The 72,089-nt window shown below is 38.8% G+C and overlaps 1 protein-coding gene across 1 annotated transcript; it reads left to right on the forward strand.

Annotated features, from left to right (window-relative positions):
* Positions 1-15,946: 15,946 nt before the first annotated feature.
* On the forward strand, positions 15,947-48,983 carry SPESP1 (sperm equatorial segment protein 1). Its single transcript, NM_001318078.1, is given in 2 exon segments — positions 15,947-16,021; positions 47,946-48,983. Coding segments are annotated over 2 exon segments (1,086 nt in total). The 5' UTR covers positions 15,947-15,957; the 3' UTR covers positions 48,968-48,983.
* The last annotated feature ends 23,106 nt before the right edge of the window (positions 48,984-72,089 follow it).

Raw genomic sequence — 72,089 nt, forward strand, 5'->3', positions numbered from 1 at the left:
TTCCCTTGGTATCTCTAATTTTCTTGAAGAGATCTCTAGTCTTTCCCATTCTGTTGTTTTCCTCTATTCCTTTGCATTGATTGCTGAAGAAGGCTTTCTTATCTCTCCTTGCTATTCTTTGGAACTCTGCATTCACATGCTTATATCTTTCCTTTTCTCCTTTGCTTTTCACTTCTCTTCTTTTCACAGCTATTTGTAAGGCCTCCTCAGACAGCCATTTTGCTTTTTTGCATTTCTTTTCCATGAGGATTGTCTTGATCCCTGTCTCCTGTACGATGTCATGAACCTCCATCTGGTTTATTCATGTTATTTCATTGTATGTTTCATCTTTTTTATGTGTACCATTTTAAAAGTCTTTATTGAATTTGTTATAACATTGCTTCTGTTTTTTATGTTTTGGGTTTTTTTTTTTTTTTTTTTTTTTTTGGCAGCAAGGCCTGTAGGATCTTTGTTCCCTGACCAGGGATCAAACCTGTACTCTCTGCATTAGAAGGTGAAGTCTTAACCACTGGACCACCAAGGAAATCCCTGTATGTTTCATCTTGAACTACCTTACCATTCACTTGTTGAAGCACCGTCTAGATTTGTCTGTTTGCTTCCTCAGAGCAGGGTGAGTTGTTTCTTCATCTCTTCTACTTCCTTTTACCTAGAAATTAAACATTTTTCGGCAGAAAATACTTCATAGGAGAGGTGATATATACTTTCTATTTCATCATATTAGAAGGCACATGAAACTGATTCTCTTAATATTTGCAATGCTAAGATTGATCCTTGGATTAAGATGATAAAAGCCTGATCCTAGGATTATAAAATTACATTTTCTTGCTTCTGCATAGCAAGTAATCTTTGAGGTGAAATTTTGCAAATATGTAAAACACTGGTTCCCCATTGATCTTCACATAACGCTTTTAACATCTTTGTTGATCCTTGCCTGAATAAACTATTTCACTAAGGGATTGTAAATTGATCTCCTAATTCTATTATTTTTTAAATTTATTATCTAAAATTCTTCTATTACTAAGACTCTCTCTCATCAGCAAGGTTTAGTTGATTATGCGGATAATAATTCCTAATGGAAAGTGGAATAAATGCCTAATTACTTTCTTTTAAAAACCTGTTTTCCAAGTAAGAAAGTAATTACCAATTTTCAAAGTTACTGTTATCGCCACCACCACTGATAAGCAGTGAGTTTGTTGTTTTATTCTTGTTTGAATATTTTCATGGATTTTTAGTATGATATCATTATGAATTATAAATATTTCAAACAACAACATTAAGTATTTTTTGGTGTTCACATTGTTATACTTTTGGCCAGTAAAACCCCTTCAAGCTGGCTTATTCCTTTGACAAACTTAAAAGCCTTTGAAAGTTCTTTACTGTCTGACATAACAAGATCACCCAGGCTCACCAGTTCATCAGCTTGAACAAGTCTCTTAAACCTCCCAAGCTCCAGCATCTTCATTTACAAGATACTAGTAGTGGTACCTACCTCATAGGATTAATATGAAGAATAAATGAGATAGTGTAGTTTGGCATAGTAACTGACGTTCAGTAGGCAGGCAAGGAGTTACAGTATCTTTTATTATTATTGGTCCAAGCTCTGCCTTTAACAACTCAAGTGTTCTTGTTGCTACTCACTCAGTTGTGTCTGACTCTTTGTGACCCCATGGACTGTGGCCCACCAGGCTCCTCTGTCCATGGGATTTCTCAGGCAAGAACACTGGAGTGGGTTGCCATTTCCTACTCCAGGGGATCTTTCCGACTCAGGGATCGAACCTGAGTCCCCTGCATTGGCAGGCGAATTCTTTACCGCTGAGCCACCATGGAAGCATCAATAACACTAGTAACCTTGGATAAGACATTTGTCCTCTTTGGGCCTCAGCTTCTCTCTGTACAGTGGGAGATTTAAATTTGAAGTCCTTTCCACTTAATTTTTTTGGGTAACCAGATCAGTGGTTTTGTATGAACTTAATAAGAAAACACAAACAAAACAACAGAAAAGTCCCAAGAAGGGAATTTATGAAAATCCCATGGCTAACGTCCTATTCAGTGGTGAAAGACTGACAGTTTTCTCCTTTCTCCTGAAAGTTTGATCCTTAAGATCAGAACCAAGACAAGGCAAGAATGTTCTCTTTCATCACTGCTGTTCAACATTATACTGGAAGTGCTGGCCAGAGCAATTGGGAGTTGAAACAAATTGAGGAAGCTTTGGAGGAGTGCCCTAGGATGGAGCCAGAGTGAAAGGGTTAAGAAAGGTTTTTCTCTCTGTGTATCTCTCTATGTCTGTCTCCCATTCAGTTTGTGGTATCCAAGGAAATCTGTCAAAATGTTAGCTGAACGTAAGTTAAATGCTAGCTGAACAAAGCTAATGGAGGTGATGGAATTCCATATAAGACTTCAGAGACCACATATAATGGAGATTACAGACTTTACAAAAATAATTTAGAAAAGTAATTCAGCAAACAAACAGCTAAAGCCTACAGCAAACAATGAAAACAAACACTGAAAAAGAGGACAATCTGAATTTCCAGAGTTGCTACATTATAATATTCAAAATGCCCAGTTTTCAAAAATTATGAAGCATGAAAAGAAACAAGAAAATATAGCCCATTCACAGAAAATGTTAACAGAAACTGTCCCTAGGGAAGTTATTGAACTTAAAAGACTTAAATCAATCGTCTTTATTATTCTCAAAGAGCTAACGGAAACCACGAACAAATAGATAAAGGAAAGCTGGAGAACAATATGACAAAATGTGAAATATTAACACAGAGACAGAAACGCTAAAAAAGAGCCAAACAGAAGTTCTGGAGCTGAAAATTACTATAATGGAAATGTAAACTCACTAGAAGATTTCAAAAGCAGACTTGAGCAGGAAAAAGAAGAAAATGGAAAACTTGAAAACAGATCAATTGAAAATACCCAGTTTTAGGGACAGAGAGAAAAAAGAATGGATAAAGCCTGACAGAGCCCAAGAGACCTTTAGGACACATCTAGCATACCAAGTATGTATAGTGAGGAGAGAGAGAAAGGTACACAGAGAATATTTGAAGAAACAATGGTCCCAAACTCCCCAAATTTGATATAACATGTGAATCTACACATTCAAGAAACTCAACAAATTCCAAGAAGGATGTGTGGATCCTGTGTGGATCACAACAAACTGGAAAATTCTTAAAGAGATGGGACTATCAGACCACCTGACCTGCCTCCTGAGAAATCTGTATGCAGGTCAAGAAGCAACAGTTAGAAGTGGACATTGAACAACAGACTGGTTCCAAATCAGGAAAGGAGTAGATCAAGGCTGTATATTGTCACCCTGTTTATTTAACTTATATGCAGAGTACATCATGTGAAATGCCAGGCTGGATGAAGCACAAGCTGGAATCAAGATTGCAGGGAGAATATCAATAACTTCAGATATGCAGATGACACTACCCTTATGGCAGAAAGTGAAGAGGAACTAAAAAGCCTCTTGATAAAAGTGAAAGAGGAAAGTGAAAAAGCTGGCTTAAAACTCAGCATTCAAAAAATGAAGATCATGGCATCCGGTCCCATCACTTCATGGGAAATAGATGGGGAAATAATGGAAACAGTGACAGACTTTCTTTTCTTGGGCTCCAAAATCGCTGCAGATGGTGACTGCAGTCATGAAGTTAAAAGACACTTGCTCCTTGACAGAAAAGCTATGACCAACCTAGACAGCATATTAAAAAGCAAAGACATTACTTTGCCAACAAAGGTCCATCTAGTCAAGGCTATGGTTTTTCCAGTGGTCATGTATGAATGTGAGAGTTGAACTGTAAAGAAAGCTTAGCACAGAAGAATTGATGCTTTTGAACTGTGGTGTTGAAGAAGACTCTTGAGAGTCCCTTGGATGGCAAGGAGATCCAACTAGTCTATCCTAAAGGAAATCAGTCCTGAATATTCATTGGAAGGACTGATGCTGAAGCTGAAACTCCAATACTTTGGCCACCTGATGCGAAGAACGGTCTCATTTGAAAAGACCCTGATGCTTGGAAAGGTTGAAGGCAGGAGGAGAAGGGGACAATAGAGGATGAGATGGTTGGATGGCATCACCAACTCGATGGACATGAGTTTGAACAAGGTCCTGGAGTTGGAGATGGACTGAGAAGCCTGGCGTGCAGCAGTCTATGGGGTCGCAAAGAGTCCAACATGACTGAGTGCCTGAACTGAACTGAAAGGAGAAATTGGAACATCCCTGTGTGTGTGCGCAAAGTCACTTCAGTCATGTCTGACTCTTTGTGACCCTATGGACTGTAGCCCACCAGGCTTCTCAGTCCATGGAATTCTCTAAACAAGAATATTGGAGTGAATTGCCATGCCCTACTCCAGGGGATCTTCCAGAACCAGGGATTGAACCCATGTCTCCTGCGGCTCCTGCATTGCAGGCAGATTTTTTACCATAACGCCACGGGGGAAGCCCTAGGACATTCCTAGATGGATACAAGCTAAGAGAATTTATTGGTAATAGAACTGCCATATCAGAAACACTGAAGGTATTCTCTAGGTTGAAAGAAAAGGGCACTAGCAGTAACCCAAAGCCATATGAAAAAAAAATTTCTTTTGTAAAAATAACTACATAGGTAAATGTAAAAGCCGGTGTTACTGGTTTCTAACTCCACATTTTACATCCTACATGAATAAAGACAAATGCATAAGACAATTATAAATTTGTGTCAGAGGGTGCAAACATATAAAGATATATTTTGTGAAAACAACAATGTAAAGGGGGAAATGGGGCTGTATAGGAGCAGTTTTGTACACTAATGAAATTAAGTTGGAATAAATTCAAGCTACATTGTTATACATTTAGAACATTCATTGTAATCCCCATGGAAACTACTGAGAAAATATCTAAAAGATACACAAAAGCAAATGAGAAGGAGGCAAAAATGGCACGCTACAAAAAATTAAGTGCAAAAGAAGGCAGTAATAGAGAAAAATGAGGAACAAAAAGGTGTAGACACACAGAAGACAAACAGCAAAGGGCAGAAGTAACTCCTTATTAGTAGTTACTTTAAGTGTAAATGAGTGAAATGACTCTAAAAAAAGGCAGAGATTGGCAGAACTTAAAAAAAATTATCTAGCTCTATGTTGTCAATAACGGAGGCACTTCAACTCTGAGAAGATGCATGGGTTGAAAGTAAAAAGATGTAAAAAGATATTCCATGCAAATGCTAACCAAAAGAACTGGAGTAACTAAACTGAAATCAGAGGAAATAGATTTTAAGTTAAACACTATTACAGGAGACAAAGAAGGACATTATATATTATTTGTAAAAGGGTTAATTCATCAAGAAGTTACAGGGACTTCCCTGGTGGTCCAGCAGTTAAGAATCTGCCTTCCAATGTACGAGATGCTGGTTCAATACCTGGCTGGGGAACTAAGATCCCATATGCTGCAGGGCAACTAAGCCTACATACCGTACAGCCCAGGCCACAGCTAGAGAGAAGCCCGTGTGCCACAGGGAAAGATCCTGCATGCTGCAACGAGATCCTGCGTACTGCAACTAAGATCCAACACAGCCGAAATAAACATAAGACAGGCCCCCCAAAATGTATGGAGTGAAGAGCCACGGAAGAAATGGTCCTACAATAGTAGTCGGGGATTTCAATATTCAACTTTCAATAATGGACAGAACATCTAAACAGAAGGTCATAAGGAAATAGAACGACAATATAATAATAGAGCAACACTATACACCAACTAGATTTGACAGACATATTGGACAGTCTACCCAACAGCAGCAGAATACACATTCCGCTAAAGTGCACGTGGAACATTCTCCGGGATAGCCCATGTTTTAGGCCACAGAAAAATCTCAGTACGTTTAAAAAGGCTGAAATCCTCTGAGGTATCTTTTTCAACCACCATGGAATGAAGCTAGAGCTGAGCAATGTAAGGAAAACTGGGAAGTTTTAAACTGTGTGCAAATTAAACAGTGTAGTCTTAAACAACCAAGGGTCAAAGAAGAAAGGGAAACTGTAAAACGTTTAGAGATGAGTGAAAATGAAGACACCATATACCAAAACATATGGAATGCAGTGAAAACAGTACCTGGAGGAAAAATCTATAGCTGTAAATGCCTGTTTTAAAAAAGAAGAATGATCTCAAATCAGTAACCTAAATTTACAACTTAAGGAACTAGAAAAGGTATAGAAAATTAAACCCAAAACAAGCAGAATGAATTAAGTTATGAAGATTAGAGAGGAGCTAAGCAAAACAGAAAATAGAATTACCTATTTTTATAGAGATTATCAATGAAATCTGAAGTTGGTTCTTAGAAAAGATCAATAAAATTTACAGACTTTTAGCTAAAATTACCATGAAAAAAAAAGAGAAGAATGAATTTAAACAACTAAAATCAGAAATGGAAGTGGAACATTAATACTGACCTTACATGAATAAAAAAGATTGTAGGAGAATATTGTAAACAACTGGATGCCAACAAATAGGATAACCTAGATGAAATGGACAAGCTCCCACGAAAACTGGCTTAAGAAGAAATAGAAGATCTCAGCAGACCACCACCAAGTAAAAAGACCGCATCAGTAATTAAAATTCTCAGTATAGAAAAGTCCAGAACAAGATGGTTTCAACAGTGAATTCTATGAAACTCTAAAGAATAATTAATACTAACCCTTCTCAAACTCTTCCAAAAAATAGCGGAGGAAGGAACACTTCCTCAGTCATTCTACAGAGCCAGTATTACCTTGATACCAAATCCAAAGATGTCATAAGAAAGAAAACTATAGACCAGTATATAAATGTAGATATAAAAATTCTCAACAGAATACTAGGAAACCAAATTCACAGCATATTTAATAGGGACTATATACCATGATCAAGTGTGGTTTGGCTTTTTTCATTCAGAATTCTTTGGAGATTCATCCAAAGATGTCACATCAATAACTCTTTTTATTGCTGAGTAATATTCTGTGGCATAGATGTACCAGAGTTTGTTTAACCATTTATCCATTGAATGACAATTGAGTTGTGTCTAGTTCTTTGATTATTATGAACAAAGTAGTTATTCACATTCAGTTTTTGTATAAATACATTCTTAAGTATCTTGGATAAGTGCCCAAGACTGTAATTCCTGAGTCATATAAATGTCTCATGTTTAGTTTTGTAAGAAAATGCCAACTGTCTTCTAGAGTGGCTACATAATTTTATATCCCACCAGCAATTCACAGTGATCCTATTTCTCTTATCATCAGTAACATTTGATGGTGTTGCTATTTTTATTTTAGCTATTCTGATGTGTGTGCAGTGGTATCTCATAGTGATTTTACTTAGCAGTTCTCCAATGACCAATAATGTTGGACATCTTGTCATGTGTATTATTTGTCACCTCTATATCCTCTTCAGTGACATGTCTGTTTATATCTGTTGCCTATTTTCGAACTGAATTTTTTTCTTTTCATCTTGAGTTTTGAGAACTCTTTATATATTCTAGATACTAGTCCTTTGCCAGATTTGTGGTTTGCAGGTATTTTCTCTAAGTTGGTAGCTTTTCACGTTCTTAACAGGGTCTTTCTTGGAGCAGATGTTATTAATTTTTATGTGGTCTAACATCAAATTTTCTTTCTTGTATAGATCATGCTTTTAGTGTCAAGTCCAAGAATTTTTCACTTAGTCCTAGATCCTAAAGATTTTATCCATTTTTTTTCCTTAAAAGTTTTATAGTTATATCTGTAATTCATTTGAAGTTAATTTTTATATAAGGTGTAATGTTTGGGTCAAGTTTCATTTTTTAAACTATGAATGTCCAATTGCTTCAGCACTATTTCTCAAAAAAATTATCCTTTTCCATTGAATTGTTTTTGCATTTTGGAAAATATCAGTTGGGCAGATATGTCTGGGCCTATTTCTGGATTTTCTATTCTGTTCCATTGATCAGTGTATCTATCTTTCTGCCAATACCACATAGTCTTGATTACTGGTTAACATTTTTAAAGCTCTGCACTAATTATAAAGTGCAGTAAGGACTGCTGCAGTTAGAGAAAAGGTCCCAAGAGATATAACATTTGATGAAAAGTTCGCTGCACTTAGATTCAAAAGACTTGGGTTTTGTAGTCATTGCATCAGGATGTGACTGGGTGACCTGGCCAAATCGTTTAGTCTGAGACTCATTTTTCTCATCCATAGCATTGGGATGCTAATACCTGTGTAGCCTACCCTCCCAGTATCCTTGTGAGCATTAAAGACAAATATGGAGTCTATAAGGTTTAGACTAAAGCCAGTATTCAAATATAAAGGGTTATTATTTGAGGGATAAGGACAATAGACATTAAGGTCCTTCTTACCTAAGGTCATCTTCAATTTGATTAGGTAGCATTAGCCAGAAAGGTTCACATGTTATTCAACAGATTACACATTCTTCCAGACACTGTGAAAAGTCCGTGGGACATAGATACAAAAATATATAGTCCTGTCCTTATAAATCTTCCTTTTCTGTGGGAAAGTATTCCATTTTTCAAAAGTTCAGTTCAGCTCAGTCGCTCAGTCGTGTCCGATCTTTGCGACCCCATGAATCACAGCACGCCAGACCTCCCTGTCCATCACCAACTCCCGGAGTCCACTCAGACTCACGTCCACAGAGTCGGTGATGCCATCCAGCCATCTCATCCTCTGTCGTCCCCTTCTTCTCCTGCCCCCAATCCCTCCCAGCATCACAGTCTTTTCCAATGAGTCTACTCTTCGCATGAGGTGGCCAAAGTACTGGAGTTTCAGCTTCAGCATCATTCCTTCCAAAGAAATAGGGCTGATCTCCTTCAGAATGGACTGGTTGGATCTCCTTGCAGTCCAAGGGACTCTCAAGAGTCTTCTCCAACACCACAGTTCAAACGCATCAATTCTTCGGCGCTCAGCCTTCTTCACAGTCCAACTCTCACATCCATACATGACCACTGGAAAAACCATAGCCTTGACTAGACGGACCTTAGTTGGCAAAGTAATGTCTCTGCTTTTGAATATGCTATCTCGGTTGGTCATAACTTTTCTTCCAAGGAGTAAGCGTCTTTTAATTTCATGGCTGGAATCACCATCTGCAGTGATTTTGGAGCCCCCCAAAATAAAGTCTGACACTGTTTCCACTGTTTCCCCATCTATTTCCCATGAAGTGATGGGACCAGATGCCAAAAGTTAAGTGAATTCAAATTAAATGTATATTGAGCACTTCTTTAGAATTCTGGAACCTTTCTAGGTAGATGGATCCATGGAGCAAAAAATCATAGTGAATTCTATGAAACTCTAAAGAATTAATACTAATTCTTCTCAAACTCTTCCATAAAATAGAATAGGAGGGAACACTTATTCATTCTACAGAACCAATATTACCTTGATGCCAAATCCAGACAATGATGTCACGGGAAAGACTATAGAACAGTATATAAACATAGACATAAACATTCTCAACAAAATACTAGGAAGCCAAATTCATAGCATATTTAAACAGATTGTACACCATCCTCATATTTTCAGGGGCTGCACACTGACCTTAGCAGAGCCAAAAGGAAAGGGGGAGGGTTTTCCTGGACAAAAGCAAAAACACTCTGAGGCTCACATTCTTGTCACCCTTTCCAGCTAGTTTCATCTCTAGTTCCATTTCTTTGCATGCATTTATTAAAATGAAACGAAAACATCCCATGGAGCCAATTTAGAGTCCTGTACACTGAATAAAAACACATTTTGCCTACCTCAAATAGGACGGAACCTATTGAAAAGGTCAGCCTGCCTCATCTCTGTTTTCCCAGGTCTCATTTTACAAATTGACTTCAGTTCCTTGTCTGCATCGTACATTGCTGAAATCAGTTTGTAAAATGAAGTAGTTTTAACAGTCAGAGAAAGACTGGTATGCATCATTCCTCTAGACAGGCTGCAATAAAGAAAATCTCACTTGGAGAATAAGGGCTATTGGTACGTAAAGTGTTTTTACATGCTACTTGGTGCATTTAGAAAACAAAGCATGAACGCAAAACAAAACACACAATAGCAAAATATGCTTCAGCACAACAAAATCAGAATCCTGTTCCTAGACGTGTAGCTGGAGGGATATTTGGAAATAACTGCCAAGTATATGGAGAAGGCAATGGCACCCCACTCCAGTATTCTTGCCTGGAAAATCCCACGGATGGAGAACCCTGGTGGGCTGCAGTCCATGGGGTCGCTAAGAGTTGGACACAACTGAGTGACTTCACATTCACTTTTCACTTTCACGCACTGGAGAAGGAAATGGCAACCCACTCCAGTGTTCTTGCCTGGAGAATCCCAGGGACGGGGGAGCCTGGTGGGCTGCCGTCTATGGGGTCGCTTAGAGTCGGACACGACTGAAGTGACTTAGCAGCAGCAGCCAAGTATAATACCATCCTAGCCATTGGTGGGGCTCTGCTGCCCCCAGGTGGCTGAAGCCCTTCTCTGACAACTCCAGTGTTCTAATGCAGAAGTTGGTAATTTTTAGAACGGAGCAGAGAATGTATGGAAAGGGTGATGATTGGGATTCCTTCACTTATTTATTCAATTAATAAATATAGAATTTCAACTATATTGCCAGGCACTGTGCCAAGTGATGTTAGGAAATGACATTTGAGATCAAAGATCTGAAAACTGCCTTATCATTAAGAAGTCAAGGGCCATGCTCAGGGCTGCCCTGGGCATTGGTCTCAGGAGAACAGTAGGAGGTAGCAAGGACTGGGGAAGTGACTGATGACAATGGAGGCAGGATTTCCCAAATATGTTTCTTCCCCCAGGGGCACAAATGTATCTTATAGCCTATTATTAATAATTGAAATCCATTGGGTTAACAAGAGAAAGAATAGAAAGTAAAGGTAAATGTGAGCATTAGATATACACTAGAATGTTTATACAGGGAATGTTTGAGGTGGGGAGAGGAAGAGAATAGTCAAAACCCTTTGCTTCACTGAAAAAAATAAACAAAACAGATTAAAAAAAAAACCCAGGATGCCATATTTAACATGGCTTATCCTCAGAGATTATGACAGCCTGTATTAGTAAGTCACTATAGTCCTGATGGGTATGGAAAATGGGCGCGTTCCATTTGACACAGCAAATCCAGCGTTAGAAATTCATTGTACAGAACTACCTGTGGAGGTATGTAGAGAAAAGAGCAGATGATAAGACCATGTGCCCTTCATTTCACCTAGGCTTAAATGATGGCATCACAGATGCATAGAGTTCCTTAGTTCTTCAGATTGAAATTGTGTTGGCAGTTGTCTCTGTGGCTGGTTACTACTCTTATCTCCTGTTATGATTCTGTAAAAATGTTTATAAAATCTCCAACCTTTCAATTTCAGTTGACCTCAAACATTCATTTGCTGAGCTCCCGTTGAATGTAAGACTTTGGCTCCTTGGGAAGAACAATGAAGGGATGACTTAGATTTGGTTCCTTGCACTGAAAGACCTTGGTCTAGAGAAGTCTGACTTGTAAAAACATAAGCTACAGTGATTCAGTAAAATAATGGCTATAACACAGCATTATGGAAATATGTGATAAGGAAGATACAGTTCATTGTAATTAGAGAGATAAGGGAGGGGTGGATTCCTAGTAGATGTTATATTTGAGACATGAAATATTTGAGTCAGGTGCACTGTGGTAAAGAATCTGCCAGCCAATGCAGGAGACACAAGAGATATGGGTTTGATTCCTGAGTCAGGAAGATCCCCTGGAGTTGGAAATGGCAACCTGTTCCAGTACTCATTCCTGGGCAGTCCTGTGGACAGAGGAGCATAGAGGGCTACGGTCCATGGGGTCACAGAGTTGGACATGACTGAGTGACTGAGCACGCACACGCCACCGCCCTTACCACCTTTAAGCTTCTAGATTAAAAAAAAAAAGTTATTGTTTTTATTTTCTATCATATGAGCAATGCATGTTTGGAAAAATCCAAAGGATAAGAAAAATAGAGTAAAATTCTCTCTTTAAAATCGTTGAGTCCCTGCCCAATCTCATTTCTTTTCCTAAAAGCAAACAACGCTCTCAGCTTATTGTGTTTTTTTTTTTTTTCAGAATGATCTCTAGTGTATTTATGTGACTATATAACTCTGCTGTGATTTTACATAAATGGATATATGTGTCTTTCCGCACTTCAGAAAAAACTCAGTACCATATTTTGGATATTTTTCTATGATAGTACATACAGTTTAAACTCCTCCTTAACTAGAATTTCACAGTAAGGCTATTTCACCTTGTCCGTTTTGATGGTCCATAAAGTGAGAGAAACTAAGGTCTTATCTTCTTTGCATAAACAAAGCAAACAAAAAACCCCCACCTCAACACTGGACCTAACAGACATCTTTTTTTTTCATATTTATTTATTTTTATTGAAGTATAGTTGATATGAAATGTGTTAATTTCTGGTGTACAACACAGTGATTCAGTTATATGTATATTTATATTCCTTTTTCACTATAGTTTATCAGAAAATATTGGACATACCTCCCTGTGATATATTATAGGAGTTTTGTTTTTGTCTACTTTATATATAGTAGTTTGTATCTGCTAATCCCAAACTTCTAATTTATCCCTCCCCCACACTTTTCCTTTTTGGTAACCATAAGTTTGTTTTCTACGTCTGTGAGTCTGTTTCTGTTTTTTAAATAAGTTCATTTGTATAATATTTTAGATAAATAAGTGATATCATGTGATATTTATCTTTGTCTGATTTACTTCACTCAGTACGATAATCTCTATGTCCAACCATGTTGCTGTGAAAGGCATTATTTCATTCTTTTTATGGCTGAGTAGTATTCCATTGTATACATAATATACCACATCTTCTTTATCCATGTCTCTCAAACAGATATCTTATTTGAAACTCTCACTTAAAGCTCCTCACCCAATTCCCTTGAACTCTACCCTGGAAAGAGATACAATCTTTGCAACATCCAAACCTGTCCAGGGTTCTGTCTGCAAACTGCAAACTCTATTCTCTACTCCAAGAAATTTTACTCTGCATGGGGGGAATAGACCTTCCATCTCCTGAATCCACCCCAATCTATGGACTTTCCTCTCCCACTGTCAGTTTCCTTGATTTTTGATATCCAAAGCAAGTATGTCCACTAGAACACCAACAAAACAAGTCTACAAAACAAAACTTTTTACCTAAGCAGTAGCTCCTACAACCGTGTTTTGACCTTCAGTCCCATCATGAATTGGTAAAAACTCAGGTCCTCTTTTAAGTCTCTGAGATTCTAGCTGGCCTTCCCTAAGGAAGGCATGGATATCTCAATGGTGGAATGAAAGGGAACAGGACAAGGAAGCCCAGATGATATCTCAAATATGATCTACTAGAACTTGAACATTTTCCCAAATTAAGTATATTTTATAAACATCATTTTAATGGTTGCCCAGTATTCTAACCAACAAATATAATTTACTATTCTCTTATTTTTAAAAATTATATTATAGATGATCAATTAAGGTTATCTTATGACATATTCTCCCTCACCCTGAATTTGTATAATTTACACAATCTTCAGTCAGTCAGTTCAGTTGCTCAGTTGTGTCCAACTCCAGCACGCCAGGCTTCCCTGTCCATCAACAACTCCCAAAGCTTGCTCAAACTCATGTCCATCGAGTCGGTGATGCCATCCAACCATCTCATTCTCTGTTGTCTCCTTCTCCTCCTGCCTTCAATCTTTCCCAGCATCAGGGTCTTTTCTAATGAGTCAGTTCTTCGCATCAGGTGGCCAAAGAATTGGAGTTTCAGCTTCAACATCAGTCCTTCCAGTGAATATTCAGGACTGATTTCCTTTAGAACAGACTGGTTGGTTCTCCTTGCAGTCCAAGGGACTCTCAAAGAGTCTTCTCCAACACCACAGTTTAAAAGCGTCAATTCTTTGGCACTCGGCTATCTTTATAGTCCAACTCTCACATCCATACATGACTCCTGGAAAAAACATAGCTTTGACTAGATGGACCTTTGTCAGCGAAATAATGTCTCTGCTTTTTAATATGCTCTCTAGGTTGGTCATAGCTTTTCTTCCAAGGAGCAAGTGTCATTTAACTTCATGACTGCAGTCACCATCTGCAGTGATTTAACAGCCCAAGGAAAGAAAGTCTGTCACTGTTTCCATATCTATTTGCCATGAACTGATGGGACTGGATGCCATGATCTTCATTTTTTGAATGGTGAGTTTCAAGCCAGCTTTTTCACTCTCCTCTTTCACTTTCATCAAGAGGCTCTTTAGTTCTTCGCTTTCTTCCATAAGGGTGGTGTTATCTGCATATCTGAGGTTATTGATATTTTTTCTCCCTGCAATCTTGATTCCAGCTTGTGCTTCATCCATGATGTACTCTGCATCTAAGTTAAATAAGCAGGGTGACAATATACAGCTTGACATACTCCTTCCCTGATTTGGAACCAGTCCGTTGTTCCATGTCTGGTTCTAACTGTTGCTCCTTGACCTGCATACAGATTTCTCAGGAGGCAGTTAAGGCGGTCTGGTATTCCTATCTCTTTAAGAATCTCCATAGTCTGTTGTGATCCACACAGTCAGAGGTTTTGGCGTAGTCAATAAAGGAGAAGTAGATGTTTTTTCTGGAACTCTCTTGCTTTTTCAGTGATCTAATGGATGTTGGCAATTTGATCTCTGGTTCCTCTGCCTTTTCTAAATCCAGCTTGAACATCTGAAAGTTCACGGTTCATGTATTGCCGAAGCCTGCTGAGAGAATTTTGAGCACTACTTTGCTGGCGTGCAAGATGAGTGCAATTGTGTAGTAGTTTGAACATTCTTTGGCCTTGCCTTTCTTTGGGATTGGAATGAAAACTGACCTTTTCCAGTCTTGTAGCCACTGCTGAGTTTTCCAAATTTGCTGGCATACTGAATGCACTTTCACAGCATCATCTTTTAGGATTTGAAATAGCTCAACTGGAATTCCATCACCTCCATTAGCTTTGTTCATAGTGATGCTTCCTCGGGCTCACTTGACTTGGCACTCCAGGATGCCTGGCTCTAGGTGAGTGAACACACCATCATGGTTATCTGGGCCATAAAGATCTTTTTCGTATAGTTCTTTTGCATATTCTTGCCACCTCTTAATACAGTCAGCTTCTGTTAGGTCCATACCGTTTCTGTCCTTTACTGAGCCCATCTTTGCATGAAACGTTCCCTTGGTATCTCTCATTTTCTTGAAGAGATCGCTAGTCTTTCCCATTCTATTGTTTTCTTCTATTTCTTTGCACTGATCACTGAGGAAGTCTTTCTTATCTCTCCTTGCTATTCTTTGGAACTCTGCATTCAAATGGGTTTATATCTTTCCTTTTCTCCGTTGCCTTTAACTTTAGCTTCACCTATCCTATTTGTTTCAAATGCCAAATGACAGTAGAAAGATTGACACTGTGTTCTTTGACAACTTCTCCTGTAGCTATAAGAGGATCATCTTCAATGACTGCTCCCAACTGGTCAGTTGTTAACTTCAGATGGCTGGCCACTATGTTTCCCCATTATGACATTTCCAAGTTGTAACGGCCAGGCTATTTGTCTGTCTTTCCACCAGTCACTTCCTTCTGCACAGCGACCTTGTTTTAGGCACAGCAAGCCCAGTTCCTGGAATAGGCCAAGGCCACCACACCCACCCGTTAAAGCCTCAATATTCCCCTGGGCATCAAGATTTTCCCCTGCCTTCCCCTGATAAGGGCTTCCAAGGCTTAGCAACCGTGTGTAGGAGGGCGGGGCCAGGCGCCGTGGCCCCACCCCCTGTGTGCGGCGCTAATAGGGGGCGTGGCCACGGCCGCACGCGATCCTCAACACCTTCTGCGCTTGCGTGCTTGGGACAACCGTTGCGGGGCGCCTGGGGCCCCGAGGAAGGACGGTCGTCCCGCCAACCCCCTCCCCTTTCGGACTGAGGTACCCGGCCTGGTGGCCCCAGGACGTTCCCGACGCATGGCGGAGTGCTGTGGATGATGCCCATGAAGTTCTTAGTCCTTCTAGTTGCGCTGCTGCTATGGCCTTCGTCCCTGCCAGCGTATCGAAGTGAGTGACTGGCCAGGGGCGGCTGCCCCTCCAGGGACACTTGTGGGGGAACCTCCCGGGGTTCCCGGGCCCGCCTGAGACTCAGCTCTTCCTTTTCTGGGTCCTACATGCCTCCCAAACCCCATTCTCCAGGGGCTCGGCCTCAGGTGCCGAGTTGTGTCCCAGTTCTGGTCCGCTCCGCCTGCACGCGGTCAGGCAGTGATCCAGACTTTGGGTCCCAAGCGTGGTTGGGGTGAGCCAGACTGGGCACCTGGGACTGCGCAAGTGACCGGGCAGAGACAACCCTTGTTCACCTGGCCTCGTTTACCAGAGAGTCGCTGCAGGTGTGGTAAAGCAGGGTGGGAGCACCTGCGGCCAGCTTTTGGATGGCTGCCTGGCTGGCTGGGGGGCATGGTTTTTACATTGTTCGCTACCTTTTTCGCTGTAAATGTAATCTTCCGTGACATGTGCAAAAGTATGAAATTCCAGTTTCATTGTTCGTCAGGTTTTGTTGAAACACAGCCAGCCTATTGTCCAGGTTGCTTTCCCGCCTTTTAACAGCAGAGTTCAGTAGTTGCCACGGAGACAGGATGGGCTGCAAAGCCTGAACTATTCTCTCTCTGGCCCTTGACAGAAAGACTTTGAGCCCATGTTTAAACAAGGAGAGTGTGTGGATTGTGGGCAGCTGTCTAGGACACTCGCTGACCTCCTATGCATGCCCACTGAGCATCCTCAGGTGCACAGGATTCAAAACCATAGCAGAGCAGAATTATTACTTAACTACTTGTCCCTCCTCAATGGCTGAAAACTAATGTCATATTCAGGGGTGTTGAGACTACTATATTAATATCACATGAACACCTTGAGGTATTTAAGGGTCTGATATCTGGTATTCCAGATAGACCATGGAGGCCTATTCATCTAGACTAACTTTAGTTCACTGTAGTATCTAGTGATGTTGGGGTTTGGTGTAACCAACTAAATAAAATTTAACAGGTAGGTGTGAAAAAAATGCTAAAGTGCATGCTAGTTATGCAGAGCTATATTTCAGACTTGTTAAAAGCTCTTAGTTAACAATTAAATTTCAAAAATGAAAACACAGCACAACCAAAGTCATAAATAGTAGTGGATAAAGTTCTGAATAAAGTGCCCTAGGTAACTAAAGTCAGCCCTTTCAACACTAGCATTTAATGATTGTTAGTTGTTTTAAACAAAAGTCTTTGTAAAATTTTTGGCTGTAAAGAACAGAGCATACTGAAGGTGGTAATTGTCTTTTCTTGCTGCTACTAGTGGTCATTATTGCTAACATCAGAGATTGAATTTTGGTAGTTGTAGAGCAGTAGGTCACAACTGACTAATATATATGCAGACTTCAGCTGAAGTGAAATTAATACTGTCACACAGTACTCTCTGAGACTGCTTGAGAGCAATACCTGGATACTCAACTCAGTTTGATCTCTTGTCTAACTCCAAAACTCCATGGCCTGTGCTCTTTCTTTATACCCTCTTAACCTAAACTTTCTTAAGGCTTGTAGGAAATGAAAAGATACTTCTCAGAAAAAGGAATGATTTTGTGTTGAATATACAGATGATACAAGAGAAAAGGAAATATATATATACAGGTCATAGATGACAAAGATATGTGAGAAAATGTAATTTACATCTTTTTCATAGAAGCAGATTAAGGGGTATGTAGGGCAGTGCTAACATGGCTACTTTCCCTGTGAAACCAGGTTTATCACTGTGTTCGATTTAAATCGGGTATGTATTCTTTGTTTTGTATGTCTGCTCTTCTAACAGTATTGTCAAGAGAGCCATATAAAAAACTGCTCTCTCATGCCAAATAAAAGACAGATTGGTTTTTTTAAGGAAAAGTGCATCTTTAACAATTCTTTTAAGAATACAAGATAGCTTTGAGATTACCTTAAGCAAACATCACAGGAATTATTATATTTGTTGAAAACATCAGTACTTCTTTGGCATCTGTCTTTGTCTTTGGGAAAACTTTAGTCCTAATGGACCACAGAAGGCAAGGGAAGTAGTAAGGCAATAAATAAATATTCATATCTATTGGCAACTGATTGGAATTGAAAGGGAAAGCATATTGCTCTAATTTCAAGAACATTGAGAAGGTGAAATTCACTTGGTTCTGGTGCTGCAAGTTCATCTTTCACTATTTCAAGGCTCAAGGCCATGGCACTTGGGAGAGTCGTTCAAACCTGTGAATGGAATGTTATGACACACTTCATTAATGTTTTGGATAATGAGGACTGTGTCTTCTAATGCAGATGTCAGAGGGTGGCCTTTGGGGATATAGTAGTTTCATTAGCCTATTAATATTTTCTGGGAAAAATTCCGTCTCTCTGTTCTTTGGAGCTCTTGTCTGTGTTGTTTTGATAGGGTCTTGTGTTTTTTAAGACTTCTTGTTTTCTGACAGTAACCAGTTAAGACCACTTTGTATATTCTCTGTTCTGAATGGAATTAGCCATCCTTCTGAGGAGACAAAATAGTACATAGTGTTAGAGAGCCGAGTATTTGGGATATATATCAATGCTGAAGTAATATTATTTAGGTCATTTTACTCAACAAAACTAAAAGAGCTATATTTCATGGTCATGAATTTGTTTGGGTTCTGATTAAATTTTAACATTACTCATAAGATAACTTTCTGATTTTTGACTCTTCACCTTAACTAAATTTGTGTTCCTTTTTCAAAATATAATTTAGTATAGTTATTTTGGTTTTCTGTTGCAGCATAAAAGACCACCCTCAAATTTTATCATTTCTCACGATTCTGTGGGTTGTCTGCACTCAGCTGAACAGTTCTGCTTCACATGGTGGAACTGAAGAAGCTCAGTTGGGATGAGAACATCCAACATGGCTGCTCATCTTTCAGGGTCTTCCTCTACATGACTTCTCATTTTTCAGTAATCTAGCCCAAGTGTCTTTATATCATGGGAGCTTGCTTCCAAGACAGAACTTTATAAGCCCTCAACATGCAAGTTTTTATAAAGCCTATGCCACGTCAGATTTGCTGGTGTCCTATAATAGGCCAAGACAGTCACATGGGGAGAACCTATGTTCAGCATGGGAAGAGACATATTAACCCAAAACATAAATACCAAGAAGAGGAAAGCCATAAAGTTATGTTTCTCCTTTTTTTCTGCTTCATTGAGACATAGTTGATTAATAAAAATTATATTTAAAGTGTACAATATGATAATTTGACATATGTATTAATATATATATTAACTCCCACCAAAGTGAAAGAGGAGAGTGAAGAAGTTGGCTTAAAGCTCAACATTCAGAAAACGAAGATCATGACATCTGGTCCCATCACTTCATGGGAAATAGATGGGAAACAGTGGAAACAGTGTCAGACTATCTTTTTGGGCTCCAAAATCACTGCAGATGGTGACTGCAGCCATGGAATTAAAAGACACTTACTCCTTGGAAGAAAAGTTATGACCAACCTAGATAGCATATTGAAAAGCAGAGACATTACTTTGCCAACAAAGGTCCATCTAGTCAAGGCTATGGTTTTTCCAGTAGTCATGGATGGATGCGAGAGTTGGACTGTGAAGAAAGCTGAGCGCCCAAGAATTGATGCTTTTGAATGGTGGTGTTGGAGAAGACTCTTGAGAGTCCCTTGAACTGCAAGGAGATCCAACCAGTCCATTCTAAAGGAGATCAGCCCTGGGATTTCTTTGGAAGGAATGATGCTAACGCTGAAACTCCAGTACTTTGGCCACCTCATGCAAAGAGTTGACTCACTGGAAAAGACTCTGATGCTGGGAGGGATTGGGGGCAGGAGGAAAAGGGACAACAGAGGATGAGATGGCTGGATGGCATCACGGACTCGATGGACGTGAGTTTGAGTGAACTCCGGGAGTTGGTGATGGACAGGGAGGCCTGGCGTGCTGCAACTCATGGGGTCGCAAAGAGTCGGACACGACTGAGCAACTGAACTGAACTGATTGAATTAATTAACACATGTCACCTCACATCTTTACCTTTTTGTATCATCAACTGTTGTCACCATATTATATGTTAGATCCTGAGGCTTTGTTTTTCTTATAACTAAAAGTTTGTATTTTTTTTTTTTTACCAGTTGTTCTCCCCATTTCCTCTGTCCTTAACCCTGAAGTTATGTTTCCTTAATATGAACACTTAATTAATATAAACATAATTACTTGTTTGTTTTACTTGCTGGCAAAAGTTAAAATTTGAATTAACAAATTATAGGAAAACTGTTGCATGAATAACAAGATGTGACATTTTCTTTTCTGATCATTCTTTGAGTATACCCTACTAATGAAGCATAGTTATTACAGCTTTGAGTTGGAAGTACTTCAGCTCAGTTATTCAAGTTTCTTTTAACTTGAAGGTATTGGTGTTTTAGCTGGAAGTTCTTACATGCTGACAGCTTTCAGGTATTAATTCTTACTTGCAACACTTCTGTAGAGTATGGGAAGTCTGTTCTTTATGAGCTCATTTCATGACTTGGATGGAAAATACAAGCAATTTGTTCTCTAGAGCTTAGACATTCAGGCAGAGTCTGGCCCATTTATAAATGATTCAATGCGTGGGTATATGTTAAGCTTTATATACATGAATTCTTTGTTGACAAAGCTATTCACTCTTGTGGTAATACAAATACTAGTTATATTTGAATCTTTTAAAAGATGCGCATCCATGATTCTTGTTTTAAATTGGGTGCAATCACCAAGTATTATGTTAAGATTACAGTAAAAACATATGAATTCTAATGGCACAATGACCAATCATATTCTGTTGAACTTTAACTACTTTTGTCTGTATCTGAAATGTTTAAAAATGTATCTTTCCTTCTTTACTGAGCTACTATGTTTCCCCAGTTATACTGAACATTTTGTTGTTATCTTTAACTTACCAGGTATTTATTGTTATGCCAATTTTTTTTTTGTTTAAATCAATAATATTATTGGGCTTTAAGGCCTTAGTTTTTAAAAACATAGATTACATTTTAAGCACATGATCAGATAGCACTCATCTTATTTTGTTGTTCAGTCACCAAGTCCTGTCTGACTCTTTGTGACCATGTGGACTGCAGCACGCTAGGCCTCCCTGTCCCTCACCATCTCCCAGAGTTTGCCCAAGTTCATGTCCACTGAATCGGTGATATAACCAACCATCTCATCCTCTGTTGCCCTTTTCTCCTTCTGCCTTCAATCTTTCCCAGCATCGGGGTCTTTTCCAATGCATCAGGTGGCCATCAGTGGAGTTTCAACTTGAGCATTAGTCCTTCCAATGAATATTTGGGGTTGATTTCCTTTAGGATTGACTGGTTTGATCTCCTTGCTGTCCAAAGGACTCTCAAGAGTCTTCTCTAGCATCATAGTTTGAAAGCATCAATTCTTTGGCACTCAGCCTTCTTTATGGTCCAACTCTCACATCCATACGTGACTACTAGAAAGACCATAGCTTTAACTATAAGGACCTTTGTTGGCAAAGTGATGTCTTTGCTTTTTATATTCTGTCTAGGTTTGTCATACCTTTCCTTCCAAGAAGTAATCATCTTCGAATTTCATGGCTGAAGTTACCATCTGTAGTGATTTTAGAGCCCAAGAAGAGGTAATCTGTCATTGCTTCCACCTTTCTCCCATCTATTTGCCATGAAGTGATGGGACCAGATGCCATGATCTTAGTTTTTTTTAGTATTGAGTTTTAAGTCAGATTTTTCACACTCTTGTTTTACCCTCATCAAGAAGCTCTTTAGTTCTCTGCTTTCTGCCATTGGAATGGTGTTATCTGCATATCTGAGGTTGTTGATATTTCTCCTGGCTGTCTTATTTCTCCTTCCAGCTTATAGCTCATCCAGCCCAGCATTTCACATGATGTACTCTGCATATAAGTTAAATAAACGGGGTGACAATATACAACCTTGTCATACTGCTTTCTTGATTGTGAACCAGTCAGCTTTTCCATATAAGGTTCTTGACCTGCATACAGGTGTGTCTTCTACATACCTCATAAGACAGGTAAGATGGTCTGATATTCCCATCTCTTTAAGAGTTTTCCGCAGTTTGTTATGATCCACACAGTCAAAGGCTTTAGCATCATCAATGAGATAGAAGTAGATGTTTTTCTGGAATTCCCTTGCTTTCTATATGATCCAGCGAATGTTGGCAATTTGGTCTCTGGTTCCTCTGCCTTTTCTAAACCCACCTTGTACATCTGGAAGTTCTTAATTGAAGTACTATGGAAGCCTGGCTTGAAGAATTTTGAGCATAACCTTACTAGCATGGCAAGTGAGCACAATTGTCTGATAGTTTGAACAGTCTTTAGTACTTCCATTCTTGGGAATTGGGGTGAAGAATGACCTTTTCCAGTCCTGTGGCCACTGCTGAGTTTTCCAAATTTGCTGACATTTAGAGTGCAGTACTTTAATAGCATCATTTTTCTTTTTTTTTTAATTTTAAGTAGCTCTGCTGGAATTTCATCATTTGCATTAGCTTTATTGGCAGCAGTGCTTCCTAAGGCCCACTTGACTTCCACTCCAGGATGTCTGGCTCTAGGTGAGTGATCACACCATCATCATTATCTGGGTCATTAAGATCTTTTTCTGAACAGTTCTTCTATGTATTCTTGCCATCTCTTCTTGATCTCTTCTGCTTCTATTAGGTGTTTACCCTTTCTGTCCTTTATTGTGCCCATCTTTGCATGAAATGTTACTTTGATATCTCCAATTTTCTTAAAGAGATCTCTAGTCTTTTCCCTTCTGTTGTTTCACTCTTTCTTTGCATTGTTCATCGAAGAAGGCCTTCTTGTCTCTCCTTGCTGTTCTCTGGAACTCTGCATTCAGTTAGGTATACCTTTCTCTTTCTCCCTTGGTTTTCACTTCTCTTCTTTGTTGTCGCTATTTGTAAGGCCTCCTCAGATAACCACTTTGCCTTCTTGCATTTCTTTTATCTTTGGGATGGTTTTGTCAGTGCCTCCTGTATAGTATTACAAATCTCTGTCCATAGTTCTTCAGGCGCTCTGTTTACCAGATCTAATCCCTTGAATCTATTCATCACGTCCACTGTATAATCATAGGGGATTTGATTTGGGTGGGATTTGACTTAGGTCATACCTGAATGGCCTAGTGGTTTTCCTGGTTTTCTTTAGTTTAAGCCCGAATTTTGCTATAAGGAGCTGATGTTCTGAGCCACAGTCAGCTCACGGTCTTGTTTTTGCGGACTGTATAGAACTTCTCCATCTTTGGATGCAAAGAATGCATAATCAATCTGATTTCAGGATTGACCATTTGGTGATATCCATGTGTAAAGTCATCCCTTGTGTTGTTGGAAAAGGGTGTTTGCTATGACCAGTGTGTTCTCTTGGCAGAATTTTGTTAGCCTTTGCCTTGCTTCATTTTGTACTTCAAGGCCAAACTTGCCTATTACTCCAGGTATTTCTTGACTTCCTACATTTGCATTTCAATTCCCTATGATGAATAGAACATTTTTGGTTGATATTAGTTCTATAAGGTCTTTTAGGTCCTCATAGAACTGGTTGGCTTCGGCTTCTTCGGCATCAGTGGTTGGGGCATAGACTTGGATCACTGTGATGTTGAATGGTTTGCCTTGGAAAAGAACTGAGATCATTCTGTTTTTGAGATTGCATCCAAGTATTTTGGACTCTTTTGTTGATTATGAGGGTGACTCCATTTCTATGGGATTGCAAGGGAACTCATATTGAGAGAGAGAGAGGTTTTTTTTTTTTTTTAGGATTTAGGATTTTTTAGGATTCTCTCATAACGTGTAGTGTTTTTGAGCATATTTCTTTGTACTGCCTGGGTATAACATTATGTATACATAACTTACTACAGTCTATTGGTATCAGCATTTTGCCAGTTTCAGTGAAATGTAGAAACCTAACCTCCCTTTATGTTCTTTTACCTTCTCTCATTCATAGTGTTGTCATATATATTTCTTTAGCATGCATAGAGAACCACATCAGATAGTATTATAATTTTATTTCAGCTGTCAATCATAGTTTGAAAAACTCAAGAGGAAAAGAAAAGTTCACTGAATTTTCCCACATTTTTGCTCCTCCTGTTACTCTTTCTTCCTTGCCAGTGTTCAGGATACCTTCTTTTATGATTTCCTTTTTTTTTTTATGTTGTTGTTTTATCCCATGGATGGAGGAGCCTGGCAGGATAGTCCATGGGGTTGCAAAGAGTTGGACCCGACTGAGCGGCTTCACTTGTTTAGTTACTAAGTTGTGTCTGACTGTTTTGTGACCCTCTGGACTATAGCCCACCAGGCTCTTCTGTCCATGGGATTTTCCAGGCAAGAATACTGGAGTGAATTGCCATTTCCTTCTCCAGGGAATCTTCCTGACCTAGGAACTGGATCTGCATCTCCTGCATTGCAGGCAGATTCTTTACTGCTGACCCACTAGAGATGCCCTCCTTTCTGTTTAATGACCTTAATTTAGTTATTCTTTTAGAATAGGTCTTCTGGCAACAATTTACCTTAATTTCCCTTCATCTGAGAGGTTTTGATTATCCTTTCATTGCTGAAGGATATTTTCCCTTGATAAAGAATTCTAGATTGATAGTCCTTTCCTTTTATCACTTGAAAAATATTATGCCATTTCCTTCTGACATTAATGATTTCTCTTGAGAATTCAAATTGTAATTTAACCTGCTTCTTTCAAGATTTTTTTCTTTGTCTTCAGAGTTTTCAGAAGTTTGACCATGATACATCTTAACATGGATTTCTTTGGGTTTATTCTGCTTTGAGATTCAGATTCTTGAATCTGTAAATTCATGTCTTTTGCCAAATTTGGGAAATTTTCAGTCATTATGTTTTTGAATACCATTTCTGTTTATCCTTTTTCTTTTCTCTTTCCAAGGCTCAGGTGACATGAATGTTAGATCTTTCTGTTACAGTCTCACAAGACTCTGAGGCTCTTTTCATTTGTTTGCATTTCATTTTTTCTCCTTTATTCAGGTTCGTAATTGCTGATATTCTATCTTCCAGTTCACTGCTTATTTCCTCTTTCCCCTCCATTCTGCTGTTGAACCTATCCACTGAGTTTTTCAGTTCAGTTATTGTTACTCAATTCTAAAACTTAATTTATCCTTATATATTCTATTTCTTTGCTGAGATTTTCTACTTATTTATTAAGACTTTTTATTTTTCATTTGTTTCAAGAAATCCATAATTGCTTGTTGAAGCATTTTTATGATGGCTACTTCTAAATCCCTGTCAGATAATTCTAACATCTGCATCATCTCAGTGTTGGCATCTGTTGGGTTTCTTTTCTTAATCAAATTGAGATATTTCCTGGTTCTTGTAATGACCACTAGCCTTTGATTAAAACCTGGGTATTTTGGGTATTATGTTGTAAGACTCTGGACCTTATTTAACTCTTTTGCTACAGATTTAAATAGGTCTCTGACACCACTTTAATGGTGGATGTGGGGTGTTGCCTTGTTACCACAGAAAGGAGCTGAAAGTCCTAGCTCCTTATTTGGCCTTCTCTACTTGAAAAGAAGAGGTATTCATATTTTTTGCAGCACTTTGTGGGATAAGGGCAGAGGAATTGGGGAAGCTTAATGAAACTTGATGAGGGTGAAAGTCTATGTTCTCCACTCAGCTTTTGCTGGTGGGTTAGGATTGCAAGGTTTTCTGTGCTTTTGGCTTTTTTTTTAAAATTGAAGGATAATTTCTTTACAGAATTTTGTGGTTTTCTGTCAAACCTCAACATGAATCAGCCATAGGTATACATATATCCCCTCCCTTTTCTGTCTTGCTAGTTTATTCTTTTCCTGGTCCTTTGGCCATGAAGAAAGCAGTCTTTTTTTTGAGCCTTTTTGGTCTGTGTCCATTGGTGTTTTTGGATTGCCAGCATCTCCAGTTCCCAGTCTAGGATATATATGGCAAAAAGAAAACCCAGGGAACTCACTGCTGTGTCGTTACTCAGGTCCTGAAGTCCCTAGTTGGTCTACCTTCATCACTCTACCTTTCAGAGTCTTCTCACCTCAGGCTTGTCTTACATATAATGTTCAGGATTTTTAACTTTTAGTAGGAAGGATAGAGGAAAAATACATATTGTCTATCTTTTTGGAAGTAGAAGTCCAAATATATTGTTTTAAAACATTGTATTTGGGGCTTATGGAAGAGGCATTACGTTTTACAAGTAAACAAGATTACCTAAGTAGAACACACATAGGAATTGTGTGATGACTTATTTTTAATTTTGGTCAAAATATGTTGGAATGAAGTTTATAGTCATTTTGTCTATGTTATTTTCCAGTTTGTGTATAAAGTATGTCGACTTAAAAAAAATGCACAATGTGAGTGTTGTGAGTTAAGTTTTATTTGGGAAAAAATGAGGAGTGCATCCCGGGAGACAGCACCTCAGGTTTTGGAGGAATTGCTCCAAAGAGGCAGGGGGGAAGGTCAGTATATATGTAATTTTGGTTAAGGAGGAATACATGCAACCAGACACATATTTTTCCAGAAAGTTTCTGCTAGTCCTGTGAAGCTTTCTGCCTGTCATGAGGATCATTCATCACCTTGCAGGATTTTAGTGCTATTTAAAATATGAGTAGATACAAGAATTGGGCTCATAAAATCGGCTCCTGAAAATATCTAACTATCTGAAGACCTGTCCTGCCAGTTTTTCCCTGAGTAGGGTGCCTCATTTCTGTTCACCCTGAACTCCTTTTGAGGGGGGCAGATATTGAAAATCAGCAGCTGCAGCAGCACATGATTTAATCCTTGTAGAGGTGGATGGCAAGTGCCAGTGGCAAATGCCAATTTGTAGTTGATAGGCACTAGTTATTGGAAAGAAGAGAGGAGTCTTAACTGATGATCAGATACCTATTTAAGTTATTTAAATACAGTTTTATCTGAGTAAGTGATTCATAGTACTCTAAATTAGAGACTATAAATAAACTCAGTATTTGAGAGTTTATTTAAAATTGTCCTTTAATTTATTATTATAAGCAACTAACCAGTATACTTTATTTTCCTAGCAACATTGTTTTTACTTTAAAATGTTTGATACCAAACCTCAAGTTTTTGTCTTTTAAAAGCCTTTAGATTAATACATATGCTATTAATTTAAAATTGTTTTAGTTTGCAGGTTCATAATTAAGAATTTCAGGAATTATAACCAAGTTAATGTCAAAATAAAATACAGTTCATATTAAATGTTGTCAGAATTATAGCAGTTAAAGACTATACATAGAACATTTTAATGGAAAAATTTTATTGGTCCTGATGATTTTACAGTATTGTGTAAGTTTTATAATAACCAGTTTTTGAGATTCCATATGTTTGGTTTGTAATACATTTCAAGTGAAATCCCATATTTACATTTTATGTATGTGTTGTTCGATACTGTTCTTGAAAAGTTTAGCTATATGGACTTCAAGTGCAAAAATCCAAATTCTATATAGATTTGGATGTGTCCTTACTTTCCAGTTTTGTATTCTGCAATAACTACGCAATCACCACATAAATAAAACACAGAAGAACACATTTTTAAAAGTAAATTTTAAAAAAAGTCTTAAGATTTACCACTTTTCTTTTGAGATTTTAAATTGTTACATTAAATAATGAACTTACCAAGAAATATTAAAATTACCTAGTTTTCTTATAGTCCTACATTTTATTACCCTTTGAAGTAAAAATTTTTCATATTAAAGCTTCCAAATTTGAGGCTATACATCTTTTAAAAATTGTAGCTCCTTTCCTTGTTTTTAACCAAAAAGCTGGAGTTGTTGGTTTAGTTTTCCTTTTTATTCAGCTTAGAAACTATTGGTTCTTTGATCAAGATTTAGGGTGACATTTTTTTTATTTCTTAAAACTTTAGTCTCAAAAGAACTAAAGAACTAGGTATCTTTCTAATAAGCTTTTTAATATTAGCATTAGTGTCATTACTTTTTATTGTTATTTTTGGCATGTAGTCATCTCACATACTAGTAAATAATGCTCAAAATTCTCCAAGCCAGGCTTCAGCAATACGTGAACTGTGAACTTCCTGATGTTCAAGCTGGTTTTCGAAAAGGCAGAGGAACCAGAGATCAAATTGCCAACATCCGCTGGATCATGGAAAAAGCAAGAGAGTTCCAGGAAAACATCTATTTCTGCTTTATTGACTATGCCAAAGCCTTTGACTGTGTGGATCACAATAAACTGGAAAATTCTGAAAGAGATGAGAACAACAGACCACCTGAGCTGCCTCTTGAGAAACCTGTATGCAGGTAGGAAGCAACAGTTAGATCTGGACATGGAACAACAGACTGGTTTCAAATAGGGAAAGGAGTACGTCAAGGCTGTATATTGTCACCCTGCTTATTTAACTTCTATGCAGAGTACATCATGAGAAACGCTGGGCTGGAAGAAGCACAAGCTGGAATCAAGATTGCTGGGAGAAATATCAATAACCTCAGATATGCAGATGACACCACTGTTATGGCAGAAAGTGAAGAGGAACTAAGAAGCCTCTTGATGAAAGTGAAAGTGAAGAGTGAAAAAAGTTAGCTTATAGCTCAACATTCAGAAAATGAAGATCATGGCATCCAGTCCCATCACTTCATGGCAAATAGATGGGGAAACAGTGGAAACAGTGTCAGACTTTATTTTTGGGGGCCCCCAAATCACCACAGATGGTGACTGCAGCCATGAAATTAAAAGACGCTTACTCCTTGGAAGGAAAGTTATGACCAACCTAGATAGCATATTCAAAAGCAGAGACATTACTTTGCCAACAAAGGTCCTTCTAGTCAAGGCTATGGTTTTCCAGTGGTCATGTATGGATGTGAGAATCAGACTGTGAAGAAAGCTGAGCGCCCAGGAATTGATGCTTTTGAACTATGGTGTTGGAGAAGACTCTTGAGAGTCCCTTGGACTGCAAGGAGATCCAAGCAACCCACTCTGAAGGAGATCAGCCCTGGGATTTCTTTGGAAGGACTGATGCTAAAGCTGAAACTCCATTACTTTGGCCACCTCATGCGAAGAGTTGACTCATTGGAAAAGACTCTGATGCTGGGAGGGATTGGGGGCAGGAGGAAAAGGGACGACAGAGAATGAGATGGCTGGATGGCATCACCAGCTCAATGGCCGTGAGTTTGAGGGAATTCCAGGAGTTGGTGATGGACAGGGAGGCCTGGCATGCTGCAGTTCATGGGGTCGCAAAGAGTCGGACACGACTGAGCGACTGAACTGATGGAACTGAGTCACTTTTTAGTTGCATAGAAACTCTTGCCCCACCCCACCCCCCTTTTTAGTGTAAGGTTTCTGGAAAAAATTGTTAGTTAGAACAGTTAATGTGCTTTAGTTTTACTAGTTAGGAAAATCTCTCCAGAAACAGATAAAGGTGTAACTGTTGAGGTTTTTCCAAAACAATGCATTTATATATTTCCATTCTTTTAAATGTATATTGTGGATGAAATTGTTTTTACCCCTATTATGAATTGAGGTTTTTATTCAATTAGATATATTCATGCAATTTTATATTAACTTCCTCATGCTTTAAAATAGTAAAATTTGGCATATGTAATGGCATAATGATCCACTCCAGTGTTCTTGCCTAGAGAATCCCAGGGACGGGGGAGCCTGGTGGACTGCTGTCTATGGGGTTGCACAGAGTCATACACGACTGAAGCAGCAGCATCGCATAATGGCATAATGAAAAGATATAGCATAATGAAACTGATAATGGGCTGCCGTCTATGGGGTTGCACAGAGTCGGACACGACTGAAGCAGCAGCATCGCATAATGGCATAATGAAAAGATACAGCATAATGAAACTGATAAATAAAACTCTTGGTTTATGCATGCCTTCAGTTAGCTCTGCTAACTAAAATGAAAATAACTTCTATTGATAAATTTAAATTTTATTAATTCTAGTTCTTTTAAAATGATTTTTAAAATCTTTGTGTTAATGTCCAGTAAGTATAATGCAAACCAGTTACCAATATGAGATTTTAAATATATAATATACATAGAATAAGGTGCACAGTCTAATGTATAGTTTAATCAATTTTTATAGTTAATGCTTCTGGGTAAGCAGTGCATAAACAAACAAAATATTTCCAGCTAGTTTAGTTTGCAAGCATTATATTTTAACATACAGAAATAGTTGAAGTCTTACATAGAAATTTATTTATTTTTTAAAATTTATTTTAATTGGAGGCTACTTACTTTACAATATTGTAGTGGTTTTGTCATACATTGACATGAGTCAGCCATGGGTGTACATGTGTTCCCCATCCTGAACCCCCTCCTTCCCTCCCAATCCTATCCCACTGGGTCATCCCAGTGCACCAGCCCTGAGAACCCTGTCTCATGCATTGAACCTGGACTGGTGATCTGTTTCACATATGATAATATACATGTTTCAATGCTATTCTCTCAAATCATTCCACCCTCGCCTTCTCCCACAGAGTCCAAAAGACTGTTCTATACACCTGTGTCTCTTTTGCTGTCTCGCATGTAGGGTTATCGTTACCATTTTTCTAAATTCCATATATATTGCTGGGGGAAATGTCAATAACCTCAGATATGCAGATGACACCATCCTTATGGCTGAAAGTGAAGAAAAACTAAAGAGTCTCTTGATGAAAGTGAAGGAAGAGAGTGAAAAAAGTTGGCTTAAAGCTCAACATTCAGAAAACTAAGATCATCGCATTCAGTCCCATCACTTCATGGCAAATAAATGGGGAACAGTGGAAACAGAGGCTGACTTTATTTTTCTGGGCTCCAAAATCACTGCAGATGGTGATTGCAGCCATGAAATTAAAAGCCATTTGCTCCTTTGGAAGGAAACTTAGGACCAACCTAGACAGCATATTAAAAAGCAGAGACATTACTTTGCCAACAAAGGTCCATCTAGTCAAGGCTATGGTTTTTCCAGTAGTCACGTATGGATGTGAGAGTTGGACATTAAAGAAAGCTGAGCTCAGAATTGATGCTTTTGAACTGTGGTATTGGAGAAGACTCTTTAGAGTCCTTTGGACTGCAAGGAGATCCCACCAATCCATCTTAAAGGAGATCAGTCCTGGGTGTTCATTGGAGGGACTGATGTTGAAGCTGAAACTCCAATACTTTGGCCATCTGATGCAGAGAGCTGACTCATTTGAAAAGACCCGGATGCTGGGAAAGATTTGAGGGCAGGAGGAGAAGGGGATGACAGAGGATGAGATGGTTGGATGGCATCACCGACACAATGGACATGGGTTTGGGTGGACTCTGGGAGTTGGTGATGGACAGGGAGGCCTGGCATACTGTGGTTCAGGGGGTTGCAAAGAGTTGGACATGACTGAGCAACGGAATTGAACTGAACTGATACTGTATTGGTGTTTTTCTTTCTGGCTTACTTCACTCTGTATAAAAGGCTCCAGTTTTATCCACCTCATTAGAACTGATTCCAATGTATTCTTTTTAATGGCTGAGTAATATTCCATTGTGTATATGTACCACAGCTTTCTCATCCATTCATCTGTTGATGGACATCTAAGTTGCTTCCATGTCCTGGCTATTATAAATAGTGCTGCGATGAACATTGGGGTACATGTGCCTCTTTTGATTCTGGTTTCCTCAGCATGTATGCCCAGCAATGAGATTGCTGGGTCATATGGCAGTTCCAGTTTTTTAAGGAATCTCCACACTGTTCTCCATAGTGGCTGTACTAGTTTGCATTCCCACCAACAGTGTAAGAGGGTTCCCTTTTTGCCACACCCTCTCCAGCATTTATTGTTTGTAGACTTTTGGATAGCAGCCATTCTGACTGGCGTGAAATGGTACCTCATTGTGGTTTTGATTTGCATTTCTCTGATAATGAGTGATGTTGAGCATCTTTTCATGTGTTTGTTAGCCATCTGTATGTCGTCTTTGGAGAAATGTCTGTTTAGTTCTTTGGCTCTTTTTTTGATTGGGTCATTTATTTTTCTGGAATTGAGCTGCAGGAGTTGCTGTTATATTTTTGAGATTAATTCTTTGTCAGTTGCTTCATTTGCTATTATTTTCTCCCATTCAGAAGGCTGTCTTTTCTCCTTGCTTATAGTTTCCTTCGTTGTGCAGAAGATTTTAATTAAATTAGATCCCATTTGTTTATTTTTGCCTTTATTTCCAATATTCTGGGAGGTGGGTCATAGAGGATCCTGCTGTGATTTATGTTGGAGAGTGTTTTGCCTATGTTTTCTTCTAGGAGTTTTATAGTTTCTGGTCTTATGTTTAGATCTTTAATCCCTTTTGAGTTTATTTTTGTGTATGGTGTTAGAAAGTTAGTTCTAGTTTCATTCTTTTACAAGTCGTTGACCAGTTTTCCCTGCACCATTTGTTAAAGAGATTGTCTTTTCTCCATTGTATATTCTTGCCTCCTTTGTCAAAGATAAGGTGTCCATAGGTGCGTGGATTTATCTCTGGACTTTCTATTTTGTTCCATTGATCTATATTTCTTTGTGCCAGTACCATACTGTCTTGATGACTGTAGCTTTGTAGTAAAGCCTGAAGTCAGGCAGGTTGATTCCTCCAGTTCCATTCTTCTTTCTCAAGATTGCTTTGGCTATTCGAGGTTTTTTGTATTTCCATACAAATTGTGAAATTATTTGTTCTAGTTCTGTTAAAAATACAGTTGGTAGCTTGATAGGGATTGCATTGAATCTGTAGATTGCTTTGGGTAGTATACTAATTTTAACTATATTGATTCTTTGAATCCATGCACATGGTATATTTCTCCATCTATTTGTGTCCTCTTTGATTTCTTTCATCAGTGTTTTATAGTTTTCTATATATAGGTCTTTTGTTTCTTTAGATAGATATATTCCTAAGTATTTTATTCTTTTTGTTGCAATGGTGAATGGAATTGTTTTCTTAATTTCTTTTTCTGATTTCTCATTGTTAGTGTATAGGAATGCAAGGGACTTCTGTGTGTTAATTTTATATCCTGCAACTTTACTATATTCATTGATTAGTTCTAGTAATTTTCTGGTGGAGTCTTTAGGATTTTCTATGTAGAGAATCATGTCATCTGCAAACAGTGAGAGTTTTACTTCTTCTTTTCCAATCTAGGTTCCTTTTTCTGCTCTGATTGCTGTGGCCAAAACTTCCAAAACTATGTTGAACAGTAGTGGTGAGAGTGGGCACCCTTGTCTTGTTCCTGACTTTGGGGGAAATGCTGTCAATTTTTCACTATTGAGGATAATGTTTGCTGTGGGTTTGTCATATATAGCTTTTATTATGTTGAGGTACATTCCTTCTATTCCTGCTTTCTGGAGGGTTTTTATCATAAATGGATGTTGAATTTTGTCAAAGGCTTTCCTCTGTATCTATTGAGATAATCATATGGTTTTTATCTTTCAATTTGTTATTGTGGTGTATTACCTTGATCGATTTGTGACTGTTGAAGAATCCTTGCATCCCTGGGATAAAGCCCACTTGGTCATGAGGTAGGATCTTTTTAATGTGTTGTTGGATTCTGTTTGCTATAATTTTGTTAAGGATTTTTGCATCTATGTTCATTAGTGATATTGGCCTGTAGTTTTCTTTTTTTGTGACATCTTTGTCTGGTTTTGGTATGGGATAATGGTGGCCTCATAGAATGAATTTGGAAGTTTACCTTCTTCTGCAATTTTCTGGAAGAGTTTGAGTAAGATAGGTGTTAGCTCCTCTCTAAATTTTTGGTAGAATTCAACAGTGAAGCCATGTGGTCTTGGACTTTTGTTTGCTGGAAGATTTCTGATAACAGTTTCAATTTCCATGCTTGTGATGGGTCTGTTAAGATTTTCTATTTCTTCCTGGTTCAGTTTTGGAAAGTTGTACTTTTCTAAGAATTTGTCCATTTCTTCCACGTTGTCCGTTTTATTGGCATATAGTTGCTGATAGTAGTCTCTTACAGTCCTTTGTATTTCTGTGTTGTCTGTTGTGATCTCTCCATTTTCATTTCTAGTTTTGTTGATTTGATTGCTCTCCTTTTGTTTCTTGATGAGTCTGGCTAATGGTTTGTCAATTTTATTTATCTTCTCAACGAACCAGCTTTTGGCTTTGTTGATTTTTGCTATGGTCTCTTTTGTTTCTTTTGCATTTTTTCTGCCCTAATTGTTAAGAACTCTTTCCTTCTACTAACCCTGGGGTTCTTCATTTCTTCCTTTTCTAGTTGCTTTAGGTGTAGAGTTAGGTTATTTATTTACTTTTTTCTTGAAGTAAGCCTGTATTGCTATGAACCTTCCCCTTAGCACTGCTTTTACACTGTCCCATAGGTTTTGGGTTGTTGTGTTTTCATTTTCATTCATTTCTATGCATATTTTTATTTCTTTTAAATTTCTTCTGTGATTTGTTGGTTATTCAGCAGCGTGTGGTTCAGCCTCCGTGTGTTGGAATTTTTAATAGCTTTTCTCCTGTAATTGATATCTAATCTTACTGCATTGTGGTCAGAAAAGATGCTTGGAATGATTTCAATTTTTTTGAATTTACCAAGGCTAGATTTATGGGCCAGGATGTGGTCTATCCTGGAGAAGGTTCCATGTGCACTTGAGAAAAAGGTGAAATTCATTGTTTTGGGGTGAAATGTCCTATAGATATCAATTAGGTCTAACTGGTCTATTGTATCATTTAAAGTTTGTGTTTCCTTGTTAATTTTCTGTTTAGCTGATCTATCCATTGGTGTGAGTGGGGTATTAAAGTCTCCCACTATTACTGTGTTATTGTTCATTTCCCCTTTCATACTTGTTAGCATTTGTCTTACATATTGTGGTGCTCCTATGTTGGGTGCATATATATTTATAATTGTTATATCTTCTTCTTGAATTGATCCTTTGATCATTATATAGTGTCCTTCTTTGTCTCTTTTCACAGCCTTTCTTTTAAAGTCAATTTTATCGGATATGAGTACTGCTACTCCTGCTTTCTTTTGGTCTCTATTTGTGTGTAATATCTTTTTCCAGCCCTTCGCTTTCAATCTGTATGTGTCCCTTGTTTCAAGGTGGGTCTCTTGTAGACAACATATATAGGGGTCTTGTTTTTGTATCCATTCAGCCAATCTTTGCCTTTTGGTTGGGGCATTCAACCCATTAACATTTAAGGTAATTATTGATAAGTATGATCTCATTGCCATTTACTTTGTGGTCTTGGGTTCGAGTTTATATACCCTTTCTGTGTTTCCTGTCTAGAGAAGATCCTTTAGCATTTGTTGGAGAGCTGGTTTGGTGGTGGTGCTTGTCTATAAAGCTTTTGATTTCTCCTTCATATTGGAATGAGATCCTTGCTGGGTACAGTAATCTGGGTTGTAGGTTTTTCTCTTTCATCACTTTAAGTATGTCCTGCCATTCCCTTCTGGCCTGAAGAGTTTCTATTGAAAGATCAGCTGTTATCCTTATGGGAATCCCCTTGTGTGTTATTTGTTGTTTTTCCCTTGCTGCTTTTAATATTTGTTCTTTGTGTTTTATCTTTGTTAATTTGATTAATATGTGTCTTGGCCTGTTTTGCCTTGGGTTTATCCTGTTTGGGACTCTCTGGGTTTCTTGGACTTGGGTGACTATTTCATTCCCCATTTTAGGGAAGTTTTCAACTATCATCTCCTCAAGTATTTCTCATGGTCTTTCTTTTTGTCTTCTTCTTCTGGGACTTTTATGATTCGAATGTTGGGGCATTTAACATTGTCCCAGAGGTCTCTGAGGTTGTCCTTATTTCTTTGCATTCTTTTTTCCTCTCTGCTTCATTCATTTCTACCATTCTATCTTCCACCTCACTTATCCTATCTTCTGCCTCCGTTATTCTACTGTTGGTTCCCTCCAGAGTGTTTTTGATCTCATTTATTGCATTATTCATTATATATTGACTCTTTTTTATTTTGTCTAGGTCCTTGTTAAACATTTCTTCCATCTTCTCAATCCTTGTCTCCAGGCTATTTATCTGTAACTCTATTTTCAAGATTTGGAACATTTTCACTATCATTATTCGGAATTATTTTTCAGGTAGATTCCCTATCTCTTCCTCTTTTGTTTGGTTTATTGGGCATTTATCCTGTTCCTTTACTTGCTGAGTATTTCTCTGCCTTTTCATCTTGTTTATATTGCTGTGTTTGGTGTGGCCTTTCCGTATTCTGGCAGTTTGTGTTTCCTCTTTATTGTGGAGGTTCCTTGCTGTGGGTGGGTTGGACAGGTGGCTTGTCAAGGTTTCCTGGTTAGAGAAGCTTGTGTCAGTGTTCTGGTGTGTGGAGCTGGATTTCTTCTCTCTGGAGTGCAATGAAGTGTCCAGTAGTGAGTTTTGAGATGTCAGTGAGTTTGGTGTGAATTTGGGCAGCCTGTATATTGAAGCTCAGAGTTATGTTCCTGTGTTGCTGGAGAATTTGCGTGGTATGTCTTGCTCTGGAACTTGTTGGCTCTTGGGTGGTGCTTGGTTTCAATGTAGGTATGGAGGCTTTTGATGAGCTCTTATCGATTAATGTTCCCTGCAGTCAGGAGTTCTCTGGTGTTGTCAGGTTTTGGACTTAAGCCTCCTGCCTCTGGTTTTCAGTCTTATTCTTACAGTAGCCTCAAGACTTCTGCATCTCCTTTCAAAGACAACGGGCTACCTTTTTGGGTGCCTGATGTCTTCTGCCAGCATTCAGAAGTTGTTTTGTGGAATTTGCTCAGCGTTCAAATGTTCTTTTGATGTATTTGTGGGGGAGAACGTGGTCTCCCCGTCCTATTCCTCCACCATCTAAGGACCGCCTTCTAAAGTGTTTTCAAATAACCCATATTTTTAAGTCTATGAGATAAAGGGCAGATTTAGTATCTTAATTCTATAGTTAAGTAGATATTCAGAGAAATTTAGTAGGTAGTAATTTAGTAGTAGAGAAATAAGGTCATGATGCTAGAAAGTGGTAGAACCAGAACCAGAATGAAAGATATTTTTTCACTGCACTAGGTCACAAGTTAATTTTCCTTCAGAAAAACCCCTAGATTCAGGACAATGCATTTTATAAATATTTGCATTGTTCGGTCGCCAGGTCAGGTTCAACTTTGCTACCCCATGGACTGTGGCACACTAGGCTCCTCTGTCCTCCACTGTCTCCTGCAATTTGCTCAAACTCATGTCAATTGAGTTAGTGATGCCTTTCAACCATCTCATCCTCTGTACCCCCTTCTCCTCCTACCCTCAGTCTTTCCCAGCATCAGGGTCTTTCCCATTTAGTCAGCTTTTTGCATCAGGTGGTCCAAGTATTGGAGCTTGAGCTTTAGCATCCTTCCAATAAATACTCAGGGTCGATTGTCTTTGGGATTGATGACTAGTTTGACTAGTCCAAGGGACTCCCAAGAGTCTTCTCCAGCACCACAATTTGAAAACATCAATTCTTCACTTCTCAGCCTGTTTTATGGTCCAACTCTTATATCCATACATGACTACTGGGAAAACTATAGCTTTGACTAGATGGACCTTTGTCTGCAAAGTGAGGTCTTTGATTTTTAATATACTGTCTAGATTTGTCTTAGCTTGCCTTCCAAGAAACAAGTATATTTTAATTTCATGGCTGCAGTCACCATGCAGTGATTTCATCCCCAAGAAATTAAAATCTGTTAGTGCTTCCACTTCCCCTTCTATTTGGCATGAAGTGATGGGATCTGCAGCCATGATCTTAGGTTTTTGAATGTTGAATTTCAAGCCAGCTTTTTCACTCTCCTCTTTCACCCTTATCAAGATACTCTCTAATTCCTCTTTATTTTCTGCCATTAGAATGGTATCATCTGCATATATGAGGTTTTTGATATTTCTATGGGCAGTCTTGATTACAGCCTGTGATTCATCCAATCTGACATTTCACATGATGTATTTTGCATATAAGTTAGATAAGCAGGATGATAATATACAGCCTTGTCATACTCCTTTCCCAATTTTGAACCAGTCAATTGTTCCATGTCCAGTTCTAACTGCTTGCTTCTTGACCTACAAACAGGTTTCTCAGGAGACAGGTAAGGTGGTCTGGTATTACTCTTTAAGAATTTTCCACAGTTTGTTGTGATACACAGTGTCAAAGGCTTTAGCCTAGTCAGTGAAGCACAGGTAGATTTTTTTTTTCTTTTCTGGAATCCCATTGCTTTCTCTGATACAGTGAATGTTGGCAGTTTGATTTCTGATTCCTCTGCCTTTTCTAAACTCAGGTTGTATATCTAGAAATTCTTGGTTCACACACTGCTCCAGCCTGGCTTGAAGAATTTTGAGTATAACCTTATTAGCATGTGAAATGAGCACAATTGTATGGTAGTTTGAACATCCTTTGCCATTGCTCTTCTTTGGGATTGGAATGAAAACTAATCTCTTCCAGTCCTGGGGCCATGGCTGAGTTTTCCAAATTTGCTGGCATATTGAGTGCAATACTTTAACAGCATCATCTTTTAGGATTTTAAATAGCTTAGCTGGAATTCCATCACCTCTGCTAGCTTTGTTGGTAGTAATACTTCCTAAGGCCCGTTCGACTTCACACTTCAGGATATCTGGCTATAGGTGAGTGGCCATACCATTGTGGTTATCTGAGTCATTAAGGTTTGTTTTGTTTTGTTTTGTATAATTCTTCTGTGTATTCTTGCCACTTCTTCTTAATCTCTTCTTTTTCTGTTAGGTCCTTACCGTTTCTGTCCTTTATTGTGCCCATCCTTGCATGAAATATTCCCTTGATAGCTCCAGTTTTCTTTAAGAGTTCTTTAGTCTTTCCTATTCTGTTATTTTCCTCTATTTCTTTTCATTGTTCATTGAAAAAGCCCTTGTTATCTCTCCTTGCTTGTCTTTGGAACTCTGCATTCAGTTGGATATATCTTTCCCTTTGTCCTTTGCCTTTTGCTTCTGTTCTTTCCTTAGCTATTTGTAAAGGTTCCTCAGACAACCACTTTGCCTTCTTGCATTTCTTTTTCTCTGGAATGATTTTGGTCGCTGCCTCCTGTATAATGTTACTAACCTCTATCCATAGTTCTTCTGGCACTCTGTCTACTGGACCTAATCTAATTTATACACATAAGAATATGTAAATAAGTATTTTCTTTTAAAAATATGGCTTTTAGTTGTTTACTGTGTTAAATGATTGGGCGTGTGTGCTTAGAGAGTAAAAGTTTATAGATAAGTCCAAAGACCCCTTTAATGTCCAACTTCAGTCCCATTCTCTCTCCTCAGGGGCAAATGCCCACATGAATTTGGTAATGTTATCTTTCTGTTGATTACTACGAGTGAAATGACACAGAACATACGAGACATACGAGACACACACAAGAAACATACACTCTGGCCAGAGGGACAAGAACTGCATGTGCCAGCAAGCTCGTGGTTTATTTATATACATCCCTTCTGGGCAGAATTCCAGACTGTATGACCAAACTTGTTCAGTACAGCGCATGTGCACAAATGTTATCGTACAGCAAAAGGGAGTGAAATTCCGGCCTACTGCAGTCTGTCCAGAGCCCTTATCGCAAGAAGGGAATGTTCCCTTATTTGCAAGGGACCATTAATCTCAAGGCTGTGTCCGTATCCTTGGCAGAACATCCTGTTTGCAAGCAACACATCTCCACTTTCCCTGTTGTGGCCGCATTAACCCTTCATCTCCCCCTTTTTTATTTAAGCCCTTGAGACATTTGTATTAATGTTCTGTAGAGCAAGGTGTAAAGCTGTAGGCAGCCAACCTCCAGCCCGCCAGCCCCTCTCGTGGCTGTGCCTGTCTTAGGTTGCCCTCCTCTGAGGGTCTTACCCGTCATTGGCTATCCAGCCACCTCTTGGGGGCTAAGTGGAATCTCTCTAGATGATGGGCATCTAGAACTCTTTTTATTTATATGTCTCAGTTAATTTCTTGAAGGGCTCATGTTAAATGGTACAGGTGGTATACAAAACTGAGAAGAATTCCAATCACATTTCAACACACTTCGTGTAGATAAAACAGCTAATTGATCTCCAAGCCAGGAAATGGTGTGTTGAAGATTGAGCATGTTGGTAGCAAGTTGTGCATCCAAATCTCGCTGTTGTTGCCATAACAAATGAGAGTCTTTATGCCAGTCCCGAACAAAATCAGCTGTTTGAATCCCTTGGTGTAACGCGAGGCCTGCTATCGCCGCTGTTGTAGTTACTGACGCAACTGCTAGAATCGAAGCAATCAATGACCATACCAAGCATGCGTCGAGATTGATGTAGCAAAGTCTGTACAGTGGTTACTAGATGAGAGACAGCAAAAGAATCTGACCATGGCCTAGTTATATTTATAGGCAACCATACTTCTGTCCGAGCTTTAACAATTACTAACGAAAAATTAGAGTTATAGGCTCGTCTTTCAAATTCTTTCCACCAAGACTGATTTACACATTGAGTTAGATTACAATAATCACATGACATAGACCCCATAGTATCATTCCAAGTCCAATTCCCATATAACAATGCAAAAGGATATTTTACACATGCCATTGCGGAATAAGATCTATTAACATGTAAATTAACATGAAATGGACCCGAAGAGTCATCACTATCCATAGTATAGTTTCCTGACCAAACAGTAAGATTACCAGAAATTGCCCATAGTTTCCAAATAGCCCCTTGAATGTGTGGATATCCCTGCAGTTGTAATTGAGGAGGGACAAGTGCAAATTGCTGCCATTTAGTTGTTTCATTTCCATTGCCCATCAAAGTACCATTTGCACGATGCCATCTAAGAGATTTATTTGACCATTTTTCTAAGAATTGCCCATGATCTGGACTCCAATCTACAATGATAGACCCAGAATAATTCATGACTTTAGAGGGTCTATGACCTCGGCAACGTTCCCATTCCAAAGATTCTAGAAAAGGAGCGAAAAAGTTAACAGGACATAGTGACATATGTATTCCATTATGAATGTCTGTTGGTTCTGTCGAGGTGTTAAAGCCCCTGGTGGAAACAAGCACATTAAAAGTAGCAAAATGATAATTATTGTACTTTATCCCCCATGTATTATAGGAATGATGAGAACATTCCTTGGTGGACAGACAAAAGGGGTGCCCTCCTATGCACAAAGGAATACCTTCCATTGCAATGGTCAAATTACTAATATTATATTGTTGTTTATGATGAGGTAGTTGTTCTAGTCCCCCGCAAGCTGGTGGGGGAAAGAAGGCAGTCTCATTAGTGCATACCTGCACTTTTGGTTCCCCCCAGGAAATTACTCATACTAATGGGGGATTAGGTATATATGCCCAATATGTATGATTACTTCCCGAAACACCGATTACCTGACATGTTACTACCGCCATCATGGCAAGCAAAAGATTGGTAGGATTCAGAGGTTGTCCTGCTTTCATTAACGTTTTTTTTTCTGCTTCCTGGGTTAACTTTTTCATTTGACCCCATGTAGGAGGTGTTGCTTCCCTTGTACGAAAAGTAAAGTTCCTCTGCATAGTAAGCTCTTCAAATTTTTGAACAAAGGAATCAGCCATTGTTGATTTTGATTAATCTCACTGGGGTCCAAAACCTGTAATTATTAACAGAAATGAAAGCATACCCTCATCCCAGATATGTTAATGATGTTGGGATCTAGCCTTTCTCTTTCTCTTTATATCAAATGGGCGTATTCAAGATCTTCTTGTCTTCTTTTTTCCCTTGAAAATGCAACTCTGCTGCTGATAGATTTCCCTTGCTCCAAATATTCAAAAAATTTAGGGTAAGTAAGGTTTTATTCAAAATGTCTTTAAGTTTCATAAATCTCTCCTGTTCCCCCTTTTTTATTTTTCAAGGTATTCATGCAAGGTACAATTAGCTCTTTCAGTGATAGTTTGCCCTTGACTATTATAAGGAATACCAAAAGTATGAGTTATATGGTATTGGGATAAAAAGTGAGCTAATTTCACGGATTGGTAGGCAGGTGCATTATCAGTTTTCAATTCAATTGGTAATCCCATAATTGCAAAACAAGATAACAAATGAGTAATAACAGCATCGGTCTTTTCAGAATGTAATGCAGTGGCCCATTGAAAATGTGTGTACGTATCTATGGTATGATGCATATATTTTTGTTGTTCGAGAGAAGAAATGTAAATTACATCTATTTGCCATATTTGATTTGCTTGTTGTCCTCTTACATTGACACCTGGTGAGGTAAATGGTAAAGCAAAGGGTGCACATATGGAACAAGAACGAACAATATTTTGAGCTTGTTTTCGAGTAATAGCATGAGATTTTTGTAACTCTTTGGAATTGGTATGCTGTAAGAGATATTCTTGTTTTGCTGCTTCTATAGGATAAAGTAAGGCATCAATTGTAGTATTTTTATTTGCATCTGTAAAAATAGTGGGTCCCTTAATTGGAACATCTGAAATTGGGGATTGAGATATCATAGAGTTAGTCCGGAGAAGCTCAATCAATTTAGATGACGGATAATGATTAGAAAAGGAACCAGGAAATGAGGCAAGAGAAATTTGCCAGTTTTCATTAAATTGTAAACATCGAGATATTTGAGCAGTTGTTAATTGAGTAACAATCTGGTATGATTCATATCCTGACAATTGTAAAATGCGATGGCCACCTTTCTGTATGAGGAAGGCTAATTTATCCATATATGTAGTCAATTTTTTTTTTAAAGCTGTTAGGTAAGAAAACCCATTCTATTAACCCTTTTTCTTGAGCAATTATACCAGATGGGGAATAAGGGGTATGAAATATTATAAATGAAATAGGTTGAGATGCATGTAAGTAAGTCAAAAACCCGTCATTTAGTTGTTGCTCAACAAATTAAAGTTCCTGTAAAGCCAATGGGGTTAAAGTTTGGGGGCTATCCAGAGCTGTATCTCTCTCTAAAGTAGAAAACAAATGTCGTAATTGATAAGTAGGAATCCCAAGTACTGGGCGTAGCCAATTGATATCTCCCAATAACTTTTGAAAATCATTTAAAGTTTTGAGGTGGTCTCTTCTGATGTGCAACTTTTGTGGCCTTATTCTATGTTGTTCCAATATCGCTCCTAAATATGGAATAAAAAAGTCTTTTTGAATTTTTTCTGGGGCTATTTGCAAATTGTATAGCTTTAAAGCCTCCTGTACTTTTAGAAAGAATTCATCATGTTCAGCAATATTAGGAGCTGTTAACAGGAGATCATCCATATAATGATATAGAATATAATAGGGGTATTCTTGATGGAGGGATTGTAAAGAGCGAGCTATGAATTCTTGACATAAAGTAGGACTATTTGTCATTCCCTGTGGTAAGACTGTCCATTGATAACGCTTAACAGGCTGAGCATGATTAAGAACAGGTGTTGTAAAAGCAAATTTATCTCTATCTTGTAATTATAGGGGAATGGCAAAAAAACAGTCCTTAAGATCTAGTACCATTAAGGACCAATCCTGAGGAATAAGAGCTGGAGAGGGGAGTCCCAGTTGTAATGCTCCCATAGGTTCAATACATTTATTAACTTCTCATAAATCAGTTAATATTCTCCATTTTCTAGATTTCTATTTTATAACAAAAACAGGAGAATTCCAGGGAGAGGTAGAGGGCTCTATATGACCAAGTTGGAGTTGTTCTTGTACTAATTGTTCTAACACCTCGAGCTTCATTTGTGGTAATGGCCACTGCTCAACCCATTTTGGAGTATTAGTTAACTATTTTAATGGGAGGGCTCAAGGAATTTGAGCAGTGGCTACTAGTTTTCCGGGGGAATGGTTACAGAAGCCCCCAAAGAAGAAAGAAGATCTTTTCCCCATATATTAATAGGTATATTTACAATATAAAAGGTAACAAATTTTGATCTTCCATTATGGAATTGGCTTTTTAAGGAATGGGTACTCTTCCAGATATCTGCAATAGAGCCCAATCCCGTCAGCATTAAAGGGCTTTTTTCTTTTTCCCAATCTTGGGGCCATTGTTGAGAAGAAATAATTGAAACATCTGCCCCAGTGTCTAATAGTCCTTTAAAGGTTTTTCCTTGTATAATCAAGGAGAGAACAGGGCGAGAATCTTTGATAAGCATTTCCCAAAATATATGTCGTCCAGTATTTCTAAATCCTCCTGTTCGTTCATTAGGAAGAGCCAAAAAGAGATGAAGCTCTTCTGACATTAGCAAGGGGCTGTCTCTGACCAAAAGAGTTAACTTAGGGCTCTAGCTGAAAAATCTCCTGGGCATGAAAGGAGCGTTTCAAACCCTCTGTTAGCATTTTAGCTTACATGGCAGCTTTATCCAGACTCATGCAACATTGTTGAGCCTATGCAATGCTTGCTGCCAAGTTCTTACATCCCTTATCCATTGTGTTCCTGGGAGTGCATATAGTCAGGATGTAGAAGAAGCAAGTAATAGCCTTAGCATTGGCAACATTAGACTTTGAGTTAATAAGTTCTTTCTTTGCTGTAACCTGCTGAATCTTTGCTCCATAAGAATGTAACTCTGTATTTTTTACCTTGCTGTATGTATAACTCAGGGTGAAAAAGCCCCAAGAAGAATTAAGTAAATGGGCCTCAGTCGAAGAATTTGAGCAGTATGTTTCCCAGCTAGTAATGAAAGCATGGTAAAAGTAGAAACCATAATCAAAATTTCCCTAACATAGTCGGAGTCTATTACCCCAGGAATTATGGTTAGACCTCTCAAAGCTGAATTGTTACAGCCTAATATTAAGCCAAAGGTGCCTTTAGGCAGTGGTCCGAATACATTTGTTTTTAATTTGTAAATGCCTCCTCCTGGTGACAAAAGAACATTCTCAGCTAGTGGCAAATCAGCAGTAGCACTCCCTGAAGTAGCAGACCACAAGTCTGAAATCATCATTTGAGGTCCTTTTAGTGAGGCATTGTATGCGAGAAGGCAGGAGGACAGGGAGGAAAAGTCCCTGATATACGTTTGCATTCAGTATTTGCATTCTCAAATGCTAAAGTTTGTAATAATATCTCTGAAATTGTATCTTTCCCCTAAGTTGTCTTTTCCCCAATGAATCTAGCATAGCCAAAATAAAGGGAGATTGAGGATCGTATTGTGCTACTGCAGCTTTAAGATCTTTAAAAAATTTATATTCCAAAGGAGTGTATTGAATATTTATCACGTTGCCATCTTGCTGCCTCTGGATGGGGAATAATGGTGGAGGATCGATAAAACCACTAGGAGGAGCAAGTAAGTCATCATCATGAAGCGTAGACAAAGGAAAGGAGAACCGACAGCGTTCCCTGCCCACATCGGGCCGATCAACCGCAGTGGGGAAAAGAGAAGCGTAAGGAGGAGCAAAAGGCACAGATTTCCTCTCCTCCCTATGGGATCTCTACCATTCCTGAAATAGATGGGTCATGTCTTTAATCTCTTTACCCTCCTCTGATGAAACCGAAGAAGCCTCTGAATCTGATTCTGAACTATCAGATGTTTCACCATTTCCAGAAGGAGGCTTACTTTTATCCTTACCCTCAGGCAATGCAGAAATTCCACCAACATTTGGCACATCTTCATAAATTGCCTCTTCCTTCACTGAAGCATTAGATTTAGTCTCATTATCAGTAGATAGCAAAGTCAATGCCTGTGTTATAGCATTACATAAATTCCATAACTTCAAAGGGATCACATTACCCTTCTGATGTTGCTTTCTCAATTCCTTTTGAATTATTTTCCATTCCTTCAAGTTTAACTGTAACTTAGTTTGATATTGAAACAATGACAATATTGCTCCACTAAGCGAAAGAGCTCACTCAATCGACGAGTCGAGGCCTTAACGCCTATGGAGTGGAGAAGTCCTTTGACTAACTCCATGCATTGTGCCTGTAATGAACATTTATTTCTTCCTAGCAGGATTTCCCCTCTGCTAGGGTGAGGAATTCCCCATGATTATGTACATGAATTCCCCTAGCAATTTTTCTGAAAGTTCCCTTCCGCTATGGTGAGGAATTCCCCATGTTCCCGAAAGCTCCCTGCTATGGATCTAAAATCGTCCCGGGGTTTCTTACCTCTTTCGGTTTCACTTGAGCCCCATCCATTGGGCGCCAGATGTTGGTTCCTAAGAATGAAATGACACAGAACATACGAGACATACGAGATGCACACAAGAGACATACACTCTGCCCAGAGGGATAAGAACTGCGCACGCCAGCAAGCTCGTGGTTTATTTATATACATCCCTCCTGGGCAGAATTCCAGACTGTATGACCAAACTTGTTCAGTACAGCGCATGTGCACAAATGTTATCGTACAGCAAAAGGGAGTGAAATTCCGGCCTACTGCAGAGTCTGTCCAGAGCCCTTATCGCAAGAAGGGAATGTTCCCTTATTTGCAAGGGACCATTAATCTCAAGGCTGTGTCCGTCTCCTTGGCAGAACATCCTGTTTGCAAGCAGCACATCTCCGCTTTCCCTATTGTGGCCGCATTAACCCTTCACTTTCTAATCGGTAAAAAAAAAAATCTCAATTTCCAGACAAATGTATGATGCTATATCATTTATTCATAAAAAATTTTGAGGATAATATACAAATAAATCTATGTTCTCTTTCTTTTTTCACCTATCATCAAATGGATCTTGAAGTATGCCAGACTTTTCTAAACATGACATAAAATGCAGAGTCTGCTTTTAGAATCTAGATCTCTAGTAGACATGTCTAGTATCTTTCCACTATCACATTGCCTATTAAACTTCTGACTAAGACTTTTTTAAAATTTAGAAATATGCTTTCAAGTTTGATTAAAATTCCATCTGGTCTAAATTTAACAGATAAGAAAGAGAGGAGGAAAAGCATTTGGGGACTACTTTGTGCTTGCTCTGCGTGTAAGTTAAATAAGTAGGGTGACAATATACAGCCTTAACATACTCCTTTTCCTATTTGGAACCAGTCTGTTGTTCCATGTCCAGTTCTAACTGTTGCTTCCTGACCTGCATACAGATTTCTCAAGAGGCAGGTCAGGTGGTCCGGTATTCCCATCTCTTTCAGAATTTTCCACAGTTTATTGTGATGCACACAGTCAAAGGCTTTGGCATAGTCAATAAAGCAGAAATAGATGTTTTTCTGGAACTCTCTCCATGATCCAGCGGATGTTGGCAATTTGATCTCTGGTTCCTCTGCCTTTGGTAAAACCAGCTTGAACATCAGGAAGTTCATGTATTGCTGAAGCCTGGCTTGGAGAATTTTGAGCATTACTTTACTAGCATGTGAGATGAGTGCAATTGTGTGGTAGTTTGAGCATTCTTTGGCATTGCCTTTCTTTGGGATTGGAATGAAAACTGACCTTTTCCTATGCCTCTGTTTATCTCTTTCACCTCCCTGTTGAGCAATAAGTAGCAATAAACCTATAAATCCCATTATATAGGATTTATAATGTACTAGATACAAATTTTCCAGACAGGAACACTGGAGCAGGTTGCTCTTTCCTACTCCAGGGGATCTTTCTGATCCAGGGATTAAACCCACGTTTCCTACAGTGGCAAGAAAATTCTTTACCACTAAGTGACCTGGGTAGCCAACCACTACATAGCATTTATAACATACTAGATATAAATAACCTCAAGAGCATAAATAATAGTAAGATGAAATAAAATAATAAAGGATGAGTTTTGAATATTTATTACCTTGTTTTGAATATATTTACTAATTGTAAATACAGAATTTAATTTTTAATGATGTCTATGTTTACCATCTGGCTCATGATGTTCATTAAAATTTAATAGTTAGCTCTAATGAGCCACTGTGAGTCTACTATAACACACCCCTGTGTTATAGAACATAACTAAGAATTTTGTTTTAATAAGCTACCTATTGAATCGTAAGTTATATGGCAGAGTAAAAGCAAAGAGAAATAGAGAATTGTGTTAATATGCAATTTTTACAGTAATCTTGCTCATGTATTTTAATAAGAATCTTTAAAAATAATTTTGTTTATTTAGGTGAGAGTTGACTTGTCAGAGGTGCTTTATTTCTTGGTTCTTTATCTCAACTTTTAAGTGATAGCGTGTGAAGTAAACTTAGGTGAGTAGATACTGTCAGTATGTCATATATAATAATAAATGTTACTTATTTTTTTTTTCCTTAAGGAGTAACTGTGACGCCTGATGAAGAACAAAACTTGAATCATTACGTACAAGTTTTACAGAACCTAATACTAAGTGTTCCCACTAAGGAGCCAGGTCGTCAGAAAAAATCAAAGTCTCCAAATAATGCTAATTTCATAGGACCGAGAGTATCAAGAGTTAAGGAGCTAAAATATACACATGATGTAGGTCCAGGTGACAATGATGTTTTAATCAATCCTGTCAGTGAAGAAACTACAACTTTCCCTACTAGGGGCTTCACATTGGAAATAGACAAGAAAAAACGTACTAAAAGCACAGCATTCTGGTCGATTAAACCAAATAATGTTTCTGTTGTTTTACATGCAAAAGAACCTTTTATTGAGAAAGATGAGCCAGAGCCAGAACCAGAGCCAGAGCCAATTGAACCTCGCACTGGGGCATCAACGCAAGTGCCAAGTGTTACTGAACCAAGTCAAGATGTCACCTATTTAAGCAGGAGCACTGACTTGGAAACTGCCACGGAAGAAGATGTTCCTCAGCTCTCAGGTGACAATGAAATGGATTATCTTGAATCACATGATGTGTATAATGAAGACGTTTTGAAAAGAATTGCAGATATTAATTCACAGTTGCATCACGTACCTCTTCCTGAGAGCTACAAGCCAGAATATAGAGCGGACATTCGAGCCTCTAAAGAACACCTAAAACGAAGCCTTGCTCTAGCCATAGCAGCAGAACATAAATTAGAAAAAATGTATAAATCCCAGCTGTTACCACAAGGACGAAGCAGTGGTGGAGTTTATGACATTGTAACTGTTATTAACATGCTGTATAGTTCTAGATATAAATTATCTGAATATTTAGATATAAAACATGTTCCATCAGAGATGAGAGGAAAAGCTACTGTAGTAGTCCATACATTGAAAAAAATACTATGTGTTGGTCATGGAGAAGAAACTCACAACCTCCTTAAGCAGTTATTAAATAATAATATAAAAATTTTACACATACTTGATACTCATGACAAAGTTGATTCAAGCTAACTATGCATTCATTCATGGGAGAAATAAGCATGTTAGTGATTCAAAAATTCTATGAAAATATTTTCTATTGTAGTTCACTGTGTTAACATCTTTATATGTCATGTGTTATGAAAAATTTTCATATGCACTGAAACCTAACAAATTAAAATAAAATTTTGGTTCAGGAGTTTGTAGTTTTCTCATTAATTTTAAAAGTTATGAGTATCTAATGTTTAAAGTGTTTAAGCTTTGATTTTACTTGATAGGTTAGTAAATTCTTCCATTTTATAAGACTTAAGAGACTGTGCAGTCCACTGTATATGTAGTAGTAGTAGTAGTAGTGTTAGTCACTCAGTCGTGTCCAACTCTTTGCAACCCCTTGCACTGCAGCCCACCAGGTATCTGTCCATGGGATTCTCCAGGCATGAAAACTGGAGTGGGTTGCCATTGCCTTCTCCAGAGTAGCTAGTTTTAAATAATTGCATATAAATGTAAAATATTAAGATATGTTATCTTATTACTCTTTTAGAGGATCTGAGTATTCTATCCGAATAGCATAATTGGAGCTTGTAATCAAAACTACTTTTTATCTGAATATTATATATGTGCCACTTTTGAAAGGTGGATGATATATTAAGATACATCCCTATTCCTTTGTTGTTAAATACTTCTGGAGTATTAGTGAAGGACTGTAACCTGGATTTGTAATGAGATCATTCTCACTTATTTTTTCTTTTTGTTTGTTTATACACATATACATGGAAGCTTTCCAAATTTTGTATTTGGGAGTGTGACTAACATGGTCTTCCCTGGTGGCTCAACGGTAAAGAATCCTCCAGCAGTTCAGGAGTTTCAGGAGATGCAGTTCCGATCCCTGGGTCAGGAAGATTCCCCTGGAGGAGAGTCAACCCACTCAAGTATTCTTGCCTGGAGAATTCCGTGGACAGAGGAGTCTGGCAGGTTCATAGAGTTGCACAGAGTCAAACACAGCTGAAGTGACTTCACATGCACATACACACGACTAACACCATTAAGGTTAACTGTAATTTTGCGATTATGGTACAGGTAATTCTGTTTCATGATTTGTGGTGGTTTTGTCATTAAGTCATGTCCAACTCTTGAAACCTCATGGACTGTAGCCTTAAAGTGAGATCTGTAGGATAAGGTTGTGTGTAAGGAAGAAGGGGGCATTCCAGGTAGAGGGAAGAGCATGTGTAAATGCTGTGAGGTGAGAATGAGTAATGGCAAGTTCAAGAAGCAGCCAGGGTATAGAAAGGTAGGGGAGAGTTAAAATAAATAAAATGAAATTAAAAAAAAAAGAAAGGTAGAAGAGAGCACCTCCAGATGGAGCTGGTAAGGTGCACGGGGCTGGACTAGATCTTGCAAATCCTCAAATTGCATATTGAATAATTTTAGCCCCTGCTCTAGGGCCCATGAGCTGCACCTACTGAGCCTGTGTGCCCCACTACTAAAGCAAAGCCCGTGTGCCTTAGAGCCCCCCTGCTGCAGCTGTTGAGCCTGTGTGCTGCAGTAGGGAAACCTGCGTGCCTAGAGCCCACTGGCAGCAAGAGAAGCCAGCTCAGTGAGAAGTGCAAGCATGACAACTAGAGAGTAGCCCCTGCGTGTCACAAATGAGAACACCTGCGCAAAGCAACGAAGATCAAGCACAGCCAAAAATAAATAAATAAAAAATATTATAATAAAAATTTAGTTTGTTTGAATGGAACAAACTAAATAGATCCAAATAATGTTTACACATCGAGATTAGTTGATTTAAATCTCTTTTAATCTACACCTCTTCTTTTTCCCCTTAAAATTTGTCAAAGAAGTTGGTCATTGTACCTGTGGTTTTACACAGCATGGATTTTGCTGATCATATCCCCCCATAGTGCCATTTAGTATGTTTTGGTAAGTTGGTAGTTAGATCTAGAGAGGCGTTGTCAGACTCCGGTTGATGGTTTTGTTTTTTGTCAAGATGTGTTGTCAATCTGGTATGTCTGTTCTATTTTTAGCAGCCTTCGATGACTATTACATAGATAGATTAATTGATCAGGTGTTAAAAAAGATGTCATTCCTTCCTTTATTAGCTGAAATATGTCTTATAAAGAGAAAGTGCCTTCCATATGTTGTTTGAGTCCCCAGTGGTCCAGTGTGTTGGCAAGGCATCATGAGCTTGAATCTTTCTCTATGTTTAATAATTTTCAGAACAGTTAGTTCATAGAATCCTCCAAGGGGACGAGTTTTTAAAAATCAGATCTTTATTCTGTTAGAGCAGTTGTGGGCGTGCCAAAAAAATTTAAAAAGAGTACAAAGTTCCTACATACCTTGCTCTCCTCCCCCCAAATCTCCCCTATTATTTATAGCTTATGTTAGTGTGGTACACTTGTCACAACTGACGAGCCAATGTTGATACATTATTATTACCGAAGTCCATAGTACCTTAAGTTTCACTCTTTGTGTTGTACAGTCTTTAGTTTTGACAAATGTAAAATACCGTGTATTCACCATTACAATATCATACACAATGGTTTCACTGTCTTAAAAAAGGCCTTGTGCATCACCTACTCATCTCTCCTTCTCCCAACCCTCCATTTGTTGTTCAGTAGCTAAGTAGTGTCTGACTGTTAGCAACACCATGGACTACAGCATGCCAGGTTCCTCTGTTCTTCACTATTCCAGAGTTTGCTCAGACTCATGTGGGTGATACTATCTGACTATCTCATCCTCTGCCGCCCCCTTCTCCTTTTGCCTTCAATCTTTCCCAGCTTCAGGGTCTTTTTCAATGAGTCGGCTCTTTGCAACAAGTGGCCAAAGTATTGGAGCTTAGCATTGGTCCTTCCAATGAATATTCAGGGTTGACTTCCTTTGAGTTGAGTTCAGTCGCTCAGTCGTGTCTGACTCTTTGCAACCCCATGAATCGCTGCATGCCAGACCTCCCTGTCCATCACCAACTCCTGGAGTTCACTCAGACTCATGTCCATCGAGTTGGTGATGCCATCCAGCCATCTCATCCTCTGTCTTCCCCTTCTCCTCCTGCCCCCAATCCCTCCCAGCATCAAAGTCTTTTCCAATGAGTCAACTCTTTGCATGAGGTGGCCAAAGTACTGGAGTTTCAGCGTTAGCATCATTCCTTCCAAAGAACACCCAGGATTGATCTCCTTCAGAATGGACTGGTTGGATCTCCTTGCAGTCCAAGGGACTCTCAAGAGAGTCTTCTCCAACACCACAGTTCAAAAGCATCAATTTTTCAGCACTCAGCCTTCTTCACAGTCCAACTCTCACATCCATACATGACTACTGGAAAACCATAGCCTTGACTAGACGGACCTTAGTCAGCAAAGTACTGTCTCTGCTTTTGAATATGCTATCTAGGTTGATCATGGCTTTCCTTCCAAGGAGTAAGCGTCTTTAAATTTCATGGCTGATGTAAGAATTGAATCGCCAGTCCATGTCTGACGTAGGGTGCAGCATGCTTGGGGCTGGTGCATGGGGATGACCCAGAGAGATGTTGTGGGGAGGGAGGTGGGAGGGGGGGTCATGTTTGGGAACGCATGTAAGAATTAAAGATTTTAAAATTAAAAAAAATAAATAAATTTCATGGCTGCAATCACCATCTGCAGTGATTTTGGAGCCCCCCAAAATAAAGTCTGACACTGTTTCCACTGTTTCCCCATCTATTTCCCATGAAGTGATGGAACCAGATGCCATGATCTTCATTGTCTGAATGTTGAGCTTTAAGCCAACTTTTTCACTCTCCTCTTTCATTTTCATCAAGAGGCTTTTAGTTCCTCTTCACTTTCTGCCATAAGGGTGGTGTCATCTGCATATCTGAGGTTATTGATATTTCTCCTGGCAGTCTTGATTCCAGCTTGTGCTTCTTCCAGTCCAGCGTTTCTCATGATGTACTCTGCACAGAAGTTAAATAAGCAGGGTGACAATATACAGCCTTGACATACTCCTTTTCCTATTTGGAACCAGTCTGTTGTTCCATGTCCAGTTCTGACTGTTGCTTCCTGACCTGCATACAGATTTCTCAAGAGGCAGGTCAGGTGGTCTAGTATTCCCATCTCTTGAAGAATTTTCCACAGTTTATTGTGATCCACACAGTCAAAGGCTTTGGCATAGTCAATAAAGCAGAAAGAGATGTTTTTCTGGAGCTCTCTTGCTTTTTTGACGATCCAGCGGATGTTGGCAATTTGATCTCTGGTTCCTCTGCCTTTGGTAAAACCAGCTTGAACATCAGGAAGTTCATGGTTCATGTATTGCTGAAGCCTGGCTTGGAGAATTTTGACTTCCTTTAGGATTGACTAATCTGATCTTGCAGTCCAAGGGACTCTCCAGAGTCGTCTTCAGCACCACAATTTGAAAGCATCAATTCTTGAGTGTTCAACTTTCTTTGTAGTCCAGCTCTCACATCCCTACATGACTACATAGCTTTGACTATATGGACCTTTGCTGGCAAAGGTATGTCTCTGTTCCAGCCCATGCAGTACTGGTATCTTTATATTTTAGCCTCTTCCAGAATATCATATAATTAGAATCATACAGTACATAACCATTTCCAATTGGCTTCTTTCACTTAGCAATATGCATTTAAGGCCCCTCCATGTCTTTGTGGCTTGACAGCTCATTTCTTTCAGTATGTATAGCATTCTATTGAACAGATGTATGCAGGTCAGGAAGCAACAGTTAGAACTGGACATGGAACAACAGACTGGTTCCAAATAGGAAAAGGAGTATGTCAAGGCTATATATTGTCACCCTGCTTATTTAACTTATATGCAGAGTACATCATGAGAAACGCTGGACTGGAAGAAACACACGCTGGAATCAAGATTGCCAGGAGAAATATCAATAACCTCAGATATGCAGATGACACCACCCTTATGGCAGAAAGTGAAGAGGAATAAAAAGCCTCTTGATGAAAGTGAAAGAGGAGAGCGAAAAAGTTGGCTTAAAGCTCAACATACAGAAAACGAAGATCATGGCATCTGGACCCATCACTTCATGGAAATAGATGGGGAAACAGTGGAAACAGTGTCGGACTTTATTTTTTGGGGCTCCAAAATCACTGCAGATGGTGATTGCAGCCATGAAATTAAAAGACACTTACTCCTTGGAAGAAAAGTTATGGCCAACCTAGATAGTATATTCAAAAGCAGAGACATTACTTTGCCGACTAAGGTCTGTCTAGTCAAGGCTATGGTTTTTCCTGTGGTCATGTATGGATGTGAGAGTTGGACTGTGAAGAAGGCTGAGCGCTGAAGAACTGTGGTGTTGGAGAAGACGCTGAAGAACTGTGGTGTTGGAGAAGACTCTTGAGAGTCCCTTGGACTGCAAAGGAGATCCAACCAGTCCATTCTGAAGGAGATCAACCCTTGGTGTTCTTTGGAAGGAATGATGCTAAAGCTGAAACTCCAGTACTTTGGCCACCTCATGCGAAGAATTGACTCATTGGAAGACTCTGATGCTGGGAGGGATTGGGGGCAGGAGGAGAAGGGGACGACCGAGGATGAGATGGCTGGATGGCATCACGGACTCAATGGATGTGAGTCTGAGTGAACTCTGGGAGATGGTGATGAACAGGGAGGCCTGGCGTGCTGTGATTCATGGGGTTGCAAAGAGTCAGACACGACTGAGTGACTGAACTGAACTGAACCACAGTTTATCCATTAACCTATTGAAGGTATATCTTGGCAGTTTCCAAGATGGGGCAGTTATGAATAAAGCTGCCAGAAACATCCATGGGCAGGTTTTCGTGTAGACATGCACTTTCAGTTGTGCCAGTTTTTTCACGCCTTTGAAAGTGAGATACTTTATCAAACTTTTACATTTTTCCAATCTGATAAATGAAAAAATGCCAGCTATTTATTGTTATAATGTACATTTCTTAGTTATGAGTTGAACATTTTTTCATATTTATCTTTTATCTGTAGAAATAGTCTATCTATTTCTCTATGGTTTGCTCTTTCTTAGTGATGCATACAACCTTTTATATAATAGGAAATTAGAATTTTGTGTCATAGTTTTACAAATATTTTTTCAGGCTTATTGTTTGTATTTTGATTTTTCCATGTAGAACTTTAAAACATTTACAAAACCAATTTACACATTGTTTTCTTTGAGAGTCTTTATGCTTTGTGTCTTGCCCTTCCCACTCTAAGATTTGGAATATCAAAGGTAGAAACAAAAAAATTTAAATCTGTAAACCCGTGACCCAAAGAGAATCACTTAGTGACAAATTAGTATATTTTTTACTTAATATATCTTGAACATTTTCTTGTCAGTAAGTGTTCTTAAAAGCATAATTTTTAGATAATTCCATTGTATGTATGTACTATATATAAATTGTAAAATCTTTCCCTATTGTTAAACATGGGCTTGTTTCCAAGTTTTTCTACTGCAAACAAAGCTGGGGTGAGCATTACTAGTTGTACATCTTTGACGACATTTTTATTTTTCTTCGGATGGATTGTTGAATTTGGATTACTAGGTCAAACTTAGAAACGCTTTTTACAGTTAACACTAGCAAATATACATACTCCAAGGAGTATACAAGAGCACTTTTTCATGCAACTTAGTTACCTTTGGATATATTTTTTAAATTTAGGTGTTTTTTTTTTTGCCAATGTCATAGAAAGATGATTAGACCTTATTAAAGTTTTAATTTGTATTCCTTTGAATGCTGATAAATGGTTTTTTTCCCCAAATTCTAATGGTAATTTTTTAAAAAATTATATATACATATCTGTTTCCCTGTCATTCTGGAAGATGTTTACTATTTTAATTATTAATTTACTAAAGTTTCTAAGAAAGCTTTTGACCAAAACTTTAAAAAATGTTTATTTTAAAGCTTTTTGTAAAATGATTTTGTTATCCTATGCCTTATATGCTTGCTACAGATATTTTCCCCAGTTTATTAATTCTCTTTTTTTTAACTGAAATTTTTAGTTTGAGATAACTTGTATATTCACAGTAGTTGTAAGAAATAATGCAGAGAAATTCTGTACACCCCATACCAGTTCCCGCAATGATGAGATCTTACAAAATTATAGTAAAATATCATAACCAGGATATTAATATTGGTACAGTCAATATACAGAACATTTCTATCAGCACAAAGATCCTTCATGTGGCCTTTTTTATAGCCACACTTTTCTCCAGCCCCCAGTGCTTCATTAACCCCTGACACAAGGATTGTGCTCTGCATTTCTATAATTTTGTCTTTTCAGAATTTTGTGTAAGTGGCGTTGTGTAATTGTAGATGTTTGAGACTGCCTCATTTCACTCGGCACAGTTCCCTGCAGACTCCCCCCGTTGCCGTATCAATAGCTTCCTCCTTTTCATTGCTGGGTCGTACTTCATGAAACAGGTGTACGTTTAACCATTCCACCCATTCTAGGACATGGCAGTTATTCCCAGTTTTTGGCTATTACGAATAAAGCTGTATAAGAATTCTTCTATAGCTTTCTATGTAAACATAAGTCATAATTTCTCTGGGATAAATACCCAGGGCTGCAATACTTGATTATATGGAAGCTGTGTGTTTAGTTTTCAAAGAAACTCTTTTAACTCTTTTCCATAGAGGCCATACCATCTAACATTCCCACCAGGAATATGTAAACGATTCAGTTTCTCTTTATCCTTGTCAGCATTGGTGCTCTTACTCTTTTTTTTTTTTTTTTTTTTAAGAAATTCTAATGGGTACGTGGCAACCCACTCCAGTGTTCTTGCCTGGAGAATCCCAGGGACGGGGAAGCCTGTGGGCTGCCGTCTATGGGGTCGCATAGAGTCGGACACGACTGAAGTGACTTAGCAGCAGCAGCAATGAGTATGTATTGTAGTAGATCACAGTGGATTTAATTTGCATTTTCATAATGGTTATTCATAGTATTCGTGTGCCTATCTGCCATCACTATGTTCTCTTTGGTGAAATGTCATGTCATGTATTTTGTCTTCTCATTGGATTCTTTCTTATTTCCTTTTGTTTTCCCTGTTGAATTTTGAGAGCTCTTTATGCATACTAGTTGCCAGTCTTTTGTTGCATATGTGGTTTGCAAATACTTTGTCCCCATCTGTAGCTTGTCGTTTCATACTCTTAACATAGTCTTTTGCAGGGCACAAGTTTTATTTTGATGAAGTCCAGTTAATCCTTTCATGAATAATGCCTTTGGTGTCAAGACTAAGAGCTCTGGTTAACCTTGTACCTGGAAGATTTTCTCCTATGTTTTTATCTTAAAGTTTTATAGTTTTACATTTTACTTATAAGTCTATGATCCATTTTGAGTTAATTTTTACGTAAGCTGTGAAGCTAAGCTTGAGGGTTTGTTTGTTTTTAATCGATGAATGTTCAGTTGCTTAAGCACCATATTTTGAGAAGTCTATCTTTCTGCCATTGAATTGCTTTTGTATCTTAAAAAAAATCAATTAGGCATGTATGCAGAGATCTACTTATTTCTGAATACTTTATTCTATTGGTTTAGTGTTTATCCCCTTACCAATAGCATACAGTCTTGATTACTGTCTTTAATAAATCTTGAAATTAAATAAATGAATTTCTCTTATTCCCCCCCCCCCTTTTTTTTCTGCACTGTTGGGTATGCAGGATCTTAGTTCTTCAACTAGGAACCGACCCAGTGCCCCCTCCATTGGGAGCATAGAGTCTTAACCACTAGACCACCAGGGAAGTCCCTCTCCCATTTTTTCTCTTATTTTAAATAATTATTCTAGTTTTGTGGCCTTTCCATGTAAATTTTATAAAAAAAAACTTGCCTATGTCTACAAAAAAAATCTTTGTGGGATTTTGATAGAAACTGCATCAAACTTAGGATCAGTTTAGAGATGAGTAACGTCTTTACTGAATCTTCCAATCCATTCACACAATCTGTCTCTCCATTTATTTAGATCTTTAATTTCTTTCATTAGTATTTTGAGTTTTCTGTGGACAAGCCTTCATACATTTTGCTAGGTTTATACTTATTTCAGAGAAGGCAATGGCACCCCACTCCAGTACTCTTGCCCGGACAATCCCATGGACGGAGGAGCCTGGTGGGCTGCAGTCCATGGAGTTGCTAAGAGTAGGACACAACCGAGTGACTTCACTTTCACTTTTCACTTTCCTGCATTGGAGAAGGAAATGGCAACCCGCTCCAGTGTTCTTGCCTGGAGAATCCCAGGAATGGCGGAGCCTGGTGGGCTGCTGTCTATGGGGTTGCACAGAGTCGGACACGACTGAAGTGACTTAGCAGCAGCAGCAGGAGTTTGTACTTTGTCCTAAAGACCATACGAATATTTTAAATGATTTTAAGCATTTTTAACAAGTCATCCTAGTTGGTTGCAGGGTACATAAAGGAGGAAACAAGATTGGGAGTAGAGGTCAGTTACGAGATTATAAGAATCTGGTGAAAGATGATGTTCTGGATCTGGAAGGTAACAGAGGGAATAGAAATAAGTAGTTGAGTTTAAGAGATATTTAGGATTTAAGAATCAATAACACTTGGTGATTGATGTCTAAGACAAAAGAGTGCTCAATAATATTAACACATTCAGTTCAGTTCAGTCGCTCAGTTGTATCCAACTCTTTGCAACGCCATGGACTGCCCCGCCAGGCTTCCCTGCCCATCACCAACTCCCAGAACTTGCTTAAACTCATGTCCATCGAGTCAGTGATGCCATCCAACTATCTCATCCTCTGTCATCCCCTTCTCCTCCTGCCTTTAATCTTTCCCAGCATCAGGGCCTTTTCCTATGAGTCAGTTCTTTGCATCAGGCGGCCAAAGTATTGGAGCTTCAGTTTCAGCATCAGTCCTTCCAATGAATATTCAGTTTATTTTCTTTAGGATTGACTGGTTTGATCTCCTTGCAGTGCAAGAGACTCTCAAGAGTCTTCTTCTAACACCACAGTTTAAAAGCATCAATTCTTTGGCGCTCAGCTTTCTTTATGGTCCAACTCTCACATCTATACACGACTACTGGAAAAACCATAACTTTGACTAAATGGACCTTTGTCAGCGAGGTAATGTGTCTGCTTTTTAATATGCTGTCTAGGTTGGTCATAGCTTTTCTTCCAAGGGGCAAGCATCTTTTAATTTCATGGCTGCAGTCACCATCTGTAGTGATTCTGCAGCCCAAAAAGATAAAGTCTGTCACTGTTTCCATTGTTTTCCCATCTATTTGCCATGAAATGATGGGACTGGATGCCATGATCTTCATTTTTTGAATGCTGAATTTTAAGCCAACTTTTTCACTCTCTTCTCTCACCTTCATCTAGATGCTCTTTAGTTCCTCTTCACTTTCTGCCGTAAGGGTGGTGTCATCTGCATATCTGAGGTTATTGATATTTTCTCCCTGCAATCCTGTTTCCAGCCTGTGGTTCATCCAGCCTGGCACTTCACATGATGTACTCTGCATATAGATTAAATAAGCGGGTGACAATATACAGCCTTGATGTACTCCTTTCCCAGTTGGGAGCTGGTCTGTTGTTCCATGTCAGTTCTAATAGTTGCTTCTTGACCTGCACACAGATTTCTCAAGAGACAGGTAAGATGGTCTGGCATTCCCTTCTCTTTAAGAATTTTCCACAGTTTGTTGTGATACACATAGTCAAAGGCTTTGGCATAATCAATAAGGCATAAGTAGATGTTTTTCTGGAAATCTCTTGCTTTTTCTATGATCTAATGGATTTTGACAATTTGATCTCTGGATCCTCTGCCTTTTGCAAATCCAGCTTGAACATCTGGAAGCTCTCAGTTCAGTATGTTTAAGAGTAAGCAAATTTATGGATGAGATTATTTTGGAAATGCAATTTTTTACTATATTTAAGATGCCTATGAGACATGTACCAGTTAGATATTTTGGTCTAAACCTTAAGAAATAGCTGGGAATATACGTATTTAGGAGCTATCTGCATATAAATGGAAATATAGACCATTGATATAGCAAGATTCTCTATGTAATTTATAGAGAAGAGAAGAAGGCCTAGAACTAGGGCTTAAGGAACTCCAATTTAAAAAGACAAATAAGGAAAAGGCACTCCTAAAGCAACTGGGGGCAAGAATAGAGAAGTAAGAGGCATACTTGGGAAAGTGTAGTTAAATAGAAGTCAAGTGAAGTGAAGGGGAAGTCTCTCTGTCATGTCCAACTGTTTGTGATCCCGTGAACTGTAGCCCACCAGGCTCCTATATCCATGGGATTTCCCAGGTAAGAATACTAGAGTGCGTTGCCATTTTCTTCTCCAAAATAGAAGCCAAAGGAAAAGTATTTAAAGAAAGAAGAATTTGCCATCTTTTGGATCTTCCTCATCATGTTCATCTTCCCTGGTGGATATTTGCCACCGGTACTTTGGGCTTTGTGCTTCCTTTCCTTTTTTTTCCTCTCCTTTACTTATTTAACTGAAACATGGTCTCGGTTTTCTTCTGCTTCACAGCAGTATTCAAAGCATCTATTCTTTTCAGCTGTTCTTCCTCCATGATGCAAGGGGCAAATGTGGAGCCTGGAAGAACCCTGCTCCTGTGTCATTTCAAGGACATACTTGCTGATGGGGCGCCCCTCGCGGGGGAGGTGGTCCATTGCTCCCTGCTTCCCTTCTTTCACTGCCTTTCTCCACTGCCCTCACTTCTTCTGCAAAGCTCAGCATCTTATCCCAAGCCATTTGCTCAGGAATATCCCTGTGCAGCCTCAGTAACAATATCTGCCTCCAGTACTTTCAGTTGGAACTAAAGTCTTTATGTGAAATATATAACTTGGGAGGAATTGACACTGTTGTAATTGAGAAATCGAGATAAAGACTCAAGATCTTGTTCTCAATTAGTCCAAAAATGGTTGTGATAGAGGTGTTGATGAGGAAGGCATACTGGACAAATAAGCTGAGATAAGAAAATAGAGATATAAAATGTAGACAATTCTTGAGATACTTAACTGCCTAGGATGAGAGGAAAAGATGATTATCTGGAGGGGAAAGTAAAGCCTAGGGAAAATATTAGTTATTTTGAGATAGGTGAGACTCATGTTTAGAGCTGATGAGAAGGAGCCAGAAGACAAGGAGAGCCTGAAGATGGGTAGGAGGGTGAAATGGAGCAAACGAGATCCAGAGTTCTGGTAGAGGAACTGTGTGGATCACAATAAACTGTGGAAAATTCTGAAAGAGATGGGAATACCAGACCACCTAACCTGCCTCTTGAGAAATCTGTATGCAGGTCAGGAAGCAACAGTTAGAACTGGACATGGAACAACAGACTGGTTCCAAATAGGAAAAGGAGTACGTCAAGGCTGTATATTGTCACCCCGCTTATTTAACTTATATGCAGAGTACATCATGAGAAACGCCGGACTGGAAGAAACACAAGCTGGAATTAAGATTGCTGGGAGAAATATCAGTAACCTCAGATATGCAGATGACACCACCCTTATGGCAGAAAGTGAAGAGGAACTGAAAAGCCTCTTGCTGAAAGTGAAAGAGGAGAGTGAAAAAGTTGGCTTAAAGCTCAACATTCAGAAAATGAAGATCATGGCATCCGGTCCCATCACTTCATGGGAAATAGATGGGGAAACAGTGGAAACAGTGTCAGACTTTATTTTGGGGGGGCTCCAAAATCACTGCAGATGGTGATTGCAGCCATGAAATTAAAAGACACTTACTCCTTGGAAGGAAAGTTATGACCAACCTAGATAGCATATTAAAAAGCAGAGACATTACTTTGCTGACTATGGTCTGTCTAGTCAAGGCTATGGTTTTTCCAGTGGTCATGTATGGATGTGAGAGTTGGACTGTGAAGAAGGCTGAGCGCTGAAGAATTGATGCTTTTGAACTGTGGTGTTGGAGAAGACTCTTGAGAGTCCCTTGGACTGCAAGGAGATCCAGCCAGTCCATTCTGAAGGAGATCAGCCCTGGGTGTTCTTTGGAAGGAATGATGCTAAAGCTGAAGCTCCAGTATTTTGGCCACCTCATGCGAAGAGTTGAGTCATTGGAAAAGACTCTGATGCTGGGAGGGATTGGGGGCAGGAGAAGAAGGGGATGACAGAGGATGAGATGGCTGGATGGCATCATGGACCCGATGGACGTGAGTCTGAGTGAACCCTGGGAGATGGTGGTGAACAGGGAGGCCTGGCGTGCTGCGATTCATGGGGTCGCAGAGTTGGACATGACTGAGCGACTGAACTGATATATGAAAAGATTAACACCTCCTTTATTGCAATAGGAGGGAAGGAGAAAGAATAGGCTCAGATAATGGTGAGATTATAGGTTCTGTAGCAAAAAATTGAGGGAATTCCAGATTGTAGCTTCTATTTTTTTTTCAATGATGTAGAATACCTGTTGATATTGGGTGAATTAAAAAGTTTAAAAAGAATAGCATATGTGAAGGGATTGGTACATACTAAGTGCTTAATAAATGATAGCTTTTTGTTACTTGCAGCTTTAAAGAGGTTTTCTATGTTTATACAGGGTCAAAGCTATATAGCATGATTTGAGAATATTCAAAATATCTCCTCTATAATCTGGCAAAGTTCTTGAAACATTCATTTGAAAATTCTTTCTTTAGTCCTTGCTTTCTAAGATACACATGATAGTGTATATTTTATTTATTTATTTTTTTTTTCTTTATTTTTTTTTTTTTATTTTTTTAAATTTTTTTATTTTTTTTAATTTTTTAAATTTTAAAATCGTTAATTCTTACATGCATTCCCAAACATGAACCCCCCTCCCACCTCCCTCCCCATAACATCTTTCTGGGTCATCCCCATGCACCAGCCCCAAGCATGCTGCATCCTGCGTCAGACATAGACTGGCGATTCAATTCACTTGATAGTATACATGTTAGAATGTCATTCTCCCAAATCATCCCACCCTCTCCCTCTCCCTCTGAGTCCAAAAGTCCGTTATACACATCTGTGTCTCTTTCCCTGTCTTGCATACAGGGTCGTCATTGCCATCTTCCTAAATTCCATATATATGTGTTAGTATACTGTATTGGTGTTTTTCTTTCTGGCTTACTTCACTCTGTATAATAGTGTATATTTTATTATGAGTTTTTTAGTATGAACTCTTATATTAATACTTAGGTCATTGATCCATTTTGTATTAATTTTTGTATGTGATGTGGGTAGGAGTTGAACTTTACTCTTTTGTATTTGAATATCCAGTTGTCCCAGCACCATTTGTTAAAGAGATTATTTTTCCCCAATGAATGCTGTTGCACCAGTGTTGAAAATCAACTGGCAATAGATAAATGAGTTTATTTCTGAACTCTGAACTCTACTCCGTTGATCTACATGTTTATCCCTGTGCTATTATGACACTATTTTTGTAACTGTAGATTTGTAACAAGTTTTGAAATGGGGAAGTGTGAGTTCCCCAACTCTGTTTTTCTTTAAGATTGCTTTTGCTCATTCAGGGCAACTTGCAATTCCATATGAATCTGAGAACTAGCTTTTCCATTCCTGGAAAAAAAAAAAAAAAGACTGCTTGAATTTTAAACGGGGTTGCATTAAATCTGTAGATACCCTTGGGCCTTAAAATAGAAATATTCCATCAACAAAGGATTTTTTTTTGATTGTTTATTTAGGTCTTCTTTAATGCCTTTTAACAATGTTCTATATTTTTAGTGTAAAAATCTTTCACCTCTTTGGGGAAATTTATTCTCAGGTACTTGATTGTTTTGAATGCTATTGTAAATGGAATTGTTTTCAGCTTGGTCATTGTTGACGTAGAAACATAACTGATTTTGTCTGCTGTGCAACTTTTCTGGATTTATTATAGTGTGCAGTTACTATATAGTACTATATAGTTATTGTAGCTCTGTGGATTATTTGGAATTTCTCTATATATGATCATGTCATCTACAAATAGAGGTAGATTGACTTCTTTTCCTTTTGGGTGCATTTCATTTCTTTTTCTTGCCTTACTGCCCTGGTTAGAATTTCCAGCAAATGCTGAATAGCAGGGGAGAAAGTGATCATCTTTATCTAGTTCCTGATCTTAGGGGGAAAGCTTTTAGTCTTTCACTACTGAGTATGATGCTAGTTGTGGGTTCTTTTTTTTTTATAAATGCCCTTTATCATGTTGAGAAAATGCCAATCAATTCTACTTTTCTGAATTTTTTTTTTTTAACATGAAAGGGTGTTGTGTTTTGCCAAATGATTTTTCTGCATCAGTTGAGAAGATAATACGTTTTTTTCATTTCTTTTACTAATGTGGTGTATCACGCTGATTGATTTTCTTATACTGATTCACACTTGCATTCTTGGGATAAATCCTACTTGAACATAGACTCTATTCTTTTTAATATGCCGATGGATTCTGTTTCCTAGTATTTTCTTAAAGAATTTTGTATCTATATTCATAAAGGATATTGAGCTGTAATTTTTCTTGAAATGTGTTCATCTGACCTCATAGAATGAATTAGAAGGTATTCCCTACTCTTCTGTCTTTTGGAAGAATTGTGAAGAATTGATGTTAAATTTTCTTTAATGTTTGGTAGATTCACTGGTGACACCATCTAATCATGAACTTTTCTTCTTGGGCAGGAGGTTTTTGATTACTGACTCAATCTTTACTGCTATAGGTCTATCAAGATTTTCTATTTCTATTTCTTCTTGAGTCTGTGTTTGATATCTGTGTTTCTGGGAACTTGCACATTTCATCTAGATCTAATTTTTTGTCATGCAATGGTTTATAGTATTCTCTTATAGTTATTTTTATTACTGTAAAGTAGGTAGTAATGTCCTCATTTTCATTTCTGATTTTAGTTATTTGAATCTCCTCTTTCTCTTTCTGTGTTATTCTAGCTAAAAATTTGTCAATTTTGTTGGTCTTTTCAAAGAACTAACTTTATTTTCACTTATTTTGTTTTCCTATGCTCTAACTTTGTTGTCTTCATTCTAATATTTATTATTTTCTTCCACCTTCTAGCTTTGTGTTTATTGTGTTCCTCTTTTTTTAGTTCTTTAAGGTGTAAAGCTAAATTATTATTATTTTATTTTTTGGCTGTGCAGCATGTGGGACCCTAGTTCCCTGACCAGAGATGGAATCTGTGCTGCCTGCACTGGAAGCACGGAGTTTTAACCACTGGACCACTAGGGAAGTCCCTAAATTATTCATTTAAAATATTTATCTGTTTTAACATAAGCATTTACTGCTATAAGTTTCCCTCTGAGTGCTGCTTTCATGCCATCCAACACATTTTTGAATATTTTTTATTTTAATTAATTTATTTTTTAAATTGAAGGATAATTGCCTTACAGAATTTTGTTGTTTTCTGTCAAACCTCAACATGAATCAGCCATCAGTTCAGTCCAGTTCAGTCACTCAGTCATGTCCGACTCTTTGCGACCCCATGAATCGCAGCACGCCAGGCCTCCCTGTCCATCACCAACTCCCGGAGTTCACCCAGACTCGAGACCATCGAGTCAGTGATGCCATCCAGCCATCTCATCCTCTGTCATCCCCTTCTTCTCCTGCCCCCAATCCCTCCCAGCATCAGAGTCTTTTCCAATGAGTCAACTCTTCGCATGAGGTGGCCAAAGTACTGGAGTTTCAGCGTTAGCATCATTCCTTCCAAAGAAATCCCAGGGTTGATCTCCTTCAGAATGGACTGGTTGGATCTCCTTGCAGTCCAAGGGACTCTCAAGAGTCTTCTCCAACACCACAGTTCAAAAGCATCAATTCTTCGGCACTCAGGCTTCTTCACAGTCGAACTCTCACATCCATACATGACCACAGGAAAAACCATAGCCTTGACTAGATGGACCTTAGTCAGCAAAGTAGTGTCTCTGCTTTTGAATATGCTATCTAGGTTGGTCATAACTTTTCTTTCAAGGAGTAAGCGTCTTTTAATTCATGGCTGCAGTCACCATCTGCAGTGATTTTGGAGCCCCCCAAAATAAAGTCTGGTACTGTTTCCACTGTTTCCCCATCTATTTCCCATGAAGTGATGGGACTGGATGCCATGATCTTCATTTTCTGAATGTTGAGCTTTAAGCCAACTTTTTCACTCTCATCTTTCACTTTCATCAAGAGCCTTTTTAGTTCCTCTTCACTTTCTGCCATAAGAGTGGTGTCATTTGCATATCTGAGGTTATTGATATTTCTCCCAGCAATCTTGATTCCAGCTTGTGCTTCTTCCAGTCCAGCGTTTCTCATGATGTACTCTGCATAGAAGTTAAATAAGCAGGGTGGGTGTACATATATCCTCTCCTTTTTGAACCTCCCTCCCATCTCCCTTCCCAATCCCACCCCTCTAGGTTGATACAGAGCCCCTGTTTGAGTTTCCTGAGCCATATAGCAAATTCCTGTTGGCTATCTATTTTACATATTGTAATGTAAGTTTCCATGGTACTCTCTCCATACATCTCAGTCTCTCCTCCCCCTCCCCATGTCCGTAAGTCTATTCTCTATGTCCGTTTATCCATTGCTGCCCTGTAAACAAATTCTTCAGTACCATTTTTCTAGATTCCAAATATATGTGTTAGAATATGATATTTATCACTCTCTAACTTACTTCACTCTGTATAATAGGCTCTAGGTTCATCCACCTCATTAGAACTGACTCAAATGCATTCCTTTTTATGGCTGAGTAATACTCTATTGTGTATATGTACCACTGCCTCTTTATCCTGGACATCTAGGTTGCTTCCATGTTCTAGCTATTGTAAATAGTGCTGCAGTGAACAATGGGATACATGTGTTTTTTTCAATTTGGTTTCCTCAGGGTATATGCCTAGGTGTGGGGTTGCTGGGTCTTATGATGGTTTTATTCCTATTTTTTTAAGGAATTGCCATAATGTTGTCCATAGTGGCTGTATCAATTTACATTTCCATCAACAGTGCAAGAGCATCCCCTTTTCTTCACAACCTCTCTGGCATTTGTTGTTTGTAGACTTTTTGTTAATGGCCATTCTGACCAGTGTGAGGTGATATCTCATTGTGGTTTTGATTTGCATTTGTCTAATAATGAGCGATGTTGAGCATCTTTTCATGTGTGTGTTAGTCACTTATATGTCTTGTTTGGAGAAATGTCTGTTTAGGTCTTTTCCCCACTTTTTGATTGGGTTGTTTGTTTTTCTGGTATTGAGTTATCTGACCTGCTTGTATATTTTGGAAATTAATCCTTTGTCAGTTGTTTCATTTGCTGTTATTTTCTCCCATTCTGAGGGTTGTCTTTCACCTTGCTTATAGTTTCTTTTGCTCTGCAAAAGCTTTTAAGTTTAATCAGGTCCCACTTGTTTACTTTTGTTTTTATTTCCATTACTTTAGGTGATGGGTCATAGAGGATCTCACTTTGATTTATGTCATTGAATGTTCTTTCTGCCTATGTTTTCCTCTAAGAGATTTATAGTTTCTGGTCTTACATTTAGGTCTTTAATCCATTTTAAGTTTATCTTCGTGTATGGTGTTAGGAAGTGTTCTAATTTCATTCTTTTACATGTAGCTGTCCAGTTTTCCCAGCACCATTTATTGAAGAGGCTGTCTTTGCCCCATTTATTGAAGAGGCTGTCTTGCCACCTTTGTCAAAAATAAGGTACCCATAGGTGCATGGGTTTATTTCTGGGCTTTCTATCTTGTTCCATTGGTCTATATTTCTGTTTTTGTGCCAGTACCATACTATCCTAATGACTGCAGCCTTGTAATATGACCTGAAGTCAGGAAGGTTGATTCCTCCAGCTCCATTCTTCTTTCTCAAGACTGCTTTGGCTATTCAGGCTCTTTTGTGTTTCCATATGAGCTGTGAAATTTTTTGTTCTGGTTCTGTAAAAAAAAAAAAAAGCCATTGTAATTTGATATGGATCACATTTAAACTGTAGATTGTGTTTGATAGTATAGTCATTTTCACAATATTGATTCTTCCTACCCAGGAACATGGAATATCTCTCTGTTTGTGTCATCTTTGATTTCTTTCATTAGTGTCTTATAATTTTCTGTGTACAGTTCTTCTGTCTCCTTAGGTAAGTTTATTCCTAGATATTTAATTTTGTTGCAGTGGTATGGTATTGATTCCTTAGTTTCTCTTTCTGATTTTTCACTGTTAGTATATAGAAATGCAAGTGATTTCTGTGTTTTGATTTTGTATCCTGCAACCTCACTGATTAGCTCTAGTAATTTTCTGATATTATCTTTAGGGTTTACTATGTACAGTATCATGTCATCTGCAAACAGTGAGAGCTTTACTTCTTCTTTTCCAATCTGGATTCCTTTTATTTCTTTTTCTTTTCTGATTGCTCTAGCTAGGCCTTCCAGAACTATGTTGAATAATAGTGGTGAAACTGGACACCCTTGTCTTGTTCCTGATCTTAGGGGGAATGCTTTCAGTTTTTCACCATTGGGAATAATGTTTGCTGTAGGCTCATCATACATGGCCTTTACTTTGTTGAGGTAGGTTCCTTCTATGCCCATTTTTTAAAGAGTTTTAAACATAAATGGGTGCTGAATTTTGTCAAAGGCTTTTTCTGCATCTATTGAAATTATCATCTGGTTTTTATCTTTCCATTTGTTAATATGGTATATCACATTGATTGATTTGCGTATATTTAAGAATACTGCTTTCCTGGAATAAACCCAACTTGGTCATGGTGTGAGATGAATGCAATTGTGCGGTAGTTTGAGCGTTCTTTGGCATTGCCCATCACTTCATGGGAAATAGATGAGGAAACAGTGGAAACTGTCAGACTTTATTTTGGGGGGCTCCAAAATCACTGCAGATGGTGATTGCAGCCATGGAATTAAAAGTCTTACTCCTTGGAAGGAAAGTTATGACCAACCACGCTAAGCACAGGCGGCTGCAATCGGCACACTAAGCACCCCCACAGACGAACTACCCCACGTCCGAGGTCAGGGGCAGAAGCCCGGAGGACCCCATGCCCGAAGGGTGATGGCCAAGAGGAGCCACCCTGAGCCTGAGGCCAGGGGCAGCGGCCAGGAGGAGCAATCCCACGTCCAAGGAGCGGTGGCTGCATGGGTGCAGGAGAGCCTAGAGGAACCATCCCATGTTGAAGGTCAGGAAGGGCGGCAGTGAGGAGATACCGCTCATCCAAGGTAAGGAGCAACAGCTGCACTTTGCTGGAGCAGCCGTGAAGAGCTACCCCACGCCCAAAGTAAGAGAAACCCAAGTAAGATGGTAGGTGTTGCAAGAGGGCATCAGAGGGCAGACACACTGAAACCATACTCACAGAAAACTAGTCAATCTAATCACACTAGGACCACAGCCTTGTCTAACTCAATGAAACTAAGCCATGCCTACGGGGCAACCCAGGATGGGCGGATCATGGTGGAGAGGTCTGACAGAATGTGGTCGACTGGAGAAAGGAATGGCAAACCACTTCAGTATTCTTGCCTTGAGAACCCCATGAACAGCATGAAAAGGCAAAATGATGGGATATTGAAAGAGGAACTCCCCAGGTCAGTAGGTGCCCAATATGCTACTGGAGATCAGTGGAGAAATAACTCTAGAAAGAATGAAGGGATGGAGCCAAAGCAAAAACAATACCCAGCTATGGATGTGACTGGTGATAGAAGCAAGGTCCGATGCTGTAAAGAGCAATATTGCATAGGAAGCTGGAATGTCAGGTCCATGAATCAAGGCAAATTGGAAGTGGTCAAACAAGAGATGGTAAGGGTGAACATCGACATTCTAGGAATCAGCAAACTAAAATGGACTGGAATGGGTGAATTTAACTCAGATGACCATTATATCTACTACTGCGGGCAGGAATCCCTCAGAAGAAATGGAGCAGCCATCATGGTCAACAAAAGAGTCCGAAATGCAGTCTTGGATGCAATCTCAAAAACAACAGAATGATCTCTGTTTGTTTCCGAGGCAAACCATTCAATATCACAGTAACCCAAGTCTATGTATGCCCCAACCAGTAACGCTGAAGAAGCTGAAGTTGAACGGTTCTATGAAGACCTACGAGACCTTTTAGAACTAACACCCCAAAAAGATGTCCTTTTCATTATAGGTGACTGGAATGCAAAAGTAGGAACTCAAGAAACGCCTGGAGTAACAGGCAAATTTGACCTTGGAATGCGGAATGAAGCAGGGCAAAGACTAATAGAGTTTTGCCAAGAAAATGCACTGGTCATAGCAAACACCCTCTTCCAACAACACAAGAGAAGACTCTACATATGGACATCACCAGATGGTCAACACTGAAATCAGATTGATTATATTCTTGGCAGCCAAAGGTGGAGAAGTTCTCTACAGTCAACAAAAACAAGACCAGGAGCTGACTGTGGCTCAGATCATGAACTCCTTATTACCAAATTCAGACTTAAATTGAAGAAAGTAGGGAAAAGCGCTAGACCATTCAGGTATGACCTAAATCAAATCCCTTATGATTATGCAATGGAAGTGAGAAATAGATTTAAGGGCCTAGATCTGATAGATAGAGTGCCTGATGAAATATGGAATGAGGTTCGTGCCATGATACAGGTGACAGGAATCAAGACCATCCCCATGGAAAAGAAATGCAAAAAAGCAAAATGGCTGTCTGGGGAGGCCTTACAAATAGCTGTGAAAAGAAAAGAAGTGAAAAACAAAGGAGAAAAGGAAAGATATAAGCATCTGAATGCAGAGTTCCAAAGAATAGCCAGAAGAGATAAGAAAGCCTTCTTCAGCCATCAATGCAAAGAAATAGAGGCAAAAAACAGAATGGGAAAGACTAGAGATCTCTTCAAGAAAATTAGAGATACCAAGGGAACATTTCATGCAAAGATGGGCACAATAAAGGAGAGAAATGGTCTGGACCTAATAGAAGCAGAAGATATTAAGAAGAGGTGGCAAGAATACACAGAAGAACTGTACAAAAAAGATATTCAAGACCCGGATAATCACGATGGTGTGATCACTTTCTAGAGCCAGACATCCTGGAATGTGAAGTCAAGTGGGCCTTAGAAAGCATCACTACAAACAAAGATAGTAGAGGTGATGGAATACCAGTTGAGCTGTTTCAAATCCTGAAAGATGATGCTGTGAAAGTGCTGCACTCAATATGCCAGCAAATTTGGAAAACTCAGCAATGGACACAGGACTGGAAACGGTCAGTTTTCATTCCAATCCCAAAGGAAGGCAATGCCAAAGAATGCTCAAACTACTGCACAATTGCACTCATCTCTCACGCTAGTAAAGTAATGCTCAAAATTCTCCAAGCCAGGCTTCAGCAATACATGAACCATGAACGCCCTGATGTTCAAGCTGGTTTTAGAAAAGGCAGAGGAACCAGAGATCAAATTGCCAACATCCGCTGGATCATCAAAAAAGCAAGAGAGTTCCAGAAAAACATCTATTTCTGCTTTATTGACTATGCCAAAGCCTTTGATTGTGTGGATCACAATAAACTGTGGAACATTCTGAAAGAGATGGGACTACCAGACCACCTAACCTGCCTCTTGAGAAATCTGTATGCAGGTCAGGAAGCAACAGTTTGAATTGGACATGGAACAATAGACTGGTTCCAAATAGGAAAAGGAGTATGTCAAGGCTGTATATTGTCACCCTGCTTATTTAACTTCTGTGCAGAGTACATCATGAGAAATGCTGGACTGGAAAAAACACAAGCTGGAATCAAGATTGCTGGGAGAAATATCAATAACCTCAGATATGCAGATGACACCACCCTTATGGCAGAAAGTGAAGAAGAACTAAAAAGCCTCTTGTTGAAAGTGAAAGAGGAGAGTGAAAAAGTTAGCTTAAAGCTCAACATTCAGAAAATGAAGATCATGGCATCTGGTCCCATCACTTCATGGGAAATAGATGGGGAAACAGTGGGAAAAGTTTCAGGCTTTATTTTTTGGGGCTCCAAAATCACTGCGGATGGTGACTGCAGCCATGAAATTAAAAGACGCTTACTCCTTGGAAGAAAAGTTATGACCAACCGAGATAGCATATTCAAAAGTAGAGATATTACTTTGCCGACAAAGGTCCGTCTAGTCAAGGCTATGGTTTTTCCAGGAGTCATGTATGGATGTGAGAGTTGGACTGTGAAGAAGGCTGAGCGCTGAAGAATTGATGCTTTGAACTGTGGTGTTGGAGAAGACTCTTGAGAGTCCCTTGGACTGCAAGGAGGTCCAACCAGTCCATTCTGAAGGAGATCAATCCTGGGATTTCTTTGGAAGGGCTGATGCTAAAGCTGAAACTCCAGTACTTTGGCCACC

The sequence above is a fragment of the Ovis aries genome, chromosome 7, assembly GCF_016772045.2.
Source record: "Ovis aries strain OAR_USU_Benz2616 breed Rambouillet chromosome 7, ARS-UI_Ramb_v3.0, whole genome shotgun sequence".
NCBI lineage: Eukaryota > Metazoa > Chordata > Mammalia > Artiodactyla > Bovidae > Ovis > Ovis aries.